We start from the raw sequence: 72,089 nt of genomic DNA on the forward strand, positions 1-72,089 counted from the left end.
GCCCCATAAGCATAAACAATTTCAGAAACAACGATGATTTTCATGGATTTCCCACTAGTTCTAGAGATTACAAATCAGAGCTGCACAAGTCGTGAACTTCAGGCATAGCTCAAAAACAACCATTGGCCGTGCTTCATTGTGGCTGCACAATAATGTCACTGCAGGCATTGACTTAGGGCCCGAACAGACAGACCAAAATAAAGGTGCTTCTGGTCACTTTAGAGGTATGCTGTTTAAATGACACACACATCTTAAAAGGACAGAAGCTATGCCAAAGCTATGTGGCTTTGGTACAGCTTTCAGCCTCTTAAGATAATAATAATAATAATAATAATAATAATAATAATAATAATAATAAATAATAAAATATTTATTTCTAGCCCGCCTTTCCTGTGATCAAGGTGGGTTACATACACGTGCCAAAGATGCATGCATCATTTTAAAAGCACACTTCCAAAGTGACCTGAAGTCACTTTATTTTGGCCTGTCTGTTCAGGCCCATACTCAGCATTTCACACTGAAAATCAGAATGGAAGTGAGACCTGCAACAAAGTGCTGCAATTTCAGTTAGTCTCCCATGTCCATGTTGCTTTGTCTTCATAAGGTTGTTCTGGAGGTTTATGCCTCCCCTCAAGCAAATTTATTTTCTTCTTTTCTATTCTGGGAGCTTTGTGATGACTCTGAGCTTGTAAATGCCTTCCTCTCGTTTACGGGATCTCACCTTTTGGTTATCCAATAACAGAGAGTTGATACTATTAGTATCAATTAAGGTATGCTAAGTGTAGCCCTGGCTCATATCTGGCCCCAAGGCTTTTGGGCCCTTGACTCCATCACACTCCCAAGACTGCCCTTTTCTGGCCAAAAGGAAAAAAAGGGGGTTGGAGCCTTGGCATCTAGGGGCATTGGAGGCATTTTAATCTTCCACTGGGAACTAGGGTTGAAGGGAGGATTAAGGGAAGCAGGGACATAGCCAAGGGGGGGGGGGGTTTCTTGGGGTCCGGACCCCCCCCCTTCCATTAGAAAAATGAATGGTGTGTGCTGCTGCGCCGCCGCGCCGCCGCGCCCAAGCCCTATTATAATGATGGCACTTAGTCTGGACCCCCCCTTCCTAAAATTCTGGCTACGTCCCTGAGGGAAGGTCACACCCTCTGACATTTAAGGCCTGATTTCCACATTGACAAACTGGGAGCCTGGTCTGGTTGAGTCACTGGGGAGACAAAGACCTAAAGACCTTATTACCTAAAAGAAACACACTCCAAACAGGTGATGATGGAGCACAATTACTCCAAGCGCCACTCTTGGTGCTACTATTGGAATCAAAAGACCAACAGTGTTCAGTGATGAAGGGCTTCTGAAAATGAGTCAGCTGCTATGGAGAGTTTGAGGGGGGATATCACTTGACTGGCAATGCTTCTGAACAAGTTATTTCCTTTGGGATCTGGCAGAAACATTTCATATTCTGTCCACCAGCTGCTTTTTCAGTTCTGCAGGGTGATGTGGGACATAAGCCCTGCTCTGCTATCTGTATCCTGGGACAATATGTTGGCTCTTGCACCACCATCCTATATGCCCTTCCACACTAATAAGAAAGCATAGGATTCCACTGTTAACCTTAATGTGAAAGTTAAAAAAAATCACACATATAACTTGACCAATGGTATAAGCACAAATGTAGATGCAATCCTGATATTTTGAGGGTGTTACATAATTATGGTTGTGCACATGTGTGTGTGCCTCCCAAGTCACCTGACAATTTACAGGGCCCCATGAATTTCATAGGGTTTTCTTAGGCCAGAAAGACTCAGAGATGGTTTTGCCAGCTCTTTCATCTGAAATATAGCTTACAGCACCTGGTATTTATTGGTCCAAAACACACTGCATAAATAGTCCATTTTGAGACCTCTTTAACTGCCCTGGCTCAGTGCTAGGGAATCCTGGGAACTGTAGTCTATTGTGCACCACAGCTCTCTGACAGAGAAGGCGAAATGTCTCACAAAACTACAGTTTCCAGAATTCCCTAGCATTGATCCAGGGCAGTTAAAGTGGTCTCAAGATGGATTGTTTCTGCAGTGTGTTTTGGACCATTGTCTCCCATCCAGGTACTAACTAGAGATGATCCTGCATAGCTTCCAAGATCAGATGTGATCTGGTGCCTTTAGGGTATCCAATTATGATCTTGGCATATTTTTACTGAAGGGTGGCTACTGGCTGCAAAGCAGAAGAGGAATAATTCATGGTAATTTATTCATCAGGAATAACTGGGCATTTTTAGGACAGTCGGGGCTTACAAGGGAGAGCAGCAGCTTCCACATGAGTTGCCACCCAATCTTTAAAGCTGCTGCTGGTTTAACAATTGGACTTGGAAGTGGGACTGAATCCACTGTAGCTGCTTAGCAAAAGCCATGTAAAAAGGAAAGGCTTTCTCCGATTCCTGTATGGATCTTTAAAATGTGGTCACCTCTTTTTTAAAGGACTTTTTGACACCAAACTGGTCTTTTTAAGGCCCGGGGAATTTGGGAGGTGGGTGGCTTTGATGTCAAGAGGAAACTTGCTTTATGCTGCCTGTTTAAAGAAATAAAATAAATAAATAAGTGCCTAACTGGAGTGCCAGCCAGTTGAAAGCTGGCCTAATTGGCCTGTGGAAAGGAGATCACAGCCATTAAAGCCTCACTAGTCCCCCTCCTCCCTCCCTCTGTGTAATTAGGGATAGTAGTGGTGGCAGCGGCTGGGATTATTAAAGGCAATAGGAGGGTTTCCCCAGAAATGGCTTTGGAGGGGCCAGGATAGCACCCTGGATTTGGGGGGTGTGTGTAAAAAAGGCTGAGGTGAAGACGGGGGTGACCAGATGTCCACAAAGGAGGACAATGCGCCTTAAAATGAAGGGCATTCAAGAAAAATGTTGGACATTACCAAAGAAAAGCTAAAACACACCCTAATAGAAATATACTGTACATTCATTTCATATGGTTTATTTACAGCTTGTGTTACATATACTGTATTTATCTGCTGAACTTATTTTAGTTAAACTGCTTTGTTGGCTTGCAATATACTTATAGATCTCTGAGTAAGACAAGTGTTTATAATTGTACTTGACTAGCAATAAACCCTTGACTGAACCTGTTTAAATTATTCTTTTCATTTGTCCATTGTGCTGAAACTAAGGAATATGACCTTTTCAACAGTATTGTGTTCTCAAGCAGCCCATTGCCTAACACCTCTGCTGCCTTTTCCCCTTCCCAGAAACAAATGCACCCTGAGTTCTGGGTGCGAGTCTTGTCTTCTGCTGCTCCTAAGAAAAAAAGGACTTTAGAAGGATCCATCCTATCTTCCCTATTTGCAGGGAAGAAGAGGCTGCCAAGGGGATACACTTCTCCAAGGGAAACATCAGAAGTGGTGCTACTCAATAGGCTTCTTAGCCATGGCAAAATGGAGGGCATTTTGGAATTCCTCCTGGACTCCATGGGCTTCTTAGCCATACTAAAAATGGAGGACATGTTGGAATTCCTCCTGGACTCAATAGGCTTCTTAGCCATGCTCAAAACGGAGGGCATTGGGGATTTCTGCCTGGACTCAATGGGTGGCAGGCGTGTCCTGGGGGCGAGGACATGCTTCTTAGCCATGCTGGAAATGGAGGGCATGTTGGGGTCGCTTCTGGGGAGAAGGTTGAAATGCAGGGCTCCTGCTAGCAGAGGAGGAGGAGGAGGAGGAGCGCAGCGCCTGGCCACCCCAGGTGAGAAGGAGGCTGCTTGCCAGGCGCTTGCTCCTTGGCGGAGGAGAGGGAAGGTGGAAGGAGGCCCGGGCTGATTAGCATGCAGCAGTAGCACCAGCACCATCCTCATCCTCTCTCTCTCTCTCTCTGCTGCTCCTCCATTGTCTTAACACCTCCCTCTCCTCCGCGCCAATCTGTCACCGTTCAGGAGGCGAACGCGGCTGCCTCGAACGCGGCTGCCTCAAATGAGACGGATAATTAGCTGCCCCGCACGAATGGCGCACTCTTCTCACCCCTGATTGCTATCACCTCCTTGCTCCTGGCAGTTTTGACACCTCCTAATCAGCCTGCTGCTTCCCTCCCCTCTCCCCTGCTCCTCCTCCTCCTCGCCCGCTCTCTCATCCCGGCTCCTTCGCCTGCTCTCTCTTTCTACCACCAAACCAGCCCCCATCACCCCACCGGCGCACGCTTTTTCCCCCCACAAGGGTTTTGTTTTTTCTTATTAAAAATTAATTATTTTAAATCAATAATAATAATAGTCATCATCGCTCCTGTTTGTTTGCAGGACTTCTCCCCCTTTCTTCTTTAGCCGTGGATACCCAAATCCGTGGATGCTCAAGTCCCATTATATACAGTGTCCCCCAAATGGGCACTTTCCCATTTGCAGTGTCCTTTTATAGAAAATGGGCACTTTCCCATCAAAAGAAAATGGCAAGAGCCGGCACGAAATAGTAGTTTGTTTGAGTGTTGGGCTGTTGGAGACCAGGGTTGGGTTTCCAGCTCGGCCATGATGAAACCCATCTTGGGCAAGTCACACTCTCTCAGCTTCAAGGGAAAGTCATGGGAAACCTGCCCTGAACTAGAAAAACCCAGGATAGGTTTCGCCTTAGAGTCGCCGTAAGTCGGAAAGGACTTGAGAAGACACACAACCACCACCACCACCACTAATAGGAAATGGCAAAATTAAGGTTTCCTTAATTTTATATATTCCAAAAAGCAAACGTTGGTTTTGCCATTTCCTATTGGCCGTCGTTGTTGCTGAGATATATATTAACGCATTGCATACTTTTCAGCCGTGAATGCTTTAATCCGTGCCTAAAGACTCTGTGAATAGAGAGAGAGGGCTGGCTGTAAACCAGCTGCCATTAGGACTGAGTCTCCTCCTCTTCTGAGTTTTAACCCAAAAGGCGACCTTTTCCAGGACATGTCCTCCATTTCAGCCTTCTGTCCGGGAGGGATTCCAAAATGCCTTCCATTCTGAGCGTGACATTTTTTTCCTCCCCAGGAGTGTTTTTATTTTTACTTGATTATTATTTTTGTAATGTCCCTATATTTTTCTTGCGCACGCCTCACGTTTTGTCCTCCTTTGTGTGGAGGAGGACACTCCTCCGTTTCAAACCCTTGTTAGGAACTGCAAAGGGAAACTGAGGGGGGGAAAGCGCGCCAGGGATATATATATGTGTGTGTGTGTGTGTGTGTGTGTGATGGGGAAGTCTGAGAACTACCAGAAAAGGGGGGAAAGGAAGGAAAGGAAAGGAAAATTGTGAAAAGCATGTGGGGAGGAGTACATGGGGGCCCAATGGCGAAGGGCAGGGCTGCCACTTAAGGTCGGGGAAAAAGCCATTATTTTCTCTCACCATTCCCGCTTTTTTCCTCCTTTCTCTTCCCTAACAATTTTTGTCATTTTCTTCAGAGGGACGGCCCCTTTTCGTGGCTAAGAAACATGACCAACATAATTAATAATAATAATAATAATAATAATAATAATAACCATAGGTGTCAAGTGGCTGATTTAATCTAAGCGAGCTCTTATTGGCGGGCTGGGAAGGCCTTGGCTCTCTAGCTGCGCGTGGCAATAAACAGAGACTGCGAGGGAGAGAGGGAACCTCCAGAAAAGGACAGAGCTGAGACCTCAAATTAATGTGCTTAAATTTCCCTTCGAACATCGCACCCCCTCCATGAACTAGCGGAATCTGTCACCGAGAGCGTTTCCCTCGCTCCTCTTAACAAGCAGTGACAGTCTAATTACGGGAGCGACAAGCAGCTGGCGAGGGAGAGGGAAAGAAAGAGAAAGAAAGAGGGAAGGGAAAAGAGAGAGGAAGGAATGGTGGTGTGTGTGTGTTTGTGGGGTGCTTCCACGCGTGGCATCGCCACACTTGTGGGGAGCTCACTTGGCAGCTCCCTAAGTCTTTCCTCACCACTGAGCAGAGTTGTTGTTGTCGCTGCAGCTGCCTTGGGCCCTTGGCACACACACAAGTGACACAACACACACACACCCTTTTTCCTTTGGGAAATTTGGCTCCAATTTGGGGCCAAAAAGAGCTCCAGAGTCCTCCCTCACAAACAGCACCTTTGAGACTAATAAGAGAAAGAAAGAAAGAAAGAAAGAAAGAAAGAAAGAGAAGAGAAGTTGGCAGCCACAGCTGCTTGGCAAAACGTCAGGAATAAACTCTTCCAGAACATATTGGCCACTTAGCCCCCAAACCCCACAATGCCAGCCGTGAAAGCCTTCAGCTTCACATTGGCAGCATGAGCTTTGGTAGATTTAAGTCTACTCCCTCAGGTGCATTTGGAGGAGTGGAAAGCCAGGGACAGACCTATATCAGTGTGTGAGGATGTCAATTCAAATCCAAAATGATTTGTGTATGGAAATGAAGTGGCAAGCCATACAGAAAAGGATTTTGAATTCAAATTGACATTCTCACACACCTAGGACCAATATAAATCTGTCCCTGGCTTTCCACTCCACCAAATGCACCTGAGGAAGTAGACTTAAAGGACCCAAGCAGACAGGCCAAAATAAAGCTGCTTCGGATCACTTTGGAGGTATGCTGTTTAAATGCTGCATGTGTCCTAAGAGGCTGGAAGCTGCGCCAAAGCCACGCTCCAGTCCTAAGGAATACAGCATAGTTTTGGCACAGCTTCTGGCCTCTTAAGATGTGTGTGTCATTTAAACAGGATAACTCCAAAGTGATCTGAAGCAGCTTTATTTTGGCCTGTCTGTTCAGGCCCTAAGTCTACCAAAGCTCATGCTGCCAACTTCTTTCTTTCAGTTGGTCTCTAAGGTGTCACAAGATCTCTCTATACACTGACTCTACAGACTAACATGGCCATATCTTTGCATTCCCTCACTATAAGCACCCATACTATATATGTTGCATATGTAGAAGTAGTACAGTGTAAATTTTTTTTTAGGAGAATAAAATAAACAAGAACAATAAGGGCCCATACTGTACATGAGATGGGAGAAAAATGTCTCCAAATCTTTCTTGCTCTTTCCCACAAACATCAGGTTCTTTTGCTTTCTACCCCTTTGTTGTTGTTGTGCGCCTTCAATAGCAATAGTATTTACATTTCTATACTGCTTAATAGTAGTTTACAATGTGTACACCAATTGACCCCAACAAGCTGGGTACTCATTTTACTGACCTATGAAAGGATGGAAGGCTGAGTGGACCTTGGAGCCCTGCCTGGGATCTAATTCACAACCTTGTGGTGGCAGTACTGGCATTTAACCACTGTGCCACCAGGGCTCCCTAAGGTGTTCCCAAGTTATGGCAACCCTATGGGGGACCTATCATGGGGTTTTCTTGTCATGTTTCTTCAGAGGGAAGGTTGCCATGGCCATCCTCTGAGGCTGAGAGAGTGTGACTTGCCCAGGGTCGTATACATGGCCCAGCCAGAATTTGAACCTTGGTCTCCAGAGTCCCAATGCTCAAACCACACCATTGCACTGACTCCCTTTCTACTGCTACTTTTAAAAATAACACTGGAAAGAAAAAGATGCTCCCAAGGATAGAGGAATGGTTAATTAGGCTTATTGATATGCTAGAGCTTGATAAATTTACCTGTCTATTAAATGACAAATCTCTGAAAACAGTAGAAAAAGACTGGCTTCCTTTAGCGAAATATTGGAAGGGAAAATGGAAATATTTGATTGTAGAGGACTTAGCAGGACAAATGGGAAATAGAAGAGAGGTATAAGATGGATTTATAATGATTAAATGAAACTGGAACTTCTTACCATATGATATTACCTTACTGTTTTTCTTATTTAGATTTACTGAGTAACTATTGTTGTATAGAAATTAAGGAGTGATGAAATTCAATAATTAGAAATGGTATAGGCACACAATGATACGAAGAAGAGGTAGATTTATAAGGAATTACAAGGAATAACAATTTATTATATTTCTTAAAAGTTAATGGAAAACCAGGAGGAAGTAGAGTTGGGAGAGATCATTTAAGAGTGATGTAAGATGAATGTTATGTTTTATGTTTGTAAGGAGGAATCTCTCTCTCTCTCTTTCTCTCTCTCTCAAATGTCCCCACTGGCAGATTTCTTCATCCCCTTCCCAGAAACTTGTACTGGCCCGGAAGTTGCTAGGGGAGTCCATTTGTGTGTCCCAACACCTCTCCTGTATCCATTACACCCAGTTCTACAAGGAGATGTTGTTGTCGTGTGCTTTTAATTTGGATTGGTTGTTTTTAAAATAATGAACCTTGCCAGCATGGCTTACTTAGTATTTTAAGTGCTGGATTAGGATGCTGGAGTTGTTGTTGTTGTGTGCCTTCAAGTCATTTCCAACTAATGGTGACTCCATGGTTAAGCTATCATTGGGTTTTCTAGACAAGATTTTCTTCTGAAGAAAACCCCATGATAGGTTCACCTTGGGATCACCTTAAGTCAGAAATGACTCAAAGGCACACAAAAACAGCAACTCCAGAGTCCTAGTGCAACACTCAAACCACTATATTACACTGGTGAGGTTCAATTTTTTAAAAAACCAACCAACTAACTCAAAATAAAAACAAAAGGCTGCTATTTTGCATGGTCTCCTGACAAAGGGTTTATTTCTGGTAGTGGACAAGTGGGGCCAGCAACATAAATGCAACCCTCACTAGGAAGCAGGGGAATTTCTCCTTAGAGTTTCAGTCAGTTGTGCCCTCATGCAACACTATAAGGAGGGTTGGCCCAACTTTTGCTTCATCAAGGAAAGCAACGCAGTACATTTTTCCACCCCCAAATCAAGACGCATCTTAGCTAAGTCTAATTATTTTGGCATCTGGAGATGAAAATACCACAAGTTCTCTCCCTTCCTGGCAATAAACCACCAACAATGAACTAAATAATCAATAATATGCTGTCATTTCATAATTCTTGATATATCAGCTGGCTCAGGCTGCCACCTTACCGCACCGAGACATTTATTTATTTAATTTTTATGCCGCCTTTCTCTTAGAAAGGGGCGCAAGGCGGCTAACAAGATAATTAAAAAAAATTACAGTAGAAATTTTGAGTGTGTGTGCTCTCTTTTTGTGCTTTCTTTGTGTGGAGTTTAAACAACAACAACAACAACAACAATAATCTTTTGCAAACCTGTTTGTTCCCACCAAAGATGCTAATACTATTCTGGCATATTTCTATTGCCAGAGAGGCCCTGACTTTTTTTTATTAACGAGGATGGCATGGGCTTGCCTGAGGAAAATTTGATGACTGAATGTATGAAGAGGAAAGTCAGATAATGCAAAATACATTTTTTTAAAAAAGCATATTCTTTATTATATTGCTATCATACCATTTAAGAAATACAGGATCCGAGACCACTTTTAAGAAACACAGTTCCTTCTCTTTTAAAAGCATTTCCTCAAGAGCATCATTTGCAAGTAAGCGTAAATTGGTATCCCAAACCCTGTTATGCCATACATGCATTCATAAAAGTTTTGGCTTAGTGGTTTCATTACAGTAAAACAAAACACACATTGTAGGTCACACTAGAGACAAAACCCTGCACAGTACCATTTATTTTAGTGGAAAGGCAGTTAACAACTTGTCAAAGCAGATGAGAGGTTGCAACCAAAGTTGTAGAGAGACATTTGTTTCGCCAAATGAGTTAAAGATTATGCAAGACATCCCCCCCTACTGCCCTTTGTGACTTGTAAAATGGGCATTTCATGTAATAGAAGACATTTTGAGAAAGTGAAGAAATTAACAGCACATAGAGACAATTAATTAAAACTCATTACTGTACAATTATTACATCTGGAATGAAATACCAAGATTATGCATGTTGCAAAAATTATCATTGTCTTTAAAGAGTACTACAGTCTGGCGTCCCAGGAAAAGAGGAAAGGCTGTAAAACCCTTTAACATTGACAATATACTTCAACTATGCTGTTTTTTGAAAACATAAAAAAATAGTTATATATGTATAAAACCATACCCCCAAACCCCAATAAAACTAAATGCTTGTGTATTCCTGAAAATCTAAGACGTCCATACCAGACCTCCTGCACTTGTTCCTTGTATCTTTTTATGTACATGGTCTGTATCAAGAGCCACCAGTTGTTCCTCATAACTAACTAATGTTCTTATTATGAACCTGATGAATGGTCAAATCTAGCCAGCACTTGTGATGTTTCAGGCAGGTGATTTTCTTGTTGCTTGCTGGAAAATGAACCTTTGACTTCCTGGATGCAAAGCAGCAAGTGCTTGACCACTAAGCTTCTTCCGCAGTAGCCTACAACTACTGCTACTGAAGATTGTTCAGTAGCAGTCTGGAGATTGTTCTTTTCCTCATGTTCTTTTCCTGTTTACCAGTCCAGAACTGTAACAATTCCTTCTTGTCTGGCTGACAGGGACTGTCTTTATCACAGGCTTCCAGGCTTCTCTGCATATGACAAAGCTGAAGGGATGGTGATTGGGAATGGGTAAAGATATGGGTTGGATGAGGTCAAGTGAACTTACTGGAACACTAGAGGTGTTGGAAACAACAGAGCAGCTGGTTTCTTTCTGTTGGAGAGCAAGTATAGGAGTCATGCTACTGGTCCACCTTGGTTGGTTTACACTGGCTTGCAGTGGCTCTCCAGCAGGGAGTGAATTTTTGGTGGGCAAAGCATGAGCTCTGCCACTGACCTATGGCCTTTCCTCATAATTATGTTTATTGAATAGCAATGCTACTATTCTCTACTGATACTCAGCAGGATATTTATTAAATATGATGGATGATGGAAAGCCCCCTGTCTAAGGGCGAGCAATCCAGAAACAGATTCTCTGTGCACAGATTGCCTTGTTCCTCAAACCTAAGAGAATGAACCAAAGGTCACAGAGCTCTATGGATTCAACAGTGTAGCCTGACAAATGCCTCTATGAGGAATGACTTAGGGAGCTGGGGATGTTTAGCCTGGAGAAGGGACAGTTAAGAGGTGATATGACAGCCCTGTTTAAATACTTGAAGGGATGTCATATTGAGGATGGATCAAGCTTGTTCTCTACTGCTTCAGAGAACAGGAGCCAGAACAAAGGATGCAAGCTCCAGGAACAGAGATTCCACCTCAACATTAGGAGGAACTTCCTGACATTAAAGGCTATTTGACAGTGGAACACACTACTTCCTTGGAGTGTAGTGGAGTCTCCTTTCCTGGAGGTCTTTAAACAGAGGCTGGACGGCCATCTGTCAGGGGTGCTTTGATTTGGATTTCCTGCATGGCAGGGGGTTGGACTGGATGGCCCTTGTGGTCTCTTCCAGCTCTATAATTCTATGATTCTATGAACAGCAGTACACAAATTACAGAGCAGGGTTCATATTGTCTGTGTGCCCTCTTCTCCTGATAACTGGGCTTTTTGTGGGAGGGGGAAAGTGGGAGAGCAGAAAAGAGGAAATCGAACATATACAGTGATGGTGCAAATTCAATAATTAGAGAGTGAGCACAACGCCACAGTTCAATATGAATATTTCACACTGGCCTTGAACAACAGCATTTAGATTTTAGTTTTCGGAATCCACATTCCGAATACTACTTTTATTATGGTAATAAAATTATTTAAGCAATATCACTTGCATAAATAATAACTGAGGCAAAACCACCTCTGAGTATTCCTAAGAAGACCCTATGAAATTCATGAGGTTGCAGTAAGTCAACAAGTGACTTGAAGGTACAAACACACACACACTAATGCTGAACCCAGAGTAGGCAAAATTACAAAGCTCCGCTCCAGATAATGCTTTACTCTGTTCCTGACTGCTCCTAGGTTACATGGGCCATGGGTAAAGCACTCATTGTAGGTAAAGCACATTTCATGCACATGCATTTAAACACATTTACGTGTAGTTTCAGGTTATCTGTTACCAGTAGCCATTGTGGATGTGCTCCTGGTATTCTACTGCTATTTCTAAATACTCCTTGGAGTAACCAAACCCCCAAATATCCAGTTAAGTGCTTAATCTGTGGCCTATACCATGTCTGTATGCACTTGGAGCTGCACACTAAAATAAATAGGACTTGTTCCAACACAAATAATTAATGACATCATGTTACAATGAAAGGCTTAAAAAGTGTAAAAAAATGTTCAAAGGCATCCTAGGGAATAAAAAGTCCTTTAGAAACACAAAGGCACAATAGTTCTAGCATTACCAACTCCATACTTGAATCAAGAGTTCACACAGTTCTTCTTTTCATATAATATGGTCACAATCTTCAGTTTCTTTGACCCGAACCAAGCTTTTGAAGAGAACATGTAGCTAGGAGTAGAGCTGCCACATTGTTTCCTTTTATGCCTTGAAAATTGGCTTTAATCATACTAACAGTGTGGCATATGGATCTGTATCAATTCTGTTCTAAATGTAGCCTTCCGTTCTGATACTATGACTATATGTACTGAATTCCAGTACAGTAACTACAAAGTTTCAATTTAAATAAAACTTATCTGTGCTCCAGTGACACTAAGACTTCAGTTGAAGTGTGAATTCAGATGCCTCAAAAAATCCTCCCTGGATGTAAGAGATGGTGGGAAAACTTTCTGACAAAATTCACATATTTCAGGCTGATCAAGTTCTGGGTTTGCAGAAGCAAATGTCAATAAGTCACTGTCTTCACTGTGATATGGTTTCCAGAGTGGCTGTAAGACGTGGAAAGAAAAGTCAGTACTTTGTATAAAGTAAATGCTGGGTTTTTTTCATTGGCTAGAGGGTGTTTTTGCTTTGGCAGTTGTATAGCAAATACAGTATAGATATCCAAACATCCTGTTTGTAAACTGTCCCAAGTGTATTGACAGTAGGGCGGTATATAATTACTATAAAATAAATTAATAACAAAATACAGTGACTTCAAAGTCAAGGTCTGCTGTCTCAGCCTAGGATTTTTACTGCTCCATCCCAGATTCATCCCTTTTCACTTGCTGCCCCTCATTCCTGGAACCTCTTTCCCCCTTGAGCATGGGTTATTTATTATTATTATTATTATTATTATTATTATTATTATTATTAACCTTTATTTATGAAGCGCTGTAAATTTACACAGCACTGTACATGCAATTATCACTTCTTTAACCAGCTTCAAAGCTGAGCTAAAGACTACTGTTCAGGGAAGCGTTCCCAGGCATTGCAAGATTATTATTTGATGTTTTTAATCTGTTGCCTTCTTTGTATTAATATGTATTACTTTATTATTTTGTAAAATGTACACCATAATCAGGCTTATTTTTATCTATTTTTATCTATTACATTGTGTAAATCTACAGCACTATATAAAGTGTAACAATAATAAGTAATAATAATAAGTATCCTTTTTGTGTTGCAAATGGATGTTAAATTTCCAGGACCCTGCAATCACATGGCCAGGAGGAGGAAGTGCAAACCTATAAGTAATACCCCTCTATACCATCAGAACTGCGAACAGAAACAGCAAAATGCAGGCCTATGACTAACATCTTCAACTTTTTTCTCCTGTATGGTTTTTAACACTTTGCCTGGTGAAGAAGCCAATGGAGCTTCTAAAGCTTGCAACATGTATATTGTGCATCGTGGTCAATAAAAGTAACACTGTTTGGTGTATTTTTGATGTTACTTGATTTGCTCTGTGGCCTACCCCTGGATGTTTTCATCTATAGATGAAGCTTTGCTAAAACTAAAAGTTTTGCTTTTTATATGAAGTCCCCAAAATTTGAACATATATGGCTGAATTTGCTTGTCAAGTCTCAGTTAGCACAGAGTCACCAAATTAATGAAAACTTGATAACTTTGAACACTTATGGAAATTCCATTCATTCATGGGTCTATCCTAGTTGAGACTAGCAACTGAATTTAGGCCATAAAACATTTGCATTCTAAAAATGTTTAATTTACCAACTGAGGCATTTCTTGGTATTAATTCAGCACAGCAAATGTATGTGCTATACTTGCTATTTCACAGTATGTTAAAGCACTGGTACTAATAGTACATAAGAATTCTGATTCAAATGGCACCCCTGTGTTTTGTTTTTTTAAATTGATGTTGTCAGAGTAGATAAGATTTGTTAAATTAATAAACTCAGTATTTGATGAACACAGCTGAAGAGACACAAGCTATAATTTGGGGGTTATATGTACATCCATGTTCCGGTTATCTTCCAGGATAATTTCTTGTTATTTCTTACTGTACTAGTAATGAGGTTATTACTTATTCTTTTGTTGCAATTCTCATTTCGTCCAAGCAAATGTTTTCATGGGCAAGTATTTGCTCAATTTTCTGAAGATTTTGTCCCTTGGTTAAAAAAAGTTAAGTACGTGTATATTTTGTATGATGCTAGAACAGTGACAAATCAAATCTGGAAAGAAGAGAAAAGGATGGAAGGCAAGCAACATATTTTTACAGTTGCTTTAGTTTATGTGACCACTTTATCTCAGGATAAGTATTTAAGTAATAAGTTAAGAAGTAAGTGAGCAAAGAAGATTTGAAGCTAGATAAAGAAAACTGTGTTCAGAAGATTTTTTGATAGGTACCTGTAAGCATTTCATTACAAGCCATTCATATGTTTCAAAGCCTAAAAACCTCTGATATACAGCTACTCATTTAAAAGAGGTGGGACACAGATGCTTTAGGAGTCAAACCCCTGTCTAAACAACAGTTAATATTTATCAAAAGGCTTTAGTAGATTTTGGACCATGGATATTTTGCTGTGGTCAGTCATCAATCCTTGCAGAACACTTGCAGGCTAATTAGATGTAATTACATCCAAGTTCTAAGAAACAGTCTACCTTTTGTTGGTGTAAATTGCTTTGGAAATGTGTCTAGGCACTGATGCATATTTTAAATATCACTATGGAAGTGTACTTTTAATTACTTATTTGCAAGTCGGTCTTGATTTAAAGTGGCAGTTTTAATAACAATAATATGAGGCTGTAATATTTGTACCATTCTTGCTATACTTACTTGATTTAAGCATGCACTAGCCAGAGGGACTTGTTCTTAATTTTTTTTTACTCACTGAATTTTAATCTGGAATCAAACTGTTCTCTCACTTATCAAGAGGTTACACCGGACTCAATGGATTTTATTTCTGAGTAGGCATCAGCATCTATTCAGGATTTATTTAGACAGATATAAGCTGTCACACTGGCTTTTATTTTAAATCTCTGCTGGCAGCTGTGCTTTTTACTGGGTGGAATCACATATATGTGCAAGGTTTTTGTTATTATTAGTGATTTCAACCAATTCATTATCTGCTTTTAACTGACTAAGCATTAAATAAAATTTCATACTACCACAACTTCAGTGTTAAGACCTTCTTTTGAGATATTGAAGGAAACATAAAATAGCTCGCAACCTAACCAAGAAAAGCTACAACTCATTCTTAAAAGGAAAGGCCATCTTTAGTATTTTCTATTTCGGTAGCACATTGGAAGTCTCAAAAACAAACAAGTATATCCTTAACATGCAGCTCATTTATTAACATATACTCTTGCCAACTGCTAAAGTAATACTGTAGTTGATGCACGCAGCCCTACTTATTATCTCACTTTTCCTTTCCTTTTTTTAAAAAAATGTTGGCACAATTTTCAATTGTCAGCCAAATGCTGGGGCCTGGTGGTGTAAAAAGAGTGTTAGAACCCTAAAAGATCAATCAGTATAAGCAAATACGATTCCAAATAGGAAGAGATTCATGCAGATGCTGATGTGTTTTGGTGAATGGGTGTTACGTGCATTCATTTTACAAGGATACATATGTTCTCTTCATATATTTGCTTTTCTCACTATGAATAGCTGTGCTTTCTGACCCAGATCCCTGGATAACACAGAACACAAAGATGCCTCAAAGTCATAACCCTTCAGTTCAGTCCACATTTTCATTCTCATTCTCGATTCCCATTTGCAGTGGAACATTTTCAGTCCAGGTGTTTGTAAAATTACAATCACCTTTTTCTATTTAGTGTCTACAAGGAAGAGCCAAGTTTATTAAATCAGCTGAGAGTCACAGGGCTAATAACTTAATAGATGCCAATTACACTACATTTAAGTTGCTTCTCATCTTTGTTTGTTAAGACATGTAGTAAACACTTGAAAGAATATCCTTCTCTAATGAAGGAAGTGATAGTTGGGGAGAAGATGATACATCTGGCATACAAGTCAGCATTATGAGGACAAGACCCACAGTGTATCCTTTGTCTACAGACTCAAGCATCTTAAAACATGTCTTCACATTGGTCACTTATACCATGCAGGTAGGTGGTGAATTTCCTCAAGTCATGTTCAATTGCCTTGTGTGGCAGCTACTGGGAGTGAAGTCATCCACTCCTCTGCTGTCTTACTGACTGCATCTCAAGATCAGATCCTACAGTTCATAAGGACACATAAATATCAGTGGAAGCTTTGGCTGGCACATTCATTCTGCTTCTCTCAGTAACAGGACCAGTTCCTTTTTAAAATGCCCCAGGGAACCTTTATTTATAGCAAATGGACTTTTTGCATTTTCCGTACTGCTATTAAAAGACTACGGATGCATCAAAAGAATTAAACTATCCCCCTTCTTTTTTCATTAGCTGGACTTGAAGTACTGAGGTCTCAATCCATTAAAATAACTCTCAGTCTTCATACATGAAAGGGGTATGAATACATTTAGAAATCATGATGAAGGTAACAAAATATTTAAGCAAATACATGCAGTAGTACATTTAATGGCTTCTAAAATCACATTGGCTTCTTCTGCTGAAGTTTCTGGATAAGATGCACAATTTTAATCAGAGGCCTTATGTTCTCCATTCCTTCCTGGATACAACTAACAAATATTGGAACTATTTTCTGTTGCCAGTTTTCTTTCCAAACGTAAACACTTAAAATATCAAGATTTCCTGGCTGCCACTGAATTATAGTACTGGCCATTCACATTTCAGAATATGTACCCTATACTTTTTATGATTTATTTCAAACATATAAAATCTTCTAGCTTCATGCCTCGAACGCTGTGGCAGTTCAACACCAATTTTCCTGTACTTTTTAAGCTGCATATTCCTCTATCAACCTGCAATCACATATCAGCTGTTTCACATGCTTTAATATACAATGCAGGGTGCCATCTATTGAGAAATGAATACACAGACTAGTTAAAAGAACAAGCAGGAGACATATTGGAGAAAAGGGAAAGTAACAAGTAATAGAGTAGATGCTTTACAACACCACAGGAATCTTAGTAGTAATAGAAGAAATAGTTTAATTTGTTTTGATCCAACCCAATTCAGAATTTGATGGGATGCAAAACAAAAACTGGTTAGTCATCAAATAATTCAATGCAAAAAACTAAAGCCTAGTACAAAAACAAGCCAGATTTGGCACAAAATAAATAATCAATTGTGCATTACTAATGTGGAGCTCATTATGGTTATTTCGGAATAAAACTGAATGAAGGCAAACAAGAATTTGAGCAAATGAGCTTAAAATTAACTGTCAATTTGTGAAATGGCAGAAAAAGGGGAAAGCGTACTGTATATATCTTTTGTGATTTGTAGAAAAGGAGCCATGACACATAACAACAGTGCCGGTACTCCATGATTACATTCAACCGACTTTTAAAAGTCATGCATTAATTCATTTGTTTTCAGCAGGGTTAGTCATTTTAAATGACAGGAATACCACTGCGAATTTGTTGAAGATCACTGACAAGTTCCTAAAACAGTCTATTTACAGAAATAATTGATGTTTTAGAAATGTAAGATTATGTATTTTAATACTGTCAGTTATTAGATTAAAATGTATTACTTCATTCCATAGCTGTACAAAATATTAGACCACCTTTTCTTCAGTTTAATATGATTCATAAGTGAAATTATTAACTGGATTTAAGCAATTTGAAATCCATATATAGCACACACTTAATCAGATGGAAGCCATAAAGACTTATCTCTTAACAGAAGTACCAACATGGGAAGATTAAATTCAAACTAAAATATGTCTGGAATGAAACTGCCATCAGTATGTATTGATTTTATATGTCATGGGTTCTTAAGTTAAAGTTAAAGGCAGCTTTGGACCCTGACAGTATGCTACAGAGACAGTAACTATTGTGATTAGACAATTAGATTAAGCTTGACGCAACCAAAATTCAAATCTCTACACAGTCATGAAACTCGCCCTGTCTCACAGGATTAGTAAAGTACAAAGCTGCCTTGTTCATCTAGCTCATTTATGCCCATTCTGAATGGCAGTAGTTCTCGAGGGTCTTAAGCAGAGAAACAACTTTCCCATCACCTGCTTTTAATTGGAGAGGCCATGGCCGAAAACTGTGCCACTGTACACACAATGTATGTGCTCTATACCACTGATCTATAGAATGGGAGAAGAGATCCATACAGCCTACCCGAATCTTACAGTGGAAGGGCAGAAAAGAAAGTAACAAAAAGAAATAAATGAATTGTAATTTCAGCAAAGTCTACTCTCTACACACAGAGCTGCCCAAACAACACAGAACATGGAAACCTACATTTGCTGGACAGAGATTTCAATGGAAGCCAAAATCATATACAAATAAGCTGCAAAGGACTGTGTATCCTCAGATACCTTCATATAAAATTGCAAGAAAACCAGCTTGCAACAAAATTGTAAAACAGCAGTGAGCCTCAGGTTTGGGGAAAAGGCAGGGTATAAATACAGAGAGAAAAGAGAGAGAGAGAGCGAGAGAGAGAGAATCTTAGGCATTTGGACTAATGCAAAAGTTTTGAATTGGGCTGCATATAATAAGTTAAGTGGTGTGTTTTATACTTGGTGTTTACTAGCTAGGTTAAACAACTTCTATAACATGCTTAGCTTTGTAGCTTACAGAATAATGATGTACAAAACAGTGATACCTGTTGAGGTGACCCAGCTGTTACTTCATTTCCTTCTAAGGCAGGAAAGTGTATTTCAGAGTCATCTTGTTTTGGGAAGACAGTGGTTCCATAGTTGTATAAGAAAGGTGCTTTAAAACCCAGGGTCTTGTCTAAGGGAGCCTGGACATGTGTGTTTGTCTGGCCTGAGGCTTTGGCTACGCTGGTAGCTGCTGGACTATGCACAGCTGAAGTAACTGGATGAGTGCCATGCTCCTCAAACAAGTTACATTTCACCTCACTGTAGCTCACATCCTGGTCTTCAAGGTCACTATTAAATTGCTGATCCTGAAGTAAGGCTTCAGTCCCTGGACTGTACGGGATTGGCTGACTTTCTGTGGTACTCTCTAAGAAAGTGGTGTCACTGTCTGTAGGTGGGAATTTCACATTCAGTTTCGAGAGGGACTCAACCGAGTTTTCCTCTTCATCTTGGCCTGTTTCTCTTGCTGTGATGGCTGTGAAGTGTGGAACTTCTCTGTTTATGCCCCTTTTAACCCAAGGACTGCACACCTCATCTGCTTGTTCATCAGTGCACTGGATAGGCTTGGAGAATGGAATTTCTATAAAGGTAGATGACAAGGAAATGGTTAAAGGGTATATAAAACAGACTGGAAACATGCAGCCTCTGAATGTTGTTGAACTGCAACTGCCAACATTCCCCAACACAAAATAGAGCTGCTGGGAGTTGCAGTATAACCATATCTGAAGAGCTATAAAATTCTCTCCACAATCCGAGATGAGTTTAAAGCGCATCATATTTTCATACTAAACACCTAGATTGTAACATCAAAAAGTGTATGTATAAAAAGGAGGTTGTGCCTTTAGGCATTCCCCGCCCCAAAATTTTGGCATGGGCTGACATCACTGGCTGATAGGTCTCCTCCATTTGCTAGTTGGTTTACTGGAGCTCTTCACTGGAAGCAGAAATACATGCTGCACACTTGCTCTTGTGCCTCTTTATCATGTAACCTTGCCTTCTAGTAGCTCAAGTAATTAGACCCGGGATAAGGAACAAATGCCCCTCTCTATATTGTTGTACTGCAAACTCCATCATGCATCACCACTGTCTATGCTGGTTAGAAATTATGGGAGATGTAATCTGGCAACACACGGAAAGTCACATGCTCCCTAGCCCTAAATTACACTACCACTTTTTCAGGGGATGACTGAGACTTGCTCACTTTAATATAAATATATGGTGTTATATGGAAGGCATTTTGTGGATGCTATATATTATCAGATCTTTGTTGTTTCATTCCAACTAGAGTTTGCTTGAATTAGTCATCATTAGTCTCACTTCTCATAGTACTCTAATTCCAATTTTAATTATGTCATCTCATCGATGAGACACAATGGACTGGATCTTAAGAAGTATTCCCAGAAGGAAGCTGATGAAGGAGGAGCTTTTTGCTTCTTCCTTTGTCCAGATGATGCCACCTTTCAACACAAGGATCCTGACCCTACCTCATTCAGGAGATATGGGGGAGGGCCTTTCCGTGAGTGGTTCTCTAGCACCAACCTAATGAAATGACAGTGGTTGAGGAATGACAAATAATTAGTTTGGGGTTCTTTTTAACCTGATGGGATTGTAGGTCAAAATATATGGAGAGCCAAAAAAACCCACCCCACCGCCTTGGTTTAGAAATTGTCATTGTTGGACTATCTTTGCAGTCTTCAGTGCTGAAATGGCTGCAAGGTTCCTCTTCCTTCTCTTCATGTGTTTCCAATTGCTGGATATCATCGTGAAGACAGAATAACTACGATGATGACCATCCACTGGACAAAAGATATAAAAGGGAGATGATTTGGCTTTGCAGCCATTTCAGCTCTGAAGACTGCAAAGCCAGCCCAAACCATGAAGATGTTTAGCCAAGAGATAAGTAACCTTTGCCCTTCCACCCTGTGTTCCACACTATAACTTCCACAAGTCCCATCCAGCACGGTCTATAGTAAAAGAAAAGAGTTAGTCCAAGGGATCTAAGGGGCTTCCACATAACTCTGGTAACAGCCGAGTGCACATGTTTATCACAGTGAATTTGGCAAGACACAGAAAATCACCTGGGGTACAGAAGAACAAAAGCCAAGCCTGGATTGATTTAATCCTATAAAGCCCTCACAAGGACTTAGCCTATGGATACTATATGATGAAATAACTATGTGAGTTATTGCTAAACTGCAATAGTTTTTAAAGTCAGCTATACATATGTCAATACCAAGAGCTAGGTGTACCTTTATGATTAGATTATATAAAATATGATATAAGTGAATTTGATCAATTTAAGTAGTATTAGTAGTTGGAATCCAGGACTATGAGCCTCTCATAATCAGCGACTATTGTGGCAGTACTTGATTAGACAGTCCATACTTTGATCCAACAGTTGTGGTTCTTCTGATGGACAGAAGGAAAGGATTTGGAAGATATGAAGTAGAATTCATCTCCAAACAAACATGCAGTAGATCTTCACATGTATGCAACTCACTCAGAATGTTACTGTGCAAGCCCCATGGAAAGGAATGGATATTACAAATAGGTACTGGCCACAAATACATAGTGTACAGTGTAGTAAACAACAACAAAGCACATAATTCAGCTGAAAGAGCAGGATCACACAATAAGAGAAGCAGTAAAGTGATACCAGTTACAGGTTCTCTTCGTAGGTTAAATTTACTCAGCTGGTCCGTCTGTGCTCTTGCTAATGTGCGTATGCGGTAAAATTCTTCCTTCATGCTCCAGAAAACAGCCTCTAGTTCATCCCTAAAAATTAATAGTTTGAGATGTAAAGCACTGTCCTATTCTATGTTATTTTCTTAAACCATTTACCTGGCAAACATAACACTGGAAGCCTGACATCACATCAGAAGCCTTACCCAGGCCAGAAGAGACATGATATACGAGATGTGTGATATGATCTCCCAAGTTGCTTTAAATAATAATTGATAAAGAAGCTGGTGTGTGTGTGTGTGTAATCTGAAACAGAATGTCCTGGGGGTAGGTGGGAAGGATTTAGCCATTTCCTGCTGCAATGCCTCCCCAAACTGGTACTGTACCCATCTTACATACCTATTGCCCGGGATGAACACCAAGGTAGGATGGCTCTATCCTGTGTCAATAACGTGCATGATTAAACTTGTTTTACAGTTTTCTTTACAGTTTAAGAAAAAAAATGTTAAGAAATTTGAGAATAGAGCTCCATGTCACATCTGTGTTGGTACTTGTTATTAAAGCAAAATGAATCTTGAGAGGCTTCCTGCTATGTACCCCTGAAAGCTATTAGAAAAGACTTTTTTCCTGTTATTATCACACTTTCATGCCTTGTACCATCAATAGACATCCTTAGTGAAATTCTTCAGACTATGCAATGCTTAAAGACACTGGAGTGGTAATGGTGGTGGTAGTGTATGTGGCAAGGTTGTCAGGATCTGAACTTTCAAAAATGTAAGAGAGCAAAAGCAATTTGCAGAGATGTATGTCACAATTATGCGACTTTCTAATTTGAACCATGGCATAGAGAGAGGGGAAGCCAATCCTAAGCAGTGACACTGGGAAACCCTGGCAGGACTAGTAATGGCAGAAGAATATCAGAATCCATCTTTACTGTCTTCTCATCTCCTTCACCCCCCAAAGCAACAGCAAACCTGCTTTCGGGGAGCTATTTCTACAGCCTCAGTCTCAAAACCTTTCCCAGCCCAGTGCTGGAATGCACAGAATAACCAGATCCAGGCTTCTAGTGGGATTAAATCGATCTATGCACTAACTGGTCAGGCGAATGCTTTGGTGCATGGGAAGCAACCTATTCTTCCATTATGACTATAAGTTTTCTCTCTAAATTAAAGCAACAGAAGCACTGCTGCTGAAACACAACCCAAGTATTTATTAATTTATAATTTCTGGATTTCTATTGCACCTTTTCCCCAAAAATATAACTCAGGGACAACTGGTTTATCATTTAACTGAATCTTTGTGCACCTAAACATGATTTCTAGGCTTCTCATTCAATAATCGGATGTTGGAGAAGACCAGGGGGAGCAGCAAAGATTTTAAAAATTAGACAGCAAGGTTAAACAAGAAATAATTACAAAAAATAAAACAGATTTTTAAAAAATAAAATGTGATGTACCTTTCATAGACAGCTGCACCAAAGGGCCCTGGAGATAATTCTTGCCTAGATGAAGCAGGCTTTTCATTCCTTGCCTTTAAAAAAAAGATCAAAGGTATGAAAATGAAGATGTTTGTGTTACAACAACCTAACAAAATTCATCCACATGAATTAACACATTAAGCATATTAATATAGTAACATCTTTGCAGTGGCACTAAGCCTGGCCCTCTCTCTTATTAAATTAGAACAAAATAAAATATTAACTTTTTGGGAAATCTAATATACCACACCTTCTTTATCGTTAACATGCCTAAAGTATTTAGATGCAGAATACTTAATTAATGGGGTAGCGACAGTCACACTGTCATGGGTAATGTAGGCAACTGCAATGTTTTGCATTTTTCAATAGTTCATTTCTTAGTATGTTCTCTGATAATTCAGTCCTTTTTCACACAACATTTTGCCTTTGCATTCCTTTATATCTCCCACAATCCTCTTCAAACATACACTGACCAAAGTACAGAGAACTAATGCTGATTGATATTTACTGTATGCATATAGGTACGTTCCCCTTCCAGCAAGAAAAATATCAGTAGAAAGGTGCAAGCATGAAGAGCAGTTATTATATTTGACTGCCACCTTGTGGATTAGCCCAATATTACATGGGCGTTTTATTGTAAAACCTGCAACTAAAGTTGTTAACAATAATCCACCTTTTGTGTGGCTTTAAAAATGTGAAAGGTTGCCTGGCAAGTGAAGCCAGCGTGGTGTTTGAAGCAAAAACATGATTACTCAGGCATGGCAGATTGTGTATTTGCTTTCTGAAATGGTGTTTACAACCACAAGGTAAGAAAACCACTTGCCATTTACTCTTTACAAAATATACACAACCAAGTAATAGTTACATCCAAAGGGAGAGAAAACCATCTGAGAATTGCTACATCCTACTAGGTTGGGAAGAAATAAGGTGTGCATGTTCTTAAGAGCACAAAACTATATTATTTAGCTTTGTGAATTTAGTTTATGGTTTAGAATACTATTTTTTATTCTATGATGTTAAGAGTGATGTTTTGTATGATGTAGAAAAAAATGGTAATATCTGAGAAACAGAAAGTGAAAGAGAATTTTCATCATTAGCAAACATTTGGATCCTTCTATAATGTTTTTATCTCTTTTTCGTATCTTGGTACCTGTATGTAATTTTGTGCTTCATTTATTTCTTTTAGTTGCTTTTTCAGATGCCTTATTTCATCTTCTTTGATGGTGATGATAGATTCAATTTTTTTTCCTTTTAAATTATTCTCTTCTTCAGTTTGCTTTAATTTTACACTCTCACTCGCCAATTGTTCCTAAAACAAGGGAGGGAGGAAGAAAAAAACCACCACCACAGTTGGTTAATTTTCGGGGTTTGTGCAATGCCGTTGTAAAATAGATTGTTGTGGGCTAAATTAATCTTAGCAATCTGTGAAAAAGCTGTGACAAAGGCAAATTTCATGTTAGGGATCATTAAGAAAGAGACTGAACACCCCTCCCCCAAACTCTGCCAATATCATAATGCCTTTATATAAAATCTATGCCGCAAGCATGATTAGAATCCAATGTACAATTCTCGTTACTGCATTGTAGGGCTGGAGAAGCCACAGAAAAAGGCAACTAAATGATCACAGGGCTCAAGCAACTCCCTTACAAGGAAAAGTCACAATGTCTGGGGCTTATTAGTTCAGAAAAGATGACACGGTAGAAGTATATAAAAGTATACATGATGCTGAGAAGTTAAAAGAGAAATTCACGGTTATCTAATGTGAGAATCAGATAAAAGAATTTATTAAAAGTACAAAATTCTCTACCACGTGTGGCAATTGGCATTAGCCTTATTAGCTTTTAGAAATTGTTAGACAAAATCATAACAAAGAGAGATAAGGATATCAATGTTTGTTAGTAATATACTGTCCCCAGGATGAGAGGCAGCATGCTACTCAACATCAATGGCTGGGGAACATAAGTGGGAAGGTGTTATTCCCCTCATGTCCCAAAGAGATCTAGTTGTCTACTCTGGGAAAGAGGATATGGTCTACACCAGCCTCTGGCCAAATCTAACAGGGGTTTCCTTAAGTTCTTAAACAAAATCAGCCTTGCACACACTACTATCAAGTTAGGCTGAAACAATTAAAAACCATTTACTGCAATGTGCAGTTACCTCTCCCTGTGGACAATTATTCAAAACAATCGTGTACTATTTTGAATACATAAAAGAGCCACACCAGCGGCACTCATATTAATACTTATAAATGTGGGAGATGTTGTCTTATTCCATTTATATACTCTGTTCACTATTATTAATTAGTTTCAGAATGTGCTAGAATCAAGATAAAGTGCATTTAAAGGAGGTGACAATAGTCTTCAAGTACTGCAATTTCTCGAACAGCGATGATGCAGCTATTTAGCACTTAATAATTTAGGATTATGCAAGATGTAAAACTTCAAAGATAAAGAAATTAAGGCTTTTAAAAAGACTACTTCTCTCCTACACTTAAGCTATTAATATACCATATAAAATGACAGTCTATACAAAAAGGGAGAAATCTTCAGCAAGAAAAAAAGAAAAGGCAGAAAAACTTATAGATTAGAGAAGGGACAGCAAAACTGTCCTTTTTTTGAGAGACAAAACCCCAGCTCAGATGGATGCAAGACATTTTTTTTATTTTACTATGAAAAGAACAGCAATGAAGCCAGTATGTCTGGTTAAAATTACACTAGACAGACTGACAGATACAGATGCATTGCAGAGTAAATTGGAAATGACAATGCCAAGTCAAAATTTCTAGCTCTTGTAAAGCAACAGGAGCCACCCAGAGGTAATTACATCTGAAATAAATTAGGCATTGTTCATGTTTTGATTTTTTAAAAAAAAGATGATTAAAGTTGCACTCTTACACCCACTTACTTGCTCAACAGAACCTTGTTCTGAGCAAATATCTACTGAATTATAGTATAAAATGATACTATGGGGAAAAGCAGTCTTTCAATCAATGCACGGGGCACACATTTTTACTGCCAAAATTATGATGGCTGGTGTGTTTGAAATGTACTAGTCCTCAGAGCAGAAACAGGGATATTGACTTACTGGTGTTACTACCCATCTCCCCCCAAACCCTGCTTGATTACTCTCTGGTTTCTCTCATGTCACTTTTGTGGATTTGGCAATACTACAGTAGTTACTCCCCATATCCCCCCTCCCAAAGAAGGGGGTGAAAAGAAATGTCAGAAACCACAGGCTACATGGAATAAACCTACACTGCTGCTCAAGCCAATATCAGAATTCAGTGCTGTCCCCACCAAAAAATGGGACAACACTCTCACTTGCTTGAAGTACAGTGAAAGGGGCCTTGCATCTTCTTCAAACATGGCTCACATGTATTCAAATATACTCTTAATCTAATTGTTAATATATGTGTGTGTATGTGTATGTGTAACTACCAAGAATGTCAGCCTGCTCAAATTAATAGAATTCCACATTTGTATACACAAATAATACATAGTGGGTTCTTTGGAACTTTGAAAATCTAGCAGAAAGCAGACTTGAATCATGAAAGAGACTTACCCTCCCCTCGATATTCTTTACTATTAGTCTCTCTGTCTCTGCCTGTCTCTCTCTCTCTGTATGAATCACACAGAGAACATTTGCTACAAATTTGTTAGAGATATAGTAAAATAAAATATGGAGCAGCAAAATTGCCCTGAGGATAACAGAGGTGTAGTTAGAAGGAAAAAATACATTTTATCAATCTTGGATAAAAGAGCTAAAAGAGTACCACATTTTACTCAGATCTGTCTGGGAGCCAACGACATTTACAATAAATAACTGGAGAGAAGAGCGAGTTGGGGGGGGGGGGAGGAGAAAAGAGAGAGATGAAGGAAGAAAATCAAAGTAGTGAACAATGCTCAGATGATGACATATCTCTTAAAAATTAACAGAGAAGTGGCATGTATCAATGCTACATGTGGCTTTTTAAGCTGAAAAAGAGAAAGTCAAAAGGTATTGCTGACAAATATGGCAGAGATGAAGGTTTTCTAACCACAGATTTTGCATGACAAATGGAAAGAGGTTTGGCTGTGGAGCAAGAAACTGGATAAGATTCAAGTGCTTAAAAGAAAGTGAAGCCAGGGTTGAAACAGTAGAAGCAACACAAAGAAGAAATGGGGAGGAAGGAAGGAAGGAAGGAAGGAAGGAAGGAAGGAAGGAAGGAAGGTTCATATCTGCAAATGACCTTCCTACTCAAAGAAATGTAAAATATGAAGTCGAAGGCTTTCATGGCTAGCATCCATAGGTTTTTGTGGGTTTTTCGGGCTATGTGGCCATGTTCTAGAAGAGTTTCTTCCTGACGTTTCGCCAGCATCTGTGGCTGGCATACGCGGGTGTGCTTTACGTGGCTTTTAGCATTCTCTGAAGATGCCAACCACAGATGCTGGTGAAACGTCAGGAAGAAACTCTTCTAGAACATGGCCATATAGCCCGAAAAACCCACAAAAACCATAAAATACTTCCACACCCTCAAATGATTCTGTCCTTTCTCCTCTGCTGATACTTATGTCTGAAATTGCCTTCTAGAAAACCTATGTGATGCAGTTTTTCTCTTCCTACAGTATTTCCTGAAACCCCACACTGAAGCTTTTATGCCTAACCCCTTACGTAGGGCAATGCCTGAATGAAACTGAGATGAAGTACAAGTAACTGAATGCTGTTTTTCTCTTTGCTTCCATAGAACCATAGAATCAGAGTTGAAAAGAGACCAGATAGGCCATCCAAGTCCAACCCCCTGTCCTTAGGTCACCTTTTCTGTGTTCAGTTTTAGACTGTATGATGTTCATGGCAGAGGCCAATATTTTTTTTTTTGGGGGGGGGGGTTCTTCTTGAAGACTGTATGAAGCAGCAGCATTATGAACAACAGATTTATTGTTAAGTGCAAAGTACAACTGAACAGGAATGGTCTACATGCAAGAGAAAGAAAGGAACAGATAATACAGCATTACCAAGAGATTTGTGATCTTCTGTCAGCTTGAGCCTTCTCTAGGGTTTAAAGCCAACTGCAATCACCACAGAGTGACAACAAAACCTTACATGTACACTCAACAGAAAGCATCAATATCCCTATCATTCTGACAAGAGTACTGTTTCTAAATGCCTGTTGGGCCAAAGTTTATATTTTAGATGTCCTCCTAAAAATGTAATGTATGATGTGATCCTAAGATCTTGGGAAGGTGGAGATGGACTTATGTCATGCTTAGAGTACATTTCACTGAAATACATGGGACTTTTTAGTCAAGTAATGGCCTAAATACCCTAAAGGCATCAGATCTCAGCTGATTATGGAAGCTAAGCAGGATCAGCCCCATTTGGTACTTGGATGGGAGACCACCAATGAACACCAGGTGCTGTAGGCTATATTTCATAGGAATATATGAATATTGTGAGTATTCTTTGGCTAAGAAAACCCTATTAAATTAATGGGGTTGCCATAAGTCCGTAAGCGACCTGGAGGTAGGCACACGCGTGTGCGTGCACACACACAGACACACTGATTAAATTGAATTCCATTGATTTCAGTGGGGCTGCTTAGATTGGGTCCAAACTAATGTCTCCATGCTAAAGAGAAGATCAGCTTGTTAAGTTTACTTGTAACATATTTGTTTGAGGTAATAAATGTAGAGTGCGCCTGCATCATACACGGGTGTGCTTTACGCGGCTTTCAGCATATGCTGAAAGCCGCGCTGGGAGAAGGGGTGCTGCTTCCCATAAGGAATAATGGGCATGTGCCCATGGCAAGCGCACGCCACCACACCGCTGCATGCACAAGCCCTATTCATTTAAATGGGGCTTAAGCATAGGTGAAATTCCCCTTATGCAAGGGAGTCTGGAACGGATCCCCCATGCAAAGGAAGGGCAGACTGTAGATGGTTCTCTATTTTTTTCCTGTCCTATGGTTGTCAATTTTTTTGGAAAGTTTGATAATCTAATTTTTTTCCAGTGAAAACCCTACAAAATATAGCTTAAAACTTTCATCTATATTTCAATAATACAAACACTAAGATGTTAAAGGAGAACATTTTCATCTCAAAAAGATGAAGGAACAAGCGTGCAGGCTAAAGCAGATGATTCCAAAACAATGATTCTTAAGCTACTTTATGTGGAGATTAAGAATCATTTCCTCCATGTTTCTGGAACTGGCACCATATTTATGCCCATTGACTATTGCTATTTCTTTTTTTCCTTCCACAAAATGCAGATAGACCAAAATTTATTTAGATCAGTACTAAAAGTGGAGGTGAGTTTCCAGGAAAGAAAGAAACAATTGTAGCTAATGGGCAAAACTATGCTCTTGGTATTGACATATTGGAAAAAAGTAATTGCTGGCCCCCTACATCTGATACTCTGAAAAGCTCTGCTCCAGATTAAACAAGAAACATGTTGAGTTGCCCTTATCCAAAATATTTGGGACCAGAAGTGTTCTGGATTTTGGTATATTTGCATATATATATAATGGGATATCTTCAAGATGAGACTCAAGTTTAAATATGGCATTCATTTATGTTTCATAACACCTTATATACATTGCCTGAAGGTAACTTTATAATATTTTAAAAGAATTTTGAGCACAAAACAAACAAACAAAAAGCAAAGGTGTCACTATTTCAGCCACCCACGTGGATAATTTTGGATTTTGGAATATTTTGGATTTCGGAATTCTGGATAAGGGAGACTTAACCTGTACTGTTTCAGAATTAAATTCACCAAAATAGCTGTGTCTACATTCAGTCTTTCAAAACTGTTGAGAAATTGCAAAGAAAGACTACAGCTAGTTTCAATGAAGGACATTGCTATGGATCAGTAGCCTCAGTATAGTGGACATTAGAGGCACGTGCATGCTCTTCATGCGCATTCACACACGCACACACAGAGAGACTTCTTGATGTCTTCCATCTGTCAGTTGGATGCTATGGATACCCACATGTATGCTTGTTATATTATACGCATTGACCTAGGGATGAAGACACAGGCCTCTCATGACACCAACAGTATTTCTGGGAGGACATAAAAGGACTGGCCTGAATCTCTTCCAGCTTCTAAGATAACTATAACTAAACAGTAGAGGAACTAAACAAAACCACCAAGTAGGCAAACTTTGTTGAGCCTTAAAAAAAATTACAAAAGAGAAAATATGATTCTTGGTATACAGTTACATTACCACAAAGAGTCATCTCAGTGTCCCTCTGTCTGGGAATGAAAGACAGAAAATGCCACCAGAGGATTAGACCATGGATTTCAGAAGGTACTATTGCCACCCAGCATCAGAACCTTCTGAAATCAGTGGCCTCTTCCTCTTCTAATGGCATTTTTGTTTTGTTTCCAATTTCACAATTCTGAAGCAGTAATTATAAATGTTTGTTGAGAGAGCGAGATTATCTTGCTCTTAAATTAGATTTCTACAACATAATTACCAACTGTCACTAAGTTGACAAAATAGGTATTTTTACAACAAATTAACAGATATGATTTTAAAAATTGGTGAACTGACAGAAATGCAACGTTTGCAGTTCAGTTTCTACAGACAATCCCTGTGATAGTCTCCAGATCTAGCTAAGTGTAGGATCCACAGAAAGGCAAAAAGCAACAAAATGAATCTCAACAAAAGAGGTATAGTGTAGCTTGGTTTCTGAAGCATGGATCTTGTGCTGAGCTCTTCTTAAAAGGGAGATTGTCTTGGAATTTTGTGATATAGACTCTTTGAAGAAGAGTACAAGTTTCACAAACTAGAAAACAAAACTAGATTTTGTCCTGATATTACAGAGTTGCTCATAGTCACTGAGAATTTATGACTGATACATAAAATTGTTCAAATATGATGGCTTGCAACTCTCATCTTCACTTACATCTTCCTACCTACAAAGCAAAGTTGAACATGAAGGACTTGTATACTAAGAACTGTATGTACAGGAAATGCTTAATGGAATATCAGTTCAGAGAAACCTATCAACTGCTAGCAAATAACACTAAAAAATGAGTAGCAAGTAGGAATGTGAAACGCCAGAAGGTTGGTTTGAGGAAATTTGCCATCAAGACTGAAAGCCATTTTAGATGTATTGATGATGATGACAATGATTATGTAAAATAAAATCATGAAATCACTTGTGATTTTCAGTTTTACAGGGAACTGTATGTAAAACTGGATAATAACATGGAATTTCAAATAATGTAAACATGTAAACAGAGACAAAAAAAGAGCAGAGATTTTTCCAGCACCCTCATTCTTTAACTAATCTTGCTTCTAACTTGTACTGCTATTTAAAGCTTAATGTTAATTTTTCAAAAAACAAACCAGTAACTGGACTGAAATGCATAATGTGTTAAATGATAAATACTTTCAGCAAAGCACCTAAAAAAACCTTGCATCATTCATCTTTAAATCAGGCAGCTTGTACCCACGCTATTATCCCAGTTCCTCCCACAGTACTTCGGCATGTTTGATGCAATGAGGTCTCTCATCGTTCAGACACGTAGCAAACCTCAACACTTTGGTTAAATAGGATAAAAGGAAATCCTACTGGGTCACCGTGATTTACACAGCTTGATCTTTAAGGGAAACAATAAAGGGCACCTACTGTCTATATTTGGGCATCACATTATATTCATGGGCCTTGGAACCACGCATTCCCACTCACTGCCTCCCCCCTCATGCAGCTGTAAGAAATTCAGAAGCTTTCGCTTCTATTTTTGATTAACTGCAGTTTAAAGTGTCATCTAACCCATACGTTCCAGTTAGTCTGAACTATGGTTTACGGAAACAAGACAGCTTTGTAATTCATGCTCTGAAGTTAGCTTGTTTAAAATATCACATAGTTAAGATAAATAACAGTTTTGGGGGTTCTATAAAACAAATTGTAGTTAATCAATTTGTAGGATGCCTTGCATTTGTTTGTTTTGGAGAAAGGCTTCTAGCAAACTGAATTAGTATTACTAATTGTACTATTATTATCACCAATTACAACTATACTACTATTACCAGTAGTAACAGCAACAATACATCAAGAGCAGAAGTAAGATTTCTCTGTAGATGTTACCAGTCTCTAGAAGTCCCTGCCAAGAGAATCTGTGGTAGCCCTCTCCCTGTTCTCTTTCTGCTGCCTGGTAAAGAGGGTTTTGGCAATTAATTGGCCAATGAGGAAGGAGCTTGTTACCAACTGGATGCTTTACCTTTCTTACTAATATGTTTTGAAATTGTTCTTAATTTAATTCTGTTTTAGCAGTTAATCTTGTTTTTTTGTGTGTGTGTGCTTTTAAAAAATAATGCTACTGTGAACTTCCTTCTCCAATTTTGGTGAGAAAGGTAGGTTATAAATCCAATAAATAAATACATTGTGAATAAATGCATTCTTCTTATAGCCATTGGGGGAGCAGAGAGAGGGAAGGGAACATGAGCCCTGGGCTTGAGCAACTTGGTTCCTGTCACAATAAACCATGGGCTATCACAAGGATGGACAATTGCAGCAGGTCCAGAGGCACATTTTCTGCCCTGGGATGAACCAGGAGGTTTACATTTACTGCTAAAAATGACAAGAGACAAAAATGGAATGGAAATCCAGTTCAGGTTTGTAAAAAACCCAGGTATTTTTAATATTCATTTGTTTATTTAATATAACACCATTTTTCTTTCACGTGACCCAAGGCCAGAGTCTTGGAATCAATTTAAATAAAAATTGCTGCCTCTGGAACTTTCCAGAAAACACATTTTACCCTTTTGTTTGGCCAGAGTTGGCCAGGGCGTCTCAATCAGGGGGTAGCATGCATACTTCCAGGGCCACACTTTGCTCATTCCTGTACTATCATGAGGTTTAAACACAGATGGTAAGTGTTCTCTCATTTATGTTTTTAAAAACCTGCTTCCTGTAAAAAGCATCATACCTTTAAAAGCTTCTCTCTCTGCATTGCTAGTTTCAACTTTTCACGGAGCTGATCACAGTCTAAGTTCAATAAAGTACCGTTTCTTCTCATTTCGCTGTCTTCTAGGACTGCAACTTTGGTGCCTGAAGGATGGTCTAGAAAATGTTTAGAAAACTTACTTACGCACAGTCTGTTTTTACAGGAGATAATCTCTATATAAAATAAACATATGCCCACAAATATTTCTCATACAAGGCAGATGAGTGTACATTTTCCCCTTGAGTAAACAAACTGGGCAGTCAACTTTAGAAGCGAAACACATTTACTGTACCTGAGCATTGCACCAGTCTTAATAAAGTTGTATCATCTAGGAACAGTAAGTGAAGTGCTTTTTTTCTTTTACGAATCACCTTCAAATTCTCACAAACCCTTCATTCCTCATTCCTCTTTTCAATTCAGTGTTTATTTCCCTGTTTCATCCCCCCCTCTTTATTTTTAACTCACTGCACTTCCCTTTTCTCTATTCATCTGTCCTCCCCCATCTGCCCCCACACAGCCTCCTTGCCTGGAAGCAGGATTTAATGAGAACCATGGCTTCCCAGGGGCATAAATCCAGAACCAATATATGAAGTGACAGCATTTTTTAAAAGCATCTGCAAATATATGCACACGCTTTTTCCTCATGACTGAGTAATCACAACCAGCAGCCATTCATTGTTCCTCAAGTCAGAGGCTAGACATCTATGTCTGGACATGGAAGCAGTGTTTATATATTATTTAAAAAAACTACTCCTAGAATCTCACAAGCCAGGGGATTTGTGGAACTGTAGTCCAAAAAGCCACTTTTATGAGTGCTCTCACCTTAGCAAGACAGGTGAGAATATATCAAGAATAGAACCCTGCCTTTCAACATCTGGCTGTCTTTTTCTCAGAGCTGCCAGGAGCTGAGGTTTTGCACATACTTTTAGCCCCTCCTGTTTAACTTCCCAAGTATTAAACTAACAGCCAAAATACTTGGGTTACACAATTTACCAGAAGAAACCCAGGACAATATAAGTCTCATACAGATACCTGATCTCCAAACAGTTTTTAAAAATAATTCTTTCACTGCTAGCACAGCTCCATTGCCTCTGAAGTTAATTTTTAAAAAATGCCTTTTAATTTTTAAGAAAAGGGTGCACAGGTACACACACAAATAAGTTTCAAAGTTCTTTCAGCGTATTCACATAGCTGTAGCAAGCTTACACCCCATGGTTTGAATTAACCAGTTTTATGAATGAGGGAGCACTCTGAAGAGAGTGGAAAGGGACTGGTTGGCTGTATTCCTACATTGAAAGCTGATTGCTAGCAAATGCCACTGACATACCCACCCAAACCATTCCTCCTATGCACACCTCCTACGCTGGCAATGAGGAAGCCAGGTGGAGGTGTGGAGAGAGCTCAATTTAGTACTGGAACTGCTTTTCATGGATTTCTAGTGTAATGTTAAGCCATCATTTATCATTTCTACCCTAACTGCATCAATCACAATCTGGCAAAAAAGCACCAAAACATACAATCTGATCTTGTAAGTCCATTTAGAAGTCCAACTGAGCAAACTAGTATGCATGCAAGAGGTGGCAGCTTTTTGCTTTGTTCAAATGCATGACAAAAAAAGGAATTTGGGCTGCTTAGTGTTGGGACAATCCAGAAACCACAGATCATGCAAATATGCATTTGTATGTTTCTAGCTATACTAACCCCCCCTCCCCAAAGCAGAGCACCTACCTCTACCAGCAGCCAACTGTGATTTAAGTTTTGCAATTAAATTTGTTAGGAATGTAATTTTTTCCTGTTGTTCACATATCTGCTTCTCATAGCAGTCTGTCTGTAAAGATAATAAAAAGTAGTTATTTTGTGTTGATGAGATACAGACCCTGCTGTACAACAGCATCAGCAACGATGCTTAATATTCAGAAATCCCAATGTTACAATACTCTAATTTGTTGTGACAATGAATAGTTTAAATATGGACTTCACTACTACACAGTGTAGAAATGGCCATAAACTAGGCCATTTTAAAAAGACTGAATAAATTCACAGAGAAAAACAGCTACCAATGGCTACTAGTCTGGATGACATCCTCCCAATGCCATTTTCTGGACAACATGAGTAGGAAGGTGCAATTGCACTCATGCTCTGCTTTTGGACTTCTCATGCATATCAAATTAACCACTGTGGGAACAGAATTCGTGACTCAATAGGTCCCATCCAGCATGGGGTCCTGCATTCTTAAGATTCATAAACTTGCCAACTGGCTATTATTATTATTATTATTAACTTTATTTCTAAAGCGCTGTAATTATACACAGCGCTGTACAAAGTCGGTAAAATTAAAAAGTATATAAAAGTGGCTGAGTGGTACTGAGTGGCTACTGGCCATATGCCACTCAGTACCAGCCTTTGGGGAATAACAGTGAGAATGTGCTATTTAGCTCATGGCCTGCTTGAGGCTGTCTCCTGGGCATCTAGTTGGAAATTGTGTGAACAAAATGGCTTCCTTTGATCCAGCAGGGCTCTTTTTAGATTATATGTACAATACTCCTAGTTTATTGTAACAGTTGAAGAGTTGGCAACTTTTACTTATTTTGCTCCATCCCTTTAGTCCCACTTTTTGATCACACCTTCTTCAAAGAGGTCAGGGTGGTATATATGGTTTCATCCCACTCTGTTCTTTTCCCTAGGTAGGTTGGGCTGAGGGATAATGACTAGCTGTGCTTCTACTTTGCTAGACAGAGTTGTATTAGTGCACCTGTTATACATCAAGTGCTAAAGATGGTGCAATAATTGGCATTAAGAGGTCATCTATAAGGTCCAATTATTGTCCAGTCAAGAAATGGTGTGTGTGTGTGACCCTCCAGGTGTTTCTGCACTGCAGCTCTCATTATTGACTGGGCTAAGGTTGAAGAGGATTGCAGTCTAACAACATCTGGAATGTTACACTTATCCATCCCTGTCTTACATGATCAGATTAGTGATTTTGGTGGCTGGGCAACAGCATATCCCCCCCCCCCAAACCATTATGATTTTTCAGAATTCTGAAAATCCAGTGTTTTAAGTGACAGGAAAGGAAGATAGATGCCTTTCCTCATACAGGAAACAGGTCTACCTATAACCAGATTAATAGTGAAGCCCATTAAAAAGTCAAAAAGGCCAGTATATTCCAGAAACCAAGACAACCTCAAGAAGCAGAGATAAAGCGGCCAGTGGGGTGGGGGTAGGGTGGGTGGAGACACATTGCTGAGACCTAAATTGAAAATGTACAACAGCAATGACTTGTCAACACTTCTGTACAGAGCACAGGCATGACAGCTAAAACAGACAGAAGAGAAGATGCTTTTGACAGCCAGCGTGCACAAATAATTCTTTCAGAGTCAGATGGCAGCAACAAGTTACTGACTAGAAGATATACTTGACAACCAAACATCCATCTGCACACAGCACCATCTGGCTGGGATGACTTTGGCTTCTAATCATTTGACACAGCTCTGATCTTTGATCAGAGCTACACAAGTGGCCAACCAGCAACTTTAAGAATCATAAGAATGTAAGAACTGCCGGATCAGACTAGGGCTGCTGCTACACTGCAGAACTGATGCAGTTTGACACTGCTTTAACTGTAATAATAATAATAATAATAATAATAATAATAATAATAATATAGTTTATTTGTAACCCGCTTTTCCAAAATTTTGATCAAAGCGGCGAACAATTATATATAAAAACATTCCAATAAAAACAATTAAAAACAGCATTAAAAACAACACAATAATACTAACAACAAAAGGGCCAGATAGAAGGGGAAGTCAATATATACATTTCAGGGTCATCAATGAAAAGGGGTAAGGGAAAAAATGATTTTTCACGGTGGAAAGGCTTGGGAAAAGAAATATGTCTTCAGGTTCTTTTTAAAAAGAGCTAAAGATGTGGTGGAGTGGAGCTCATCTGGGAGACTATTCCAAGATCTGGGGGCCACGATAGAGAATGCCCTCTGTGAGGTCCTCGCATAGCATGTCGCTGGGACCTCCAACAATTTCAGCCCTGTTGACCTGAGTGTGCGGGGCGGATTATATGGGGAGAGGCGGTCCTTCAAGTACCCTGGGCCCAAGCCATTTAGAGCTTTATAGGCCATTACCAACACCTTGTACTGAGCCCGGAAGCGAATAGGCAACCAATGAAGATCTTTCAAGATGGGTGTTATATGGTCAGACCTGGAACAACCAGCGACCAATCTCGCTGCCATATTCTGCACTAACTGTAGCTTCCGGGTTCGGCACAAGGGTTGCCCCATGTAGAGCGCATTGCAGAAATCCAATTGAGAGGTCACCAGAGCATGTACTACAGTTTCAAGGTCCTTCCAGTCCAGGTAGGGACGCAGCTGGCATATCAACCGAAGCTTATAACAAGCGCTCCTGACCATCGCATCCACCTGAGATGACAGCTGGAGCTACGAGTCCAGGGGCACTCCCAAGCTGCGGACTGAGTCTTTCAAGGGGAGCGTGACCCCATTCAGGACCGGGTGGCAAATCGCACCACCCAGACCCGGGGAACCTTTCACCAGTACTTCTGTTTTCTCTGGATTCACACTGAGTTTGTTTTCCCTCATCCAGCCCATTACCGACTCCAAGCAGGCATTTAGAGGAGAGATGCCATCCCTAGTTACTGCATCAGTCGGGGACACTGAGAAACATATTTGGGGGTCATCAGCGTACTGATAACACCACACCCCGTGTCTCCGGATGATCTCTCCCAGCGGTTTCATGTAAATGTTAAATAGCATGGGGGACAGAATCGCTCCTTGAGGGACGCCAGATGTAAGCACCCTCTTATCGGAGCAAACGTCCCCCAGCTGCACCATCTGGAATCTACCGAGAGGTAGGAACGGAACCACTGGAGCGCAGTGCCCCCGATACCTAACTCCCCCAGGCGTTCCAGAAGGATACCGCAGTCAATGGTATCGAAAGCCGCTGAGATGTCCAAAAGCAGTAACAGGGACACGCTACCCCTGTCCATGCCCAGACGGAGATCATCAACTAAGGCGACCATGGCAGTCTCAACTCCATAGCCCGCCCGGAAGCCGGTTTGAAATGGGTCCAGAAAATCCGTTTCATCCAAGATCGATTGAAGCTGGAAGGCGACTGCTCTCTCGATCACCTTCCCCCAAAATGGCAGCAGCGATATAGGCCGGTAGTTATTATAAGTCAGGGGGTCTAGGGAGGGTTTTTTTTAGCAGGGGTTTAACCACTGCTAATTTTAATTTAGATGGAAATTGTCCCTCTCTTAAAGATGTATTAATTATGCAGTGCAACATAGTTAGCACCGCATCCCCCCTGAGCCGCCAGCCATGAGGGACAGGGATCAAGAGAGCATGTCGTCCTCCTAACACTTCGAAGGATCTTGTCCACTTCCTCGGTACTAACAAACTCAAAATGATCCAGTATAACAGAGGCCACGGAAGCTCTGGACACCTCTCTTATAGATTCTGAAGAAATGCTGGCGTCGAGATCAGCCCTTATCCGAGAGATTTTATCTGCAAAGAAGTTATTAAATTTGTCACAACAGGCTTTAGATGGTTCTAAAATAGGGTTCAGGGAGGGGGGCAGATGTGTTAGCTTCCTCACTACCCTGAACAGATCTGCCGGACGCGACTCTGCGGACGCAATACGTGCAGCATAGAACAAATGCTTTGCTGCACCTATTGCCACTCCGTAGGCCTTCAAATGAGACTCTAGGAGTGCCTTGTCGGCTAAGCGCTGGTGTCTTCGCCAGTTGCGCTTAGTCGTTGCACAGCCCGCTTCCTTTCCCTGAGGTCTTCTGTATACCAGGGTTGTTTTTTGGAAGCAGGCCGGAAAGGACGCTTGGGAGCGATACTGTGTATAGCCCTGGAGAGATCTATATCCCAGATGTTGGTCAGGGCATCAACAGAATCGCCGTCAGTTCCAGCCATATACCCCTCTAGGGCTTCTTGGAACCTTTTGGGTTCCATCAGCCTTTGAGGGTGGACCATCCTAATAGGTTTGCTACCCCTGGGGGGGCTTAAGGTAGAAGCCTTGATTCGAGCCTCAACCAGAAAATGGTCCGTCCATGACAGGGCAGAGATATTAGAGATCTCTGCCCACGGAGACTCCATGTCCATACTAAAGATTACATCATTACATTCCATAGCACTGAGCCATGGCAGTTAAAGTGGTATCAAATTGCATTAATTCTGTAGTGTAGATTATTATTATTATTATTATTATTATTATTATTTATATTTCTCGCCTCTCCCAAGGATCGAAGCGGGATTATATCATTAAAATAATACAATACAATCCAGGAAAACAATCTATAAAATACTAATACTGAATTATACATTTCTATTAGTTCCTTAAAATATCCAATCATTAAATAGTTATACAATCATAATCAGGGTGGAACCTTAAGCATAGTCTCTTATATTAAATCTGGTGGATAAGCCCACTGGAAGAGATCCATCTTAAGTGCCTTCTTAAAGGCATCTAAGGTGGTAATAAGATGGATCTCTTCCGGCAAACTATTCCACAGTTTAGGGACTGTGGCAGTAAATGCTCTATGCAGCAAAAGAGCTTACCTACATAGAAATACTGTTCACATAATGACCAAGTCAATGCCTATGGAAAAGCCCATCAGCATGGCATTAAAATGATAGCATTGTGCTGGTACACTCAATTAGGACTGATTAAAATAAACCACAGACCTACGGACCTAAAGAAGTCCATAGTTTATTATGGCATCCAAACCTGGTATGTGGGTTGGTCTCTCCCTAGAGCAGTGGTTCTCAACCTTTGGGCCTCCAGATGTTTTGGAATTCAGTTCCCAGAAGTCCCAGTCAGTATGCTCATTGTTCAGGAATTCTGGGTGTTAAAGTCTCAAAAATCTAGAGGACCAAAGATTGAGAACCACTGCTCTAGATAGACAAGAGTCATCAACTAAGAACAAGCCACATCTTATAACTATGGCTTGTTGCGGGGAGAGACAAGCCAGAGTGCTAGGCTGGGGTGTTGCATTAAGCAAGCTACAGATGGAAGGTTCATGCTTTATTGTGTCCTGGCTGCAGCAGAAGTAACGAGGTAGTACATATCAGAATTACTGGTTTATCTCTGTATACAAATGTGTAGGTATGCTGGCTAATAAGACTAAATGGTAGTCAACCCAGCAGGGAAGCATATGTAACATGGGTGGGAAGTCTTTTCTGCAGTTAGGCTACCAGTGCGTCCAAAATAACTAATAATGTGCTAGAAGGCCAGCTAAGACAGTTTTGGGAAAGGGGAGCTGATAACTTTGGGAAACGTTTTCATTTTGTATGGCAAGCTCAAAAAGGTCTTCTATCCACAGTTCTATCCAGGGTTGGGAAGCCCTTTTTGGTTTAAACCAGGTTTTTAAAATGCATTGTGTTAATACAAAAATTTAAATCCTGCTTATTATATTAAAACTGTGAGACATTGTTTTATGTGTTACAAAGCTTGATCAACTGTGTCTTAATGCTTTTGAATATTAACACATAAAAGTTTTTAGGCTTTGGTATGATTTACATCTTTCAATAAAACTTTGGGAATTATATAATTAATTGGTAGCCTAGATATAGGAGTACTGTATAGGACTACACCAATATAGGACTAAATCAGAAAATTAAGTAGCAGTTCAGATATTATGGTGACGAGCTTAAATATTAACTGTTCTACAAAAAGTACTCTTTTAAAGCAAGTTTTTGTGGTTGAACTCATGTTAACAAAAGGATCTGCTTATGAATGGCATTTCTTGCACTACAAAATACAAGTAATTAAAAAGAAACAACTGATATTGAATACTGGTCTAACACTGTAAAACTGCCAAAAACTGTTAAAGTTAATGTGTTTAAATTCAGTATCAGCAACCTCTGGCCACTCCAGCCAGGATTGCAGTGACTGCATGATTGCAGGCTGCCACTGGAATCCCAAAGTGACCACCAGCAGGAGCAGTTGATTTCCGCTCCTTAAAGGTCCACCTTCTCCCCCCCCCCCTCAGTGTGGCCTCAGAGCAGCTTCTGGACATTTTGGGGGCATGTGTCCACACCCCCAAAATGGTCAGAAGCCACCTTATTTGGCCCATGCATTTCGGGCCATTGTTATTCTAATAAGAGGGTCGGAAAATAGTAATAAAAGCTAGACTTATATCCACCACCACTGTTCCATTCTACTGGCAAATATCCTAGCATATAAAGATATATAAAGGAAAAAAATTGCTTTCTCAAGTACAAAGTTGGAATGTCTCCTTATCTCTTACCAGAAAAGGGCAATGACTGGATAGGGCAGCAGCATATGCGCTAGACTTCCTTCATATTCAGGACATCTCCAGTGTTTATTGTGTTCCATTGTGTTCAACTAAATCTATCTAAGCTTCTAGTATGAGTGCAAGATGATTCTGTGTTGAAGTAGCTGCAATTGTTTTGAACAGTTTTCAAAGAAATATGTCCAACTGTCTTTCCAGTTCTGTGGCCCATTTGCCACAGAAGAAAAAAAATCCTCCCTCTTTCTTTTAAATAGTCAAATGTTAATATTCTGCTGAACAACTCATCAAAATGTTCTTTATGCAGAGAGCCAAGAAAGACATATCTGAGCAACAGATGTTCATAAAGTAAGAAAATATGCAATCCTTGTTAATGTCACTAGAACTGCAATTATAATCTTAATCTTTGACCTAAGAGTGATATCTTAGTGCAGTGGAACAGGACATGAGATACTGCAGTATTCTAAGTCAAATATCCAGCCTTATTTTGTCTCTTCTAATTATTTCTTTCATTTGTCCATTGTGCTGAAATTAAAGAATAAAACCCTGTCCTTTTGCCCTCTGAGAAACAAATGTGCCCTGAGCTCTGGAGGTAAAGCTTGTATTTTGCTGCTCCTAGGAAAAAAGAACTTTAGAAGGATCCATCTTATCCCCTTCTTTGCAACGAGGACAGACTAATTGCCTGAAGGACGCCCTTCTTAGTCACACAAATGGAGGACATATTGGAATTCTTCCTGGACAGAAGGCTGAAATGTAGGACATGTCCTGGAAAATGCCTAAAGATGACCGAATGGAAGAACTGAAGTCAGTGAACTGAAAATAATGCTGATGTCTGGTTTTGTCTAAGCACAATCTGACTGTCTGAGTTCAGAGTGTGATGCTCCTTTTTTTTAGGAATGTGAAAGAATATCAACGGGAGGAGAATAGAGTAGATGGAGGAGTCTTCAAGTGGAATTTCTCATTCTTGGGGTGGTAGTTCACTATCTTCAGGTCCAGGATGGAAAGAGAACCTTTGGTCTTCTTTGGGACAGTGAAGTAAATTGAGAATATGTCCCGCTCCCTCGCCTGATTTCAGTTGCCTGACTACAAGAATCTACAGGTTCCTGGGAGAATTAGTTGATTTGGTGCTGTTAAAAAACTGCATCTCTAAAAAGCTTTATAGAGTAGCTCTTCAGAATTGTTTCCAGTGCCCAATAATTATTACAAAATTGTCTCTCATCTGAGAACTTGAGCAGCCATAACGTTCTGCCAGTCCTATGCTATTTTGACAGTGGGTAGAAAGAGAAGAAGGCTGCATACTAGATGGATGGACTCTATTAAAGAGATCATGAGTATGGGTTTGCAGGAGTTGGGCAGACCAGTAGAGGACGGGGGTCTTGGAGATGTCTCATCAGCAGGGTTGCCATGGGTCAAGATCGACGTGAAGGCAGTTAACAACAACAACAAATTATAGGCAGGCATGAGGCAATGGTGCCATTTTGGCTTTTGCTTGATAGAGAAGTAATCTAAGAGAAGCAAGAACCTGAAGAAAAGAAAATACCTTGGTTGTCTTGTGCTACATTTACTGTCTTTTCTTGGGTGATGGGCATGGCCTTTTTCTTTAGGATGTTCACAAGGATGCTTCCCAGTTGTCACCAGACAACTGTTTGGACACAAAGAAGATGGCTCGCCAAGTTGGCTCTTGTCACAGCATCAACACCTAATTATGTAGCTGCAGGTTCTTCTTGGCTACACTGCTTCAAATTAAGGGTGTCTAGGGCTGAATCATTTTGGAAGCCTGCTGCCATATGACCTTCTGGATTATCTTGTACTCAACCATTGAGGTTCATTCCTGTCCCCAAGGCATATCCTTAATAATGTCTCATTGAACCAAAAGGTACCAAACAGTATCTTTGGTAGTAACTCTTTAATGTAACCCAAATCATTTTTCTCTTTTGAAGTAATGCATCAATTGTAGCTAGCCAAACACTGAGGAAGGTCCAAAACACACTGCAGGAATAATTCAGTCTGAGACCACTTTAACTGCCCTGGCTCAGTGCTAGGGAATCCTTGGGGTTGTAGTTTGTGGTGGCACTAGAGCTCTCTCTGACAGAGAAGACTAAATGTCCCCCCAAACTCCAGTTTCCAGAATTCCCTAGCATTGAGCCAGGACAGTTAAAGCAGTCTCAAACTGCACTATTTCCGCAGTGTGTTTTGGACCAAATTTCCCAAGGGTTGGTGACTTATTGCTTTTTCCTGGAAACTAGGAAAACTGTGGCGGGATACAGACGGGCAAAAAGGGGTGTGTTCATGACGTCATGAAGGTAGAGCCTTCAGACGGCCCTTACCTGAATGCCGCCATGAACACACCGCCCGCACGCCCCAAGCGGGAAGAGGCGGCATTAAAAAGGTGCTGCTTTTCCCCGCTTCTTTTCTGTATGATGCGCAGCTGCGCAGCTCCGTCTGTAAGCTGCTCCACCGGTACGCCAGAATTGCTACGCTGCTAATTTAAGTTGCCCATTTAAAAGCTCCGTGTCTGCTGCGTCACATAATGAGTCGGGGTCCTGGAACATGCGCAGTTTGCAGTCAGGCTTTAATTGCAGCGTCAACTGCCATGCAGGTGTGGAAGCTGCAGCACAGCTGCAGCGCATTTTAAGACTCGTAACCCTAACCCTAACCCTAACCCTAACCCTAACCCTAGAGCAACATGTACGCATGCGCTGCTAGAATCGGGGAAAGTTTGGAATTAAAAGTGAACTCCTACACACATTCCTGTGCCATTTTCACCTAACAATAAAAACCCCTAAAACTTTAAATATTTACATATGTACAAGGGAGGTGATGGGGGATGGCAGGGGGACAGCGGTGGCAGCGGCGACAGCTGTGGCTGTGCATTGCAGATTCAGCAAGAGCGCAGGGACCAAAGGAGAGGAGGCATCCATGATGCTGGTGACATTGGCAACGTGCAAGCGGACAAGGATGCCAACACCAGCTGATCACCAGCTGGCAGGAGACCACTATTGTTCTTGGGCAGGGCGAGGGAAAAAGTTTTAAAGGGGCTTGGGCGCTTTAAATGTGCACATAAGCTTTCTGCCACCGCTGCTGAGCGCTGCAGCTGCACAGCTGCCAGCCGGCAAAAGAAAAAAAAGCCCCGTTTTTGGCCGCCCGTGAGGAAGCTGCCTCTCTCTTTGCAGCGTCCTCTGAGGCGGCGGTTTGGAAACTGCGGGTCAGAAACGGCCCCAGGTGAGGCGTCTTCACTGCTCCCCATGTGGAAGCCCCATCACCTGAGCCACGCCCCCGGGGCGGGCGGTCTGGAGGCTCCGTATTCAGCAGAATACACCTCCAAGACATCTTCCCCTGCCCGTCTGTATCCCGCCCGTGGCTGCCTATGATCAACACCATGAATTTCCTCTTGACAGGTCCAGCCCACTTTTTGCAGTTGTTAATTGCCATCAGGTTGACTTCAACTTATGGTGATCCTATGAATGAGAGACTTCCAAGTCCCCTATCATCAACAGCCCTGCTCAGGTTTTGCAGACTCAGGACCATGGCTTTCTTCCGAGTCTCTCCATCTGGAATGTGGTCTTCCTCTTTTTCTGCTGCCTTCTACCTTACCAAGCATTGTTGTCTTTTTTAGTGAGTCATGTCTTCTCAAAATACAGCCGAAGTACAACAGTCATAGTTTTATCATCTTGGTTTCTAGGGAGAGTTCAGGCTTGATTTTCTCTAGGACTCACTTATTTCTCTTTCTAGCAGTCCACATTATCTGCAAAACACAGCACTATAATCTGAAATGAGTTGATTTTCTTCCTTCCAGCTTTCTTCACTGTCAAACTTTCAAAGGCATATATAGAAATGGGAAATACAACTGAAGGGACCATGCCAACTTTAGTATTCAATTATATATGCATACACCTCAGGGTTTTGTCTAGTTCCTTGATAGTATTCTGATTTCTGAACCTCCTCTAATTAATGATTGAGCCAAGGTATGAAAAATCTTGAACTATTTCAATGTTTTCAATGTCTACTTTAAAGTTCTGCAAATCATCTGTGGTCATTATTTTTGTTTTCTTAATATTCAACTGTAAAACTGCCTTTGCACTTTCTCAACTTTCTTCAGCAATTGTTTCAAGTTTTTGCTATTTTCTGCCAGTAGTATGATGTCATCTGCATATCTTAAATTGCTGATATTCCTTCCTCCAATTTTCACTCCTCCTTCCTCCAAATCTAGTCCTGCTATGCGTATGATATTTTTGGCATGCAAGTTAAACAGACAGTGTGACAGAATGCAGCCTTGCCTACTTTAAACTGGTTTCCAACTGAAAACCATTCTGTTTCTCCATATTTTGTCTTAACAGTAGCCTCTTGCCCTGAGTACAGGTTATGCATCAGGATAATCAAATGCTGTGGCACACCCATTTCTTTTAAGAGCAATCTATAATGGCACCTATAGTAACAGTAACAGTATACATTTCAAGGCCTCCTAATAGTTAAAACTTGAAGGAATCTGCCCTCAACAATTATAAAATTCAATTTTATAGATGATGACACACAAGCTGCATGTCACAGCTTCACACCTGTAAGTGCAAGATCATTGCAGATAATCAACAGAATTTTCCCAGCATTATCGAACGACACTGAACACTTCTGTTGTGTGTGAAAGATAAGTCAACCTTTCTGTGGATGCTGTCACAAATGCAATCTTAACTGAGAGCATTAAGAGCATGAAACAAGACACATACCTTTTGCTTGAGCTCCTTCACAGCCGAGTCTCTATCCATACATGCTTGCCGGAAGGCTTCATAGGCCTTATTAAGCTGATCTGCAATATTTTTATCCATACTTCCCAGCAAAGTCTCATCACTGAAGAAATTACAAATGCAGCAGATAGGGTCAAATTACTGAAAAGTGAAAGAAGGAATATGTTCTGGTTACCATATAGCTCTTTGGTCATTCCTGACTAGAAGCAATTTTTCCCAGGCAACACCTTAATCATCTACAGGCAGGAAGTATGTTGGTCTCTAGATGTTTTGAGTTACATTTACCATAATCAGTGACCATTAACTGTAGGCTGGCATGTATGAGAGAAAACATTGAGAAAGAACATGGTGCATTATCCCTGCCTTACACAGTCTGTGATGCAGGGGGGCAGTGACTGCAAACGCAGTACTCTTATACTAGTACTTTAAGGTTACAACAAAGAAGATGGAAGCTCCATGCCTCATTGCATCTTTGGATTTAGACTAAGTTGGACTCAGCTGAACTTAGGGTGTAGCCACACTGCAGAATTAAAGCAATTTGACACCACTTTAACTGCCATGACTCCGTCCTACAAAATCCTGGGATTTGTAGTTTGCTGACATACCAGAACTCTATGAGAGACTAGGCTGAATACCTCACCAAATTACAAAACACAGGATTCTGTCAGTTAAAGTGCTGTCAAACTGCTTTCATTCTACAGTGTGTTTGTACTGTAAGATCCTACTGAAATCAGTGGGGCAAGTTAGCAATCAATGTTAATGGAGATTAAATTAAACTAATTTAGCCTGGATCCAGTCCACTGTATACTGTCCCATTAGGAGTGCATAGACACAAGATATGCAAATTTGATGCTATACTGTCAGTATATACTGACTAGGGTTGTTAATCAATTAAAAAAAAAGGATTAACTACTAGATTTTTAATGTTATGATCAACTGAGTTTAACTGATCAATTAATTTATATATTACAAAACCCACTGCTGAGATACCTCTTTGAAATAATGAAGTGAGATAATGCACAATTTAACAAACAAAACCTGCTGCTCATGGATAGGAGGAAAAGTAAATGTTTATTACTCTCTCACACATCCTAACAGAGTAACACAACACTGGAACCAAAACTGTTAGCACAAATTAGAGCACTAAAATTTGGCCTCATTTAGCAGTTAACTAAGTTGGTGTAGTTATTGCTATAATGCATATCCCACCCTTTTTCCAGTTCAGGACTCAAGGCTGCTTACAACAATTAAAAACAAACGTAGATAAAGATTCACAGTATATAAAAGTTAAAAAGTGAATTATCAAAAGATTAAAAACAATTATTTATTTATTTATTTATTTATTTATTTATTTATTTATTTTTATCCCACCTTTCTCCCAAAATGGGACCCTAGGCGGATAACTTACATAAAACATAACAATTAAAATTGTACAATTAAAATCATAAAATGTAAAAATTACAAATATAAAAATTTTAAACACAAAGTTAAAATTAAACAGTCCAAGACCAACCCTCTCATCTCCCAATAAAATCAAGCCTGCCAAATCTCAAAAGGCCTGTTTAAAAAAAATGTCTTTGCCTGCCTACGAAAGGCAAGCAATGAGGGGGCCAGCCTAGTCTCCCGTAGAAGGGAGTTCCACAGGGTAGGAGCAGCCACTGAGAAGGCTCTCTCTTGAGTCCTCACCAAACAAGCTTCATTTATACACCGCTTCATACCACCTAAGCAGTGTCTAAGCAGTTTCCAACTGTAAGCTAATTTGTCCCCAACAATCTGGGTACTCATTTTAGCGACCTCGGAAGGATGCAAGCCTGAGTCAAGCTTGGGCCTTTTTTTGCTGGTCTTGAACTCGCAATCTTGTGGTTTTGAGTGAGTGGTTGCAGTACAGGCATTTAACCACTGCGTCACCAGGGCTTTAAACAAAACCAAAAACTTTTTTTAAAAAAATCAAAAATTAAAAATCCTGTACATTATACAAGATCTGTTTCCCCATAAAAACTCAATTCTTAAAGGCTTGTCAGAACAAGAAGGCTGTCATCTGCTTGCGGAAAGACAGTGAGGAGGGCATCAGTCTTACCTCTTTGGGCAGGGAGTTCCAGAGCCTGGGAGCAGCCACTGAAACCCTCTCCCGTGTTCCCACCAAATACATCTGTGAAGGTGGTGGGACAAGAGAAGGGCCTCATCCAAAGATCTCAAAACAGAAAGGCTTATGTGGGACATTTGAGGTCCTTCAAATAATGCAGACCTGAGCCACAAAAGGCCTTATAGGTCACCATAAGTACCTTGAATTGTGCCCAGAAACAGATGGCAGTCAGTGGAACTGTTGCATGCTCCCTATAGCCAGCCCCAGTTAACAATTTACCTGTGGTTCTTTGGACCAGCTGAAGTTTCCATACCCAAAAGCAGCCCCAGGTAGAGTACCTTAAAGTTAAAAAGTAAAGGTAGTCCCTTTACATGAATGTCTAGTTGTAACTGACTGTAGGGAGTGGTGCTCATATCCGTTACTAAACCGAAGAGCCAGCGTTGTCCAAGGACTGCTCTGGTGATCAAGTGGCCAGCATGACTGCACCGAATGCTGTTACCTTCCCACCAAAGTGGTGCCTGTGTATCTACTTGCATTTATATGCTTTTGAACTGCTAGGTTGGCAGAAGCTGGGACTAGTGACAGGAGCTCACCCCATCATGCAGCACTTTGGCCTCGAGCTACCCATCTTCTGAACTGGCATCTTTACCAAAAAACCACTGCATCCCCCCTACAGTAATACAAACAGATGTAACTAAGGCATGTGTCACCACTGACTGATCTGATGACCCAAGGAACAGCAAATGCACTGCTAGGCACTGCCGAAATCTGAGCTTCCAGGTTCCAGATTGAATCCAGGAATACACCCAAGCTCTGGACCTGTGTACAGGGTGAATCCTTGCTCCCTGATCTGTTGTTGTAGAGACAAGGAGCACCTCTGTTTTGTCTTGACTAGGTTTCAATTTGTTTATCCTCATCCAGTCTGTTAATGATGACAGGCACTGTTTAGAACTGAGACAGCTTCCTTTGACTGTGGTGGGAAGGAGTAACAGAGCTCAGTACAACCAGTATACTGGTGACACCTGATCCCAAAACTCTGGACAGTTTCATGTGTATATTCAATAGCATGGGGGATACAACCAAGTTCTGAGGGACCCAACAGGCTAATGGTCAAAGGACTGAACAGGAGTCCCTCAGCACCATGCTCTAGGTCCACCCTTCCAAAAAGTCACTGTAAAACAGTGCCTCTAATCCTATCCCAGCAAAGTGACTCAGAATACCATGGCTGATGGTATCATAAGCTGTCAAGATATCCAGCAGAACATTTTTAAAAGGGAAAAAAAGTTTAGCAGAACCAACAGGGACACACTTCACCAGCAGTACCTTTTGTAAGTTGTCCGCCAAGGCGACCAAACTTACTTCTGTTCTATAATCAAACTGAAATGGATCTAGATAATCCATCTCATCAAGAAACCCCTGGAGCTGGAAAGCCATCAAATGCCACAGTAACATTCCTAAAAATGTAATGTTTGAGACTGGTAAACACAGTGTGCCCTTGCATTATGTGGGGGATCCATTCTGGACCCTCCCCCCATGTAAGACAAAGTCCACAAATGATTAAGCCCCATTCATATGAATGGCCCATTCACCATATTAGGGCTCGCCATCCATGTGACCTCAAGTCCATATGATGCAGGCACGCTGTAATTATTCAAAATGGTAGAATCCATGGTGGGCTTTTTTTAGCAATGGTTTCATAACTGCTGCTTTTAGGCATGCTGTACTGTGCCTTGTTTTAGCGAGGCATCACCCACTTCCTTTACCCAGCCATCTTCTGACTTTTTTTTAATAAGCCAAGAAGGGCAATGATCTAACACAATTCCAATTGATTAAACTACCAGCTGAACATATTAACAGTTTGCAGCCCATGTAGCAATATAAATTCAAGATGTAATATTAAAATGTTCTCAAAAGTACTCAGGTTAGCACAATAATTTCCCCAAATGCAAGAGACTTCCCAGTGCAACTGCTATTAATAAAAGTTACTACATACTCAAGAACATTCTTCAGTCCCTGTTTAGCTCAAAACTTTGCAATTTTCCTCAGCCAGAGATTTAATGCTATACGCAAAACCAATTATCTTTCTTCAGATCTAATACCAAACAAACAAGAACAGCTTCCAGAACATAATTAATTAAACGTGACAAATTTCTAATTTAAACAGAGTCAACTTTGGCACTAACAGTCTTTTGCTTTTCTATTTATCCTCAAGGGAAAACTATTATTATTACTTAAGGAGCCTTTACCAATTTCTGCAAGCTATAACAGCTCAGAAACATAGACAGACACATTCACTTCTGCAAAATTTATAAAGCTCAGTAACAAAGTAAATTCACTCAGAGGTAAGATTCACTGAGCTCAATAGGTCTTACTACGTAGTATAGGTACCTAATATTTGGAATATAAGAATCTATGGGCCTGAACAGACAGGCCAAAATAAAGCTGCTTCAGGTCACATTGGAGGTATGCTGTTTAAATGACACACACATCTTAAGAGGCCAGAGGCTGCATCAAAGCTGCACCCCAGTCCTTAGAACTGGAGTGTGGCTTTGGCGTGGCTTCCGGCCTCTTAGGACGAATGAATCATTTAAACAGCATACCTCCAAAGTGACCCAAAGCAGCTTTATTTTGGCCTGTCTGTTCAGGCCCTATGAAACCCAAAAAGATTTGGGTGGCAATCCCATAATCTCTTACCTTGACATAAATATGCTGAATTGATTTACTTCTGAGTTCACCTGCATAGAAATGGGAAAATTGGGGAAATGCAAGTTCTCACTTTTTTCAAAAGAACTTACTTGGCAGCTAGCACTGTGTAGTGATTTGAATACTGGACTACGACTCTACAGACCAGTTCAAATCCCCGCTCAGCCATAGAAACCCCATGGATGATCCTGGGGAAGTCATATTCTCTCAGTCTCAGAGGAAGGGAAAGGGAAACCCGTTCTGAACATCTTGCCAAGAAAACTGTGTGATAAGTTTGTCTTAAGGTTGCCCTAAGTCAGAAGCGACTTAGGCACAGAACAACACATTTTCACTCCTGAAGCAAAACAAATGGCAGGCCTATTTCATTTATCATAAGGAGTATAAGCACCACTGAAATTAAATGGGAGGAACAGATCTACAGCAATGTACAGTCAGAAAGGGATTTCCTAAAATCTGAAAGCACAGGCCTAGAAGGTGAGGATGGAGGCTTAAGGGCGAGGTTGCCTATTTTAGATTGTATTTGAATCTTACATGAATATGGCAGTATTCCATTTTATCATCAGTGTCTACTAAATGAAATAAGTGTTTTTCAGAAAGCACCTTTCCCCACTATGTTTCAGTGAACAGGGGAGCAAGACTGCACTCCTCAGCTATAACCCCGATGTGACAACTAGCTTTGTCTCCCCATTAATCTGGTGTGAGCCTCACATTTGTGCTATGTGCATTAGGTCCCTTATACTACTGCCAAACATGCAATTACAGTATCACTCCTCCAACTGAATATGTGGGGGAATTTTATGAAAACTGCTGTAATGACTTGCCAAAACATCTCAGAGAGGTCTGTCTAGTATAACCCTCCACGATAAAGTGGCTGTGTGCTGCACCAAGAGCAATCAAAATTAATCCCTGCCCCAACTCAAAACTGAGGAAAGTACACATTTCATTTTGTCGTGCCTCTGTTTTCTCCTATTCAGCTGCCCATGGTTTCCAAAGTGAAATGCCAGAATTTGACTTGGTAATGTTTAACATTGCAACTATGTTCATATATAGTCAGGAAGGATCACAAGGAGTTGCTGATTTTATCTATGCAGCCATTTCTATCACGGTGGTATCATTTTTAAACACTTTATTGCTCACTCACCAAAGAATGAGCATTTGTTAGAGTTCAATAAATGTCTCAAAATGGCACCCACACAGAAACACAAATCTTGCTTCTGTATTTGTGGTTTTGTTCCAGAATTTCCTACTTACAACATAGAAATGAGAGTATTGTGAGGTGTATAGATAGGTGATTCCTTTCAAGCTGTAAGTGTCAAGGCAGAGGTCCCTCATCTGTCAACTGAACTCACCTCAGTAGAGCCATTTCCATGCCAATGCTAATTATATATGCAATAAAAATAACTGTGTACAGCATAAATTTTAGGATTTTTTAAATAAGACCCATTGCAGAAGATGCAATGAATAATGCCTTGTTTTGTCACAGTCACTATTCATTTCAATGGGGCTTTAGAAGAACAAATGCCAGGGAACTGTGTCCATTACAGTTTTTCAGATCTGCAAGGCCACTGGTTAGCGTTGCAAAGCAGTAAAATGAATTCCACATTAAAATTTCTAAACTCACAGGTGCTCTTCTTTAATGAGTAGCAGCTAATAGATTTTTAAAAAATAATTGTCCTGGAATCCAGTGATGGTTGAGTTTTTTGTGTGTTTTGCTTTTACTTCAAGAAGTGAATAGCCTATTATCTGAGTCACTTCCAGCTCTGTAAAAACATGGTTCTAAATTGGTATGACTTGATCAGTGTGCTGGGTTCTCTGCATACTTGCATAATAAACTTTGGAGCTACTTTTATCCTTTTCCTGCAATTACCCAGAAGATGCCTATGCACCACTTAACAAATGGTTGCAAGTTATGTCTTGCAGGAATAAAAAGAAAAAGGCATAATGACTGGCTGTAGTGAAATCCGGAACTAGGGCTGCCAAAGTGAAAATTGAAGATGACTCCTATACCTTTAAGAGGTGTAGATTTTAGTAGGAGTTGCTTGTTATGCAACCAGGTAACAAACAACACCTGCTTCAATTCCTTCTTGTACACAACTATTAAAAGTACTGCAGCCCTCTCCAGTTTCTACTGTGGCAACTCTACTTCCAGTCCCTAGTTACAAGAGAAAAAGGAGGCTCACAGGGCAGACTCACGGTGTAGAGATGTGAGGGCCTGCAGAAAAATTAGGAATAAAACCATTTTTGTCTGTGTTTTTCCTGAATCATGCTAAAATAAAATATTCCATCATTGATTTTCTTCCTTTTTTCAATTTTTCTTGTTTTTTTCCAGGTTTTTGTCCCATTTTTCCTTTTCCCCCCCAGGAGTACTATAGATTCCTTAGTATGATTCAGGAAAAACACAGACAAAAATTATTTTTTCCTTTAATTTTTCTGTGGGCCTTCACATCTCTGTGTGTGTCAGCAACTTCTGGTTTGTAAAAAACAAACAAAAAACTTTTAACCTCCCCCCCCCCCCCCCAGTATATTTTCTATAGTCATAGTCAACACATGATTAACCTTAATGACCTTCCCACTGAACACACTTTAGAGACAGGCTATGTTGCAAGAGATTTAAATTTCTTGCAACACACTGAAATGCAAACAGACGTGGGGTTACATTCTTAAAGCATCAACCGGATGCAAACCCTTTACAAGCATTTCTGAGGAATAGCCAAAATGACCTTGGTTCATGCTATCTTTCCTCTGCAGTTTTCCATATTTTACCTGGCACTGAATTTTCATTTCTTAAAGAAAGAAGGTAAAGTTGTTCTCAACAGAAAACGTGACTGCTCAAAGTCTCCCTGTTCTGGGCCTCTCAAAGGAACAGACGATTCATGCTTGATAAAGCCTCTCTCCCTTAGTGCATCTAACTGTTTCTGTAGCAATTCTTTACTTCAGCTGATAGCAATAGATAATTATTTATGAAGTACCAATCACCACCAAAACATGACAACTGTACCAAAGATATAAAAAGAGAGGCCACTGAGCTGGTGATTTAATTTAATTCCAGAAGGAGCTCGCTAAGACGGAAGCTTAACAGATATGGGGTGGAGGAAAGGTAGAATTAATTCAAGCAACCAACAGAAAAGACAGGAGAGGGGAGGTGAAAAATGTATCTATGTGCGAAGGAAGGAAGGAAGGAAGGAAGGAAGGAAGGAAGGAAGGAAGGAGAAGTTATTGTTTGAATTATCATCCCACAAAATAAGAAATACAGTCCGAGTAGTCCTTGTCCAGAATTCTGAAATCCAAAATATTCCAAAACCCAAAACTTTTTTCATGGGTGGCTGAGATAGTGACAGCTCTGCTTTCTGATGGTTCAAAGTACACAAACAAACGGCCCATACAGACAGGCCAAAATAAAGCTGCTTCAAGTCATTCTGGAGGTATGCTGTTTAAATGACACATGCATCTTAAGAGGCCAGAAGTTGCGCCAAAGCTGCCCTCCAGGCCTTAGAACTGGAGCATGGCTTTGGTGCGGCTTCCGGACTCTTAGGACGCATGCATCATTTAAACATCATACCTCCAAAGTGACCCGAAGCAGCTTTATTTTGGCCTGTCTGTTCAGGGCCTTAGTTTCATACTCAAAATATTTTAATAGTATTGTATAAAATTTGATAGTTCTAATGAGAAATCTGTACTTGGGACAAGAGGCACTATTAGAATAGACTAAAGGAAAACCGAATGGTTCCCAGTTGGCAAGGTAGTCAGGCAAGGCTGCATCTTATCACCCTACTTATTCAACTTCTACGCAGAAAATAGCATACAAAAAGCAGGTTGAAACTCAGAAGATGGAGGAGTGACTATAAGGGGAAGATGGGAGCTGCAGTTCAACAACATCTGGGGCCCACAGATAGCCCAACCCTGGTTCGAAGATGAGAGCAGGGATGGGTGACCTTTTCAGTGGTGAAAGTTGCATTACTTTAGGAGAAACTGCTTAGGGCTCTAGGCTAGCAGCCAGACATAAGTGGCTGACAACATTGCTTTCTCTCTCTTCAGGTTTCTTTCCCCTTCATTAGACCTGTGCAGAACCAAATTTAATCTCTCTCTCATATACAACTGCCTGCCCTTGTCCTGTTTCATTCATCCACTGCTTATTCCAAGGATTCCCAACCTGGGTTGCCCACACCCTCAGGGTGTGCAAGATGGAATTTCAGGGTGTGTGACAAAGATGTGAACCTAGATTTCGTTTTCTTTTGTCAGTCAATACAAAATCTAGGAATTGCCTAACCCACAGGCAGATCTGCAGGATCGCAGTTAGCAAACAAGTTCCATGTTTTGACAAAAGCATGAATGAGAAGCAGGAGCAAAGAAGTAATTGAATTTTATGTCCACAATTGGGATTGATTTTACTATTTACATTTTTTCTGAATAAATTAGAATCTAATTGCTCAATTTAGAGTTGCGTTTTATGCACTAAGTTTTTTTAAAATTCAGTTTGTTCACATTATTATATGTGGTCCAATACAACTGAAATTAAATTTCTTCATCTTCAAATGTGATATTTACTTTAGTAGGGGGTGAAAACATTAATCAGGGGTGTGGGGCACAGAAAAGGTTGGGAACTATCATAATTTTCTTCCATTCAGTCTCTCTCACACCTTTGTTGTTGTTGTTGTTGTTGTTGTTAACCGCCCTCAAGTCAATGGTGACCCTGTGGATTAGACATCTCCAAGACTCCCTGTCCTCCTGTGCTCTGTTTAGTTCCTACAAACCTATACCTGTGACCTCCCTAATAGAGTCCATCCATCTAGCATTTTCGGTGGTATTATGTTGTTATCTGCATATTTTAGATTGTTGATATTCCTTCCTCCTGTTTTCCCTCCTTCTTCTGTGTCCAAGCCTGCTTTTCTTACAATGTGTTCTGCATATAAATTGAATAGGTAGGGTGATAAGATGCAACCTTCCCTGATCCCTTTTCCAATTGGGAACCATTCTGTTTCTCCATATTGTGTTCTGATAGTAGCCTCTTGTCTTGAGTACAGATTCCTCATCAGGACTATCAGATATGTTGGCACACCCATGTCTTTAAGGGCCTACATCCATTCAAAAACAGCTTCCTTCATCCCCAGCAATACAGGGATGCTGATGTACGTGTCAATGATAAGACTTTTCCCTACTCTGCCATTCAGTAGTCCTTACCAATCTGCCACTTCCCTGCACTGATTAGTTTCCCACTGTCCATTTGAAAGCTGAATAGTTGGGTTGAGATGAAGAAGTCAGTGGTTCTCCCTTTCGATGACCAGCTGTCCTAACAGCAAAGAAGGACCAGGCACTGCAAAATGGAGGACATTAAAGGAAAATGGAGATCATTCCCAAATAAAAGCTAAAAACACGCATATAAATGTGAATCCATGATTCTTAGTCATGCTCTATGTGGGGCACATTTTGGGATTCCTCCAGGGCAAAAGTTGAACAGTAGGACATGCCTGGGAGAAGGAGGACACTTGGTCACCCTGGGCTGCATGCAGAGCAGCCAAGACCAAAGGACTGCCATCAGTGGGTCACAGTCTTGGGCTGATACCAGGGAAAGTTGGTTTCAAACCACCCATTTAGTTATAAAAGTTATCTTGGTCCAGTCACTTTTTCTCTCAGCTCAGTTCACCCCATGAGGATGAAATGGGAGAATAATGTGCACTGCCCTTGAGAAGTAGTATGACAAAAGTGTAATTGATAAGTAAGGTATACTATGGCTGCACCTGCACTGGAGAAATAATCCAATTTGACACCACTTTAACTGCTGTGGCTTAATACTATGGAATTCTGGGAATTGTAGTTTGCTTTGGCACCACAGCACTCTGACAGAGAAGGCTAAATGTCTCCCAAAACTACAACACACAAAATTTCATAGCACTGAACCATGGGTGTTAAAATGGTGTCAACCTGGATTATTTCTGCAGTGCAGATGCAGCCTCTGGGTCTAGAATTCCATGTCAAAAAAGGCTAGGCTAGCCCTCTCTCTGTTGTTCTTCTACTGGTAGTCAAACATCTTTTTGTGCGGTCAGGCCTTTGGCATCTAAGCTGGATTTTTGCTGAGATGGGAGTCTGTGATTGTTTTGCCATTCTTGCGTGTTGTGTTCCTTTAAATTGTTTCTGACTTATGGTGACCCTAAGGCAAATTTATCATACTTTTTTTGGCAAGATTTCTTCAGAGGAGGTTTGCCATTGCCTTCTTTTGAGGAGGCTGAGAGAGTGTGACTTGTCTGATGTCACCAGTGGATTTCATGGATGAGGAGGAAACTGAACCCTGGTCTCCAATACTCAAAGCACTATGTCACAGTCTCCTTCCTTTTATTGATGCAGTTTAATCTTTTAAAATATATATATTTTACTGTACCATCATTATACATCTTTAGTATCATTTGCTGACAATTGGCAAAGTATATATTTACCTTTACAAAAATACATTATTTCAGTGTTTAGTATATCCAACATTTCCCCCTTTTCAGACTGTCAAGTTAGACAACTACTAAGCACACAAGTATTGTCCTTTCATGTTTATATTTTCTTTGTGGTAGGTTGGGGTTATTTTTTACAGTTTCATCTATGACAATCTTACATTAAAAAACTTTTCTAGTTTATAGAAAAACTATTATTATTACTATGAGAGACTGTCACAATTATAACTCTTCTCGGTGGTTGCTCCTAGACTATGGAATTACTTTTATATTCTATTCAAGCAGGCAAGCAACAGTCTGATGCAGGTAAGCATTTTAAATGGCTATGCTAATATTTTAAATATTTTAATTTGATGCACTGAGGTAATTTAAAATATTTTATTTCAGCTTGTGTTTTGATATTATGAACAGTTCAATTGTATTTTAATATTTATAATTGACTGTGTTTTTCTTGGTATCTGTTTTTTTTTTTTTCTGTTGAAGACTGCCTCAGATCCTAGCTCTGGGACAAAAGAACTATACCAATGAGATCCATGAATTTCTTTTGGTCATTATTTAATTCTGTTGCTGTGTATTGCGGAAATCCATGATGCATCTACACCAGTTGTTTCCAAACTTCTTGCAGCCGGGTTCCAGTTCCATCATGCCTCTGCTAAAAGATTTATACTCATAGGTGTCTAAAGCTCCACCTGCACTGTAGAAATAATGCAGTTTGACACCACTTTAACTGTCATGGCTGAATGTTATGGGATCCTGGAATCTGAAGTTTTGTCAGATAGCCTTCTCTGAGAGCTCTGGTGCCACAACAAATTATAGTTTCCAGGATTCCACAGAATGGAGCCATGATAGTTATAGTGGTGTCAAACTAGATTACAGTGCGCCTGCGTTATACGCGGGCGCGCTATATGTGACTTGAGCATATGTGCTCAAGCTATGCAGGAACGCGCAGGGTGGCGCATCTCATTCAAATGAATGGGGTGCACTTGCACACTGCCGCACACACGAGCCCCATTAACTTGAATGGTGCTTGAGCATAGGCGGAATTCGCCTTATGTGGAGGGTCCGGAATGGATCCCCCACGTAAGGCGAGGTTCCACTGTACTTCTACACATGCAACCCAAGAAAGCTAACAAGAAGCCCACCTGCCTTGGGTCCCTTTTCTCCCTTAGAGCCATACACTGACTCCTCCCTGTCCTTTTTTCTTACCTTCCTCTAAGAGGTCAGAGAGCCAGCATGGCGCAGTGGTCTGAGTATTGGACAATGATTCTGGAGACAAGGGTTCAAATCCTGGCTCAGCCATGAAATCCACTGGGTGACCTTGTGCAAATCACATACTCTCAGCCTCAGAAGATGGCTATAGCAAACCCCCTCTGATGAAACCTGCCAAGAAAACCCTATGACAAGGTTGCCAAAAGTTGGAAACAACTTGAAGGCACACACCACCAACAACAGGCCAACCCAGAATCCACCCATCCTTTTGCCTTGTTTCCAGCTGTAATTTGTTAGAGACAAACTGGCCCCTGAGACCCCATCCTTCTCTGTGCCTTGCCTCCTCCTGAAGCATTTCCACCCTTTGAAGGAAAGGCATGAGTGACAAGATACAGAGAGGAGAAAGAGGTCTCCATGTTGCTGTTTCTTCTGGTAGCTTTTTTTTTTTTTTTGGATCATCAGGAAAAGGCTGCAAAGTCAGAGATCCAAAGGGATTGCATGAAGAAGGGAGTAGAGGGGAAGTTGGGGGACATTGGGGTGGGGAATGGGAAGAAAAGAAGGGAAACAATCAGCAATTATGTGTAGGATTATGTTCAGTTAGTAGGAAGGCCATGGCATAGGGTGCATCTACACTGTAGAAATAATGCAGTTTGACACCACTTTAACCTGCTATGGCCCCATCCTATAGAATCCTAGGATTTGCAGATCTATGACCCTTTGGCAGGGAAGGCTAAACACTCCCCTTGTGAAACTACAAACCCCAGGATTTACATACACGGTACTATTAATAATAATGACTCCCGCACACCAGTGCCAGTGGGGATGCATCTACACTGTATAAATTGCCCTTCTTACAAAATCCTGGGATCTGTAGTTTTAGAAATAATGCAGTTTGACACCACTTTTAACTGTCATGGCTTCATCTCACACAGAATCCTGGGATCTGTAATTTTGTGACCCTTTGGCAAGACCCACTTGTAAAATACATACCCCAGGATTTATATAGCCTAGAGCTGCAGCACTTGAAATGGTGTCAAACTGAATTATCTCTGTACGCATATACTGTATTAACAACGACAACAACGACAACCAGTGCCAGTGGGGAGGTGCATTGACAACTGTTGAAATAATGCACTTTAGCACCACTTTTAAACTGCCATGGCCCCATCCTACAGAGTCTTGGGATCTGCAGCTTTGGAAACAATGTAGTTCTGACACCACTTTTCAACTGCCCTGGCTCCATCCTACAAAACCCTGGGATTTGTAACTTTGGAAACAATGTAGCGTGACACCACTTTTTAAGTCTCATGGTCCCACCCTAGAGAAGCTTGTACTTTTGGGCCCTCTCTTTGACCCCCCCCCCCTTGTGAAACTAACAAATCCTTACGGTCTAAACAGGCTGGAGCTGCAGCACTTAAAAGTGGTGTCAGACTGCTTTCTTTCTGCAATGTGGGTGGACCCTTCCCAGCCTCCCAAAGCCCAGAGATAGTGGAGGTGGTGGTCCTCCTTCTCCAGGACCATGTCCTCCATTTCAGCCTCCTCCTCCTCCTGCTGTGCAGGAGGAATCCCCCCAAAGCGCCCTCCATTTTGAGAAGCATGGATGTATCTGTTTTCTAGGAATGGTGTTCCCAGCTTGTTTACTGGGTCCTTTTCCTGGAAGGCCCTCCATGAGGACTCTGGGGGACCTCCCTCTGGCCACTGCTGCCCAAAGTTGGAGAAAGTTGGTGGCAGAGGGGGGGAAGGGAGAAAGAGGGCAAGGAAGGGAGGGGTGCCACTTACTGACCACCCTGGAGCCCAGCACTCTTGGGGTCCCTTAGCTCCAGCCCCAGCTCCAGCAGCCGCCAAGGAGAAGCTCAACGTCGGCCATGAAGCACCACCCAGGAACCAGGAGTCACTTCCTGCAGAGGCTCCGGACTGCCCTGAGCTCCCTCCTCTCTCTCAGCCCCACTTCCGACCCACTCTCCCTGCTGCTGCCCCACCACCAGCCAAGAGAAAAGGGAAAGGCAGGAGAAGCTGGGGGGCTCAGCTTTCCCAGGCTTCAGGCTGCTTCCTCAGAGGCATCTCTAGCAAAGGAGCTCAGGCTAAAAGCTTCCTTCAAGCAGTTTAGTCTCCAAGAACTTCTAGATCCCTTGGCAGATTTGCCAAGTATGTGTATAGTATCATTGCATGTGTATATGTATATTGTATCACATGTTTCATTATTCTTATTATTATTAAAATGTAGTTGTTTTTATTACCATCATCATAATCCTATCTATATTATCATGGATAATCTATAGAAATCTATAGAAATCCCGTGGTAGTTAAAGTGGTGTAAAACTGCATTAATTCTGCAGTGTAGATGCAGTGTGTGTCTGTGTGTTCAAGTTTTATTACTATTAATAACTCACTATTATTAAAGTGTTTTGTTACCACCATCATAATCGTATGTATATTTTATTTATAATATGTATATTATATCAAATGTATATTATTACTAATATTGTTAAAATGTAGTTTTATTATCATCGCCACATTTATATGAATCCATGTGCATATGTATATTATCATGTATAATATGGATATTATTATTATTACTGTTTTTAAAATGTTGTTTTTATCATCATCATCCATCAGTGTGTTAATGCACATATATATGTGCATTATCATGTATAATATGTATATGGAATGAAATAAATAAAATAATAAACATATATTATTAATAAAATGTAGTTTTTGTCATCATCATCATCTGTATATTAATGCATATATATGTATATTTATATGTATATGTATATCATCATGTATAATATGCATATTATGTTAAATGTATATTATTATTATTACTACTACTATTAAAATGTAGTTTTGTTATATGTATATTAATCCATATACATATGTATATTATTGCTGTTATTATTGTTAAAATGTAGTTTTTACCATCATCATAATTTATTTATTTATTATTTTATATACTGCTATTCCAAAGATCATAGCGGTGAACAGCAAGTAAGCTAATTAGCAAGTAAGCTAATTTGCCCCCAACAGTCTGGGTACTCATTTTAGCGACCTCGGAAGGATGCAAGCCTGAGTCGAGCTTGGGCCCTTTTGCTGGTCTTGAACTCGCACCCTTGTGGTCTTGAGTGAATGGCTGCAGTACAGGCATTTAACCACTGCGCCACCAGGGTTAGTATGTGCTAAGGAATCTTTTAGCACCTTGAGACTGAAAGAGAGAAGCTGGGAGCCTCAGCTTTTCTAGGTTTGAGCCCCCTTACTCAGGAAAAAGATATCAAAACAACTCAGGACTAACAATACTACTAGTATGCCAAGGGACCTTACAGCCTCTTTGAGACTAAGTGAAAGAGTGAGGCTGGGAGCCTGAGCTTTCCTAGGCTTGTGGCCCATTCTGCATGTTGTCCCCATGTGTATGAGGAAGGAAGCTCAAGTCTATGAATGCGCAGGCTCCCGGCTCTTTCACTTTGGGGCAAAACAGATTCCACCTCAACCTTAGGAGGAATTTCCTGACAATGAGAGCTGTTGGACTTAATGGGCAAGTAGTGTTGACTTCGTATCAAGTAGTTTCTACATACCCCTGTGCCAAATGGGAATTTCAATCCAGGTCTCTCCAGGCTAAATATAATATTTTAACCGCTATACAATGCTGTCTGTCTCTCCAGGAGGATTGATGAGCAACCAGTGCTGGCATCGTCTTTCAGTTGCCACTGGCCTGCCTGCCTTGGGCAGACAGTGTTTATAAGGTAGGCATGGTACAGACTGCCCAAATGCAACCGCATGGTCCCTAACCCTAGCACGGTGTGGTGTAACAATGGTGGCATCCTGCATACACGGGCGCTGCCATTGTGGTGTAAGCATTGCTTGGCATCTCCACGGTGCTGCATGTCTTTTACATCATGAGTGCGCCATTGGCGCACTTGTCATGTCTGCCCTGTGGTGCAAAAAGAACCCCGTTTTTCCGGGTTCTTTTTCCTCCGGTGGGAAGCCACGTGGTTTGACGGGTGCAGCTTTCCTCCAGAGGGAATTAGGCCACCGGCAAGCCACCCTTTTGGGGCGGTCTGTCCTGTGTCTTACCCACACAAGGCAATATAAAGCAGCCAAACCGTATAAGGGCCCTGAACCTCCCATAGTTTCTTCTTCTGGTGACAGCTGGTTAGAGGTCAGAAATCAGAGGGTGACTTGCACATGTAAATGGGCCATCAGAGGTCCAAGACATCATACCCTTAGCAATCACAGTTGATTGTCAGGTATAAGACAGTGCTCTCCAAAGTAGTCCTTTATTGACTGCTGGTCCCTGGAGAGCTTCCAGGAAAGAAACAGATAAATATGGTAGCAGTCCCTGTCACAGTGGCTGGTTCCTCCTCATCAGCTTGGGAACCACTAGGGTAAGCTCCCTGTAGATACATATGTGAACCAGCCCAGAAACACCTTTTGGCTATTGTTGTAACTGGAAACCCTAACTAAAATCCTGCAAAATTCAGCTCCAGTGGAAGAGTGCTTCTGTTCACAGTTCCCATTAAACTGAAACAGAAAATCTTGTTCTTCAGGTAAAAGAATATTTCTTTCTCAAGCTTGTTGTCTCAAGTATGTATATGCCCTTAAAATTCAGTTTCCTTGTTAGGTTTTTATTTTATTTTAAATTGCAAATGTACGTAGTTGTGTGCGCCTAGGGATTCCCCTACATAGTTAGAAATGGCTGCCTTACTTTGGGGCTGTCTCCCTCTTGCTCCTTTTTCCTGGGTTAAAAAGTAGTCTTATACGCCAGAAAATACGGCAATTATTTGAGATTTCTATGCCTGACAAACGTGAAATGTTTTTACTGGAATTGCAATTGGCAGGTTTTACCTATACCACACTTAAAGGTTTTTCCAGATGCAACGGTACAGAGGCTTCTTGGGAAATTCCATGTTCTCTGTCAAAGAAAGGGGCAGGTAACTTCACCCAGGATAGAAACAGACTGGATCTCAAGGGAAGTTACTTTTTCTGTTGCTAATGGGGATGAAATTTTATTGCCTGAATTTTATGACACTTTGTTTACCAGAGCTTCGCTTCCATAGTGGGAACTACACATCGAGGTGAATCGATTCATCGATCTGATGTCAATGCAATTTGTGAACTGATTCAAATGCAAGTGAGAATGAGCCCAAGGAAACAGAAGAGTGGCCTCTGCCTGCATTGGTATCCCTCCAGACCATCTTAACTTGCAACCATAAACACAACATCTTGACAAAATGTAGGCCTCTGAGAGATAACATTATCTCTCCCCTCTTCTCCTCCTGTATGATTTTAACACTTTTGCCAAGCAGAGCTTCAAAAGAGTGCATGATATATTTGGTACATTTTTTAGTTGGCCCAATAAAAGGTATTGCTGTTTTGTGGATTTTGAATGTAAAGTTACACTGAATATTAAAATGACAGTATACAAATCTCATACACCTAACTTTGTGATATATTTTAGCAGCAATAAACAGTATTTGCATACAGGTTATACAGACAAATATTTTGGTTACCTTTGTAAGGAATCTGTAGATGAACTTTTTTATTCTGCTTCTGTTCATCATAATATAGAATGTTTTCCCAGAATAAGAAATCTTTCTCTACAGAAGCTTACAAATACAAACTCAGTCAGTATCCTGTTTGGTTTATGACTGACGTTAGCTGGGAACTTCCACTGAGAAATCCCCCACTTAAGAACTTCCTTATATGTAGCCACAGAGAGCCAATCGTTATGAAACAGGCTCTCAGTAAATCAGAATTTAAAGTGAAAACAAGATATCATCCAGCTACAAAATATGTAGTTCCCTAAGTTGTCTCATGAAGCGGCTTACAACTGCTACGCAGACACAGTGGGTGTAAATACATGAAAGTGAAGAAGTTGAGTGAGCCAGTTCTTAAATACCATCTACTTAAACATATGTAGTAAATTATCTAAATAATGACAAGGCTGTCCAAAACAGGTAACTCTTACATATCAAGGGCACAGCCACATAATACTGTTCAGACATGCAAGACTAAGTTGCACATGAGGGTATGTATATTTTGTACAGTTACATGAGACAAAAGGAGAGTTTCGATTGTCCGGATGCTATTGCATATCACACCCCATTCTTCTCCCCTGAAAAAGTCACTAAAGAGATTGGCGCACATCTTTAAAAAATGACTTACCGCTGCCGAATCCAATTTGAATTTGGGATACATCCGGATGCTATTGCATATCACACCCCATTCTTCTCCCCTGAAAAAGTCACTAAAGAGATTGGCGCACATCTTTAAAAAATGACTTACCGCTGCCGAATCCAATTTGAATTTGGGATACATCCAGATTTTATTGCATGGATTTTTGCCACAGATGCCGCTAGGTGGGTGCATCCCTGGTAACATCCGGCTAGAATGCAGATTTGCAAAGCTGGGAGCATCCGGTTTCTAGCTGGATATTACCCGGGATGTACCTGCCAGGTGGCATCGGCAGCAAAAATCCCTGTAATAAAATCCAGATGTATCCTGAATTCAAATTAGTTGCTTTTTTAAACTGTGTGCTAATCTCCCAGGCTTTCAACTCCTGAAACACTGCCCCCAGGACATGATTACTGCTATAAATATATGTGCCCAGACTATAGAAAATTAGCCTGGTTTGAAGACAGACACAACCTCCATTCGATTTCAGCTGGACACTTCAGTAGCCAGCCACCCTACGTGTTGCAGGCGTCTACCAAGCCATCTTTATTCCAGTAAACTAGCAATTACAGTTACTTATAGTTTTTTGTGCGTTTTTTGGGCTATGTGGCCATGTTCTAGAAGAGTTTATTCTTGGCATTTCGTCAGCAGCTGTGGGTGGCATCTTCAGAGAATGTATATTCCATGAGTGCAAGTAGACTGCAAGTTGAACAGTGTGATGCGGCAGCTAAAAAGGCCAATGCAATTTTAGGTAGCATCAATAAAAGTATAGTGTCTAGATCAAGGGAAGTAATAGTGCCATTCTATTATGCTTTGGTCAGGCCCCACCTGGAATATTGTGTCCAGTTCTGGGCACCACAATTCAAAAAGGATGTTGAGAAACTGGAGCATGTCCAAAGGAGGGTGACTAAAATGGTGAAGGGTCTGGAAAACATGCCCTATTAGGAAAGACTCAGGGAGCTGGGGATGTTTAGCCTGGAGAAGAGAAGGTTAAGGGGTGACATGATAGCCCTGTTTAAATACTTGAAGGGATGTTATATTGAGGAGAGAACAAGCTTGTTTTCTGCTGCTCCAGAGACTAGGACAGAACAGAGCAATGGATGCAAACTCCAGGAAAAGAGATTCCACCTCAACATTTAGGAGGAACTTCCTGACAGTAAGGGCTGTTCAACAGTGGAACACACTCCCTTGGAGTGTAGTGGAGTCTCCTTCTTTGGAGGTCTTTAAACAGAGGCTGGATGGTCTTCTGTCATGGAAGCTTTGATTGGGAGTTCCTGCATGGCAGAATGGGGTTGGACTGGTTGGCCCTTGGGGTCTCTTCCAACTCTATGCTTCTATGATTCTAGGTCAGAATGCACAGGGAAGCCACTGAAATCCATAAACATCTGGATAATTTCAACCAGAAAGAAGAAACTCCTAAAGTGAACAAAATTTGGCTACCATTCTTGAAGAATATCAAAATGAGTACCCAGCAAATGTAAATGGGAAATCAACTAGGATCAGGGGCTTTCCCAGTAGACAATGATCACTACGTAAGCAGACACTAATCCTCTTTGCATATTCTCCCATCCTGAGGCCCTGGCATCAACAACAGAACAATACACAGATTAACATGGAAATCATTCCTCCCTACCCATGGTCACAGTGTGTGTGTGTGTGTGTGTGTGTGTGTGTGTGTGTGTGTGTGTCCAGCTCTCTTCCATGCCTGCATTCTCTGAAGATGCCAGCCACAGATGCTGACAAAACGTCAGGAATAAACTCTTCTAGAACATGGCCACATAGCCCGAAAAACCAACAAAAAGCTATTTACAGTTCCATTTACAAGATGAGTATGCAACCTTGTAGGAAACAGTTGACTCTTTGTAGATGGTGGCTCATATCGTTGAGGTTGTAGCATCTCTAGTACAAGAGGTTCTTGTGGTGCAATTGAGGTTTTCTTCCCTAGATTTTGTTCTGGCTCAACAGAGGTTCCTGAACGGATCAGAGCTGCGTGGGATGCAAAATGAGGATCTCCGGCGAGTAAGGATTTCCACTCTTTTTTAAAAAAAAAAATATTAAGTTTTATTGAATTTTTAAAAATACAGAGACAGAAAATTGAAACAACTGTTTTGCAAAGAACAACAACACTGATCCTTGTTACATAACATTGCTTGACTTCCTTGCTTGTAAATTATACCATACAAATTATTTAAAGAAAGCTTTGGTTTTCCCATTTACTTGTCTGAACACATTTTTCCCTTCATTATTTAAAGGCATGACTTCACTTCATCACTTTTCTTTGTTTTGTGATTAGACTGTATTGTCATTTACTGATTATTTGACCCTATACGTTGAGTTAATTGAAATCCCGTCCTTCAAGCTGGAATAAGATTCTCTCCTATTCCTTCATTTCCATATCTGTTATAAACACCTCTCTTTTCTTATTCACTTTGGATACATATCTTAAGAAAGGTACAATTGTACATTTAAATGCATCTATAATTGTAAGTGTACATTTGTATTTTTAGGGTTAACCTTTTCCTATTGTTGTAGTAGCCAATATAAAAAAAGGATAAAACAAAACAGAGTAAAACATATACCAATACATGTCTTTTTCTTATAGTTGCCATATCTTATTATTAATGTTAATTATGGCACGGTACAAACCACCCAAAAAAGGCGGCCTGCTGGCAGCCTAATTTCCTCCAAAGGGAAGCCACAGCCGCCAAACCGCATGGCTTCCCTCCAGAGGAAAAAGAACCTGGGAAAACCGGGTTCTTTTCCCGCCGCCACTGTTATGTTGCGAGTGCGCCAATGGCGTGCTCGTGACGTAACTGGCACGGTGCGATGTGCAGATGCTATGCGTATGTTACATCACAATGGTGGTGCCTGTGCACACGGGGAGCCGCCATTGTAGCAACACCAGATCCTGTTAGGGTTTGGCACCGTGTGGTTGCCGCACAGTCCCTAACCCTAGTTGCGCCGCTACCATGCCACAAAGGGCCATTAATTCCTTCCTCTTAGATCTTTTATTTTTGTTGTCCAATCATCTAATGGCTATATGTATATATTAGCTATACATATTCTTGCTGCCGTTTTTAAGTATAATAACACTTTTTTGATGGAGAGTCGTCTACTGATTCTGCAGATGTTTGGTTGACCCAGACTGTTTTGTCTGGAGAGCAGGAATCTTCGTTGCGCAAAAGTAGACAATGCTCCTTTTCTGTACATTTGGAGCCTTCCTCTGGACTTTGAGTAGTGCAACCAATCGTAAAGTTGTCTTGACTACTCTTCCATTTATTGTATTTGCCAACTGAATAGTTGGTACAACCAGCTCAATTAATGGATTAGCTGTTTTATGCGTTACCAATAAAGTCTCTCATAGGTCATCCAATCTATCCATAATATCAGTCTGTTCCAACTCTGACAGAGTACTGAATGAGTTAACCAGGTTCTCTTCCAGAGGTTAATTATCCCTTTGTCTTGTTGAAGGAGGGACCAATTGTTTTTCCAGATTAACATTATTCAAGGATAATAGGGATAGACTATCCTTGAAGTTATCTAGAATTAAATTGACATTTTTGATCTTTCAGGCGGTGGTTGTCTCTGGCTCAGATTGAGTTAAAAGTGGACTTCATCTCTCTGTGCAAAAGACTTGTGTTGGTGAGATTGCAAAAAGATTTTTAAAAAAGGCCTCATTTTAAGCAACATATCTGGAATTGTATATCTGTTAAAGACAGGTAAAATTCTTCCATAACTTCTTTTAGGTGGAAGCCATTCGGCCTTCTGTAGATCTGTTGATTGCCTTTTGCAACGTAGCAACTGGCTTAGAGATGAAACAATGGCTCTTCTTGATCCCCATCTTCCTTTATTGATTCTCTTCATTAATATTTGTAAAGTCATTTGTTTAGGTTGAAGAATATAATTGCAATTGATATGTCTTTCTCCTTTAATGGTGTGATCGCAGAGTGTCCGTTTCTCATACTCCCAAGGGTGTCGGACTTGCTCACGTTGAGCACCATTTTCTATCTTCTTTGTTATCTGGTTGGCAGTACGTTTGCCTTGGTATCCCCTAGTAATTGCTTCCTCAGTGTGCTTTGGATATTTGAAGCAAAATGTCTGTGCCATAGTATCCGAATCCATTGTTTGGTTTTCTACAAATCTTGTAAATTCCTCCTTTAAGGAATCCACTTGTGGTCAACTGTTCGAAGACGGAGATAACTGTCTGGGCAGTCAACAATCTCAGGAGCCGGTGGACACTCTCTGCAGGCCAGCCTTGATGGTAGGGGAAGGGCAGGCCTTATCTTTTCCACACTTTAACTTGGAAGTTGGGTGGGGTAGGCACCCATCTACTTTAACCTCTCCCCCTCAACCCCCCTGCCTTCACCAATGGGCACTGTGGCATCACCAAGGGCACCCATCCCCTTCCCCCAGCCAGGGGCTACTGCTTCTCTTCCCCTTCTCTCCAAGCCTCCCCTCCTGTGGAGTCCCCCTACCTCTGTCCCCACGCCAGACCCTGGGTGCCAAGGGGTCCGGGGAACAGGAAAGAGGAGAACACCTAGGCAGGTGTGAGGGAGCCAGAGGCAGATGGGTCTCTGCTGCACCGCTGCCCTAGACTAGAGCACTGCCAGGTTGCCATCCTCTTTGCCCAGGGAACTTCCTTGCTCCGGCACAAGCTCCAGTCTCAGGTGGAAAGGCCCTATGCCAATGATGGTGAACTATTTCAGGCTTGTGTACCAGTGGCGGGGCTTCTGCCCCCCCCCCCCGGATGTGGCTGCGTGCTGGTGGTGGGACCTCTGCCCTCCGGGGGTCCAGTACTCTCCCCCATGGACCTTTTTTGACCCACAGTTCTCCCTCCAGGAACAGCTGTCAGTCAGAAAAGGCCCATGAAGGGACGGAGCCATGGGCACGGGCCCAGTCCTCCCCCTGGGGCCTTTTCTGACCCACAGCTGTCCCCGGTGGAGACATCTATGGATGAGGAAGGGCCTGTGGGGACAGAAGAGCTGGCACACGGCCGTTCCTCCTCTCCATAGACCTTTCCCTACCCTCAACTGTCCCTCCAGAGACTGGGAAAGGTCTCTGGGGAGGAGCAAGTGATATGCACCAGTCACTCCTCCTCCTCTCGCCATTTTCCTAGCCTCTAGTTGTTTTGAAGAGGCAGCTGAAGGTTGGGAGAAGGCTGGGGGGAGGAGGAGGCAGAGACATGCGCCAGCGCCATTTTCTGACTTCCAGCTGTTTCAGAGAGACAGCTGGAGGCCAGGAAAAGGCATGGAGGAGGAGGAACAGACACATGCGTACCTCTTCCTTCTTCTGCCTGGCCCTTGCCTGGTGAAATGGCGTTGTGTGCCACCTGTGACACGTGTGCCATAGGTTTACCATCACAGCCCTATTCCCTCCTACCATCAGGCTGGCTTTCAGAGAAAGTGAGGAACCAGCTCCCTGCTCTTCTGGCCAAGGCCCTAACCTGCTGCTTCCACTCTCCAGCCCCAGAAGGGCCTTGGCCAGAAGACCAGGGAGCTAGTTACTCACATTCCTTGTAGGCCAGCATGATGGTAGGAGGGGAAAGAACATTTCCACCTGGGACTGGAGCACTGCCAGGTTGCCATCCTCTTTGCCCAGGTAATTTCCCTTCTTCTAGCACCAGCTCCAGTCTCAGGTGAAAATGCCCTATCTGGGGAGAGCCAACTAAAGCCTACTAAAACAAGGTTGGCTACGGGTTCCCAGAAGACCTTCTCATCGGCCGCTCCATCCTAACTTATGGAACGGCCTGTCGGAGGAGATCCGTCAAATTACGAATCTTAATAGTTTCCAAAAAAGCCATCAAGACGGATCTCTTCCAGCAGGCCTTCCCTGACTGACTGTTGCACCTATGTCTTGAGAGCACCAATATACGGTTTGCCCTTATCGTATCCCATGAAGCCCTGTCATGCATGTTCCAATGGTTTTAATAGAGTTTAAAGATTTTTAAAGGGGTTAATTTTGTGGAATTTAAGTTCTGGATTATTTGGCTATGGGGATAGAGAATTTCATTTATGTTATTGGTTACTGTATGGATTCCATGTATTATGTAGCATGTTTTATTTATGTAAGCCACCTCGATCTGCAGGGAGAGGCGGGGTACAAATACATTATCATCATCATCATCATCATCATCATCATCATCATCATCATCATCATCCCCTCCTACCATCAGGCTGCCCTGCAGAGAATGTGAGGAACCAGTTCCTTGGTCTTCTGACCAAGGCCCTAACCACTACTTCAGCTTCTTCTATGCCTCCTCCACTTTCCAGCATCAGAAGGGCTTTGGCCAGAAGTGCAGGGAGCTGGTTCCTCACATTCTCTAAAAGCCAGGCTGATGGTAAGAGGATAAAGGACATTTGCACCTGAGACTGGAGCTGGTACTGAAAGAAGGGAAGTTCCCTGGGCAGTGCTCCAGTCTCGGGCAGCGGTGGGGCAGAGACTCATCTGTCTCTTGGGCCCCACGCCTGCCTGGGTGTTCTCCTCCTTCCTGCCCCCCGGCCCCCTTGGCACCCAGGGTCTGGCATGGGGATGGAAGCAGGGGGACTCCGCAGGAGGGGGGGTTGACGCAGAAGGGGAAGAGAGGCAGTAGCCCCTGGCTGGGGAAGGGATGGGTACCCTTGGTGAAGCTACAGGGAGATGTTAAATGAGACGGGTGCCTACCCCACCCAACCTCTAACTGAAAGTGTGGAAAGATATGAAAGGGGCCTTCTTCTTCCCAAGACCCCAAAGGGTCCTAATATGGAGCTACTGCTATTCTGCTGCCATCCTCTACCCTAGGACTCTGGGCAATGGGGCAGGAGGTAGGGCTTCTGCCGGTTGGGGATGGGGCTTCCCTGTGCCTGAAAACCAACAGAGAAAACAGAGATGTTTTTGACTCTGGCATTTTACCTTTGGAAAGGAAAGCCATCTCCTCCAGAGAGAGACAGAGGGAACCCAAACTCACGGTGATAGAAGAGAGGGCCCAGTAAGCATGGATTTCATTTCTTCCATGAGATGTAGCCTCTTCATGAATGTTTTTTATCAAGTTCATCGTTTCGCTGCAGGGAAGAGAGAGCAAAGTGAGAGGGGACAGAAAAGCTTGCAGTAAAGATTAAGCCCAGTGCTATTCAACATCTGCTATTCAACGTTGGATGACAGAATTGGGGGCACACTTATCAAATTTGCAGATGACACCAAATTAGGAATAGCTAATACCCCAGAGGACAGGATCAAAATTCAAAATGACCTGAATAGACCAGAAAGCTGGGCCAAACCTAACAAAATGAACTTCAACAGGGAGAAATGTAAGATACTACACTAAGGGTGGAAAAATGAAATGCACAGATATAAGATGGGGGACACCTGGCTGAATGAGATTTATATGTGTGAAAGGGATCTAGGAGTCCAGTAGACCACAAGTTGAACATGAGTCAGCAGTGTGATGTGGCAGCTAAAAGGGCCAATGAGATTTTAGGCTGCATCAATAAAAGTATAGATCAAGGGAAGTAATAGTGCTACTCTATTCTGCTTTGGTCAGGCCCTACCTGGAATATTGTGTCCAGTTCTGGGCACCACAATTCAAAAAGGATGT

At 41.1% G+C, this 72,089-nt stretch overlaps 1 protein-coding gene across 7 annotated transcripts; it reads right to left on the reverse strand.

Moving 5' to 3' along the window:
- Window positions 1-9,266: 9,266 nt before the first annotated feature.
- Window positions 9,267-60,290, reverse strand: TANK (TRAF family member associated NFKB activator). 7 transcript variants are annotated; one of them, XM_089519901.1, is made up of 10 exons: window positions 60,131-60,287; window positions 55,887-56,019; window positions 45,905-46,063; window positions 34,626-34,725; window positions 32,880-33,001; window positions 24,112-24,270; window positions 22,941-23,014; window positions 21,459-21,577; window positions 18,805-19,382; window positions 9,267-12,608 (listed from the first exon to the last, which is right to left on the reverse strand). In XM_089519901.1, exons 3-10 carry the CDS (start codon window positions 46,001-46,003, stop codon window positions 12,441-12,443), a joined length of 1,419 nt encoding a protein of 472 aa, XP_089376027.1. In that variant the 5' UTR covers window positions 46,004-46,063; window positions 55,887-56,019; window positions 60,131-60,287; the 3' UTR covers window positions 9,267-12,440. The 7 variants fall into 7 exon arrangements, with proteins under 7 accessions (XP_089376027.1, XP_089376024.1, XP_089376026.1 ...); XM_089519898.1 differs by having other exon boundaries at window positions 32,880-33,013; window positions 60,131-60,284; XM_089519902.1 differs by lacking the exon at window positions 9,267-12,608 and adding an exon at window positions 16,188-16,298 and having other exon boundaries at window positions 32,880-33,013; window positions 60,131-60,286.
- Window positions 60,291-72,089: the final 11,799 nt, after the last annotated feature.

Source organism: Sceloporus occidentalis, unplaced genomic scaffold (genome assembly GCF_023333645.1).
Source record: "Sceloporus occidentalis isolate IW3139 unplaced genomic scaffold, rSceOcc1.0.p SCAF_4, whole genome shotgun sequence".
Lineage (NCBI taxonomy): Eukaryota > Metazoa > Chordata > Lepidosauria > Squamata > Phrynosomatidae > Sceloporus > Sceloporus occidentalis.

Bases quoted from the DNA above. Each gene is read 5' to 3' on its own strand.
- TANK (XM_089519900.1), bottom strand. From the start codon at position 46,003: ATGGATAAAAATATTGCAGATCAGCTTAATAAGGCCTATGAAGCCTTC. The intron at 21,578-22,940 runs GTACATCACATT...ATTAATTTTTAG, and splicing joins GGTGCAGCTGTCTATGAAAG to GGATGAACTAGAGGCTGTTT. The intron at 12,609-18,804 runs GTATCACTGTTT...CACGTCTTACAG, and splicing joins CAGCTGGGTCACCTCAACAG to CCACTCTGGAAACCATATCA.